This window comes from Peromyscus maniculatus, chromosome 19 (genome assembly GCF_049852395.1).
Source record: "Peromyscus maniculatus bairdii isolate BWxNUB_F1_BW_parent chromosome 19, HU_Pman_BW_mat_3.1, whole genome shotgun sequence".
Taxonomy (NCBI): Eukaryota; Metazoa; Chordata; class Mammalia; order Rodentia; family Cricetidae; genus Peromyscus; species Peromyscus maniculatus.
The window spans coordinates 77,156,752-77,228,840 of NC_134870.1; positions in this window are offsets into that span (position 1 = coordinate 77,156,752).

Below are 72,089 nucleotides of genomic sequence, written 5' to 3' on the forward strand. Positions count from 1 at the left end.
CTATGTCTGGCTGGTGACTCTCTTCTTCCCACAGTTTTCTCCCTGCCTCAAAGTCCCATCTATACCTCCAGTCTCACTATTGGCTCTTCTGCTTTTTATTATACCAATCACAGCAATACATGTTCACACGGTGTACTAGTATCTCATAATATTTCGCCCCTTTTTGTCTACATAAAATGGAAAGTTCTTGAACTTTAATACAGTAAAATTATATACAAAAACAATTATCAAGTAAAAATTGCATGCACAATGCCTAGTCCTTTGTATTTGGCAAATATGGAGAAATTACTCTATTATCTATCTTAACTACTTAGATAAACAACTTAAGCGTTTATGTTTTTCAACCTTATAAACTTTACATCTTTTATGTAAGTTTTCTTTTCTTAATTCAGAAACAGGGAAAATGGTATAACTATCTAGTCTTCAACCCCATCAAAGACACAAGAAGGATATAATATTTTACCTGAGTTAACAGAAAGAGTAGAACAAACAATGTCCAAAATGATAGAAATGACAGAAACATCTGCGTGCCTGGACAGTCACTCAAGATTCTTCTATAACATTGGAGCATCCGTCTTAAGCCTACAGGCCTAGAATATCTGACAAACTTTTCTGCGAAGCCAGAATTTTTGACAGACTGTCCTACCCTGTCTTGGTAAAGCTTAGCAGTTGCTTTTTTGTGTGTCCTGCTTGTCCAGTTTGGGCAGCATTCTCTCAGCAGTTGAGGCAAGGGCAGTTTGTTGCACAAGTGGCTAGCTTTTTCCACAATGAAAGCAAACTCCATACGGAGGTTCTTTGATGCCTGTCTTCTCTGAATTAAATTAGTGCTGCCATGAGCAGACCTGTCTCACTGTCATGAAAAGCCTTATGTTACTAAAACATTTTTAAGTGCCATATTTTGTAGTTCTTTAAAGTGTTTAAAGATCACCTATATATCTAAAATATATCTCTATATGTCCTTGAAAACATACCTAACATGAATATAAATTTGATGCATAGATGACTAACTACAAACCTCTCTTTCTTTATTATCCTAAAAAGCTTTGAAGGACAAAAGATTTATATTAAATTTTTAAATGAGCTGCATAGATACAATTCCTTAAACAAGAAATAGAAACATATAATACAGTATAACAAAAATAACCTTAAATTTGTATCATTATACAAAAATCCATACCAATGTAAAATATTTGAGACTAGTGGTTGTTCAATGATAGACTCAACAATCCACTCTTTTAGTCCATCATTTCTACACTATTTTCCTCCCTTTTTACGAAAGAGATCCCTGACTCTAATTTCCCTTCTTCAGCTTTTTGCCCGACTATGACCAACAACAACTTGTAACCAACCTCCCTAAACAATGAAAAAATATCCATAGCCTACTGAATGACCAAAAACCATTCACCTCACCTCTTGGGAATGTGGGCATCATGTTCTCTAGCCTGCTTCCTATTGTCTGGGGGTGATGGAATTTTTAGGAAACCCTGAGGAAATTGGGATAATGGTCAAGTCCTGGGAGAGGTAGCTGTATCATTTGTTATCCAGTCTCTGAGTAACGGGAAAGTTCAGGGCTTATCTGAACTCCTGGTGAGGGTAGTCTGTGAGGCTGAACCATCTCAGGTAGCAGCTTTGAAGATGTTCTGGATGTAGAATTTTGAGTAAACTACAAACAGAGGCATTCTAAGAGGCTGGATCACTTGAGCTACTTGTTTTGGTTGGTGTTTGGTCTTTCTTTTTCTGAAAACACACAAACTTTTAAAGGTAACATATTTATGTGTATTGACACAAGTTTGGAATGTGAGGTATGCACAATTCAGTTAAAGATGATTTTTGTTTTATGTTTGAGCAGGTAAAAAATATCTGTCAACTTTACAAGTTTGTTTGGTCTGTATAACTAAACCCCTATTTATGCCATATGAAAGGATGGCATGTAATAATAAGTCGTGAGGATTCTGTAGCCAACAAGATTTATTACGTCTCAACCAATCTCAGAGCTGTTCCCATGTCAAGGGATCAGCTTATACATCACATGTGTAGTCCTTCTTGGATTTTTCCCTCATGTCTGTAGCCAAGATTTTCAGAGGGTCTCCCTCAATCAAGTCTGATCTTTATTAATTTTGAAGGAATCTATAGCTTTGTTTCCTGTGGAATCAAAGGCATAACCTCTCCTCCAACACAACGTATTTTTTTACTTCCATTTTGAAGTTAAGACATCTTTAGAATATATAGGCTGATTTAATTTAGTAGTTTTTCCCACAATCTAATGTCTCTCAGTAGCTGCCATTTTTGTTCATTAGCATTAAAAAAATTCAAAGTCAACAAAGCACCACACAGGATCCAGGTGCCCTGCCAATCCTCACATGGGTTATTCCTTTTACATTACTTTTTATTTAAAAACTTTATTATTTTTTAACTATTTTTCTCTATGGCTGTTTATGTCTATTTTCTTTAGCACCTAAACATATTCAAACATACTGCATCTGTTTAGAGGGTTTCTGGGTCTGGCCCTAAATTTTTGCATGCCTGCAGCCTCCTCTTACTGTCTGAGCCAAACTTTAAACTGTGCAGCAGTGGCTAGGCCCTCTACAGTGTGTCTCTGCTTAGCACATGGCACACTGGTGGCTGGCTCTTCTCCACCCCCAGTTCTCTGAGAGACTAGTCTTGTGGCAGTAGTACTAGCAGGAGCTGCATTTGCTGCCCCAGCTCTGGGAAGTTTCTGGATCCATGTTATGGTAGGCATTACTACCTAGTCTCCCACACTTATTTAGCTGCATGCTACACATAAACTCCATCAAGGGCCAAATAACAGGGCCTCTTAAAAGAGCCATGCCTTAAAAGAGCTAGCACCATGCCTACCTGAGAGACTGTGTTGCCAGAAAGTTTTCTCAGGCCTTATGTGGATTTATGTGCTGGACTTTGGTTGCCAAATATAAAGAGTCTTCCTCTGTTCTGACAGCCAGGTCTCAAATAATGATATGGATAATTATTATTAATTATGACAGCTTGGCCTTAGCTTAGGCTTGTTTCTAACTAGCTCTTATAACTTAACCCATTTCTATTAATCTATGTACTGCCACATGGCTTGAGTTTCTACCTCTCCTCCTGCATGTCTTGCTTCCTCTATGTCTGTCTGGCAACTCCCCATTTTTTCTTTCCAGAATTCTCTCTCTGCCTAGAAGTCCTGTCTATATTTCCTGCCTAGCTACTGGCAATTTAGCTTTTTATTACACCCATCGAAATAATACATCTTCACACAATGTACAAATATCCCACAACAAATAGATACTACAGTGCATCTATTGAAATGATTAGAGTCCAAATCAGAGACAATACCAAATGCTGACAAGGCCGTGGGACCATAGAACATCCTCTCATTGTGACTGGGAATGTAAACTGGGGATACAAGCACTCTAGGAAGCAGTTTATAGCTTTGTTAGAAAGCTACACCTCCTGTTAAGATAGAATTGATTTATCATGCTCTTTAGTATTTATCGAAAAGAAGAAGAGGAGCAGGAGGAGAAAAACCCAGGTCCACATGGAAACACTGCTGCACTTTTGTTTATAATATTTATAATAGCTGGGCCTAGAAGCCTTCTTGTTTTTGTTAGGTGATGAATAAACATTAACTGTAGAGAATTTACACAATAAGACAAGATTCAGTGCTGGAAAGAAATGAGCTACCAAGCTATCAAGTAATGGGAACCTTGAGTGAATCTTACTAAATTAAAGAAACTAAAGAAAAAAAACTAACAAAATAAAGACCCTTTGTTATTCCAACTATATTACTATTAAATATGAAATGCTCTTTGTGGGTCATGTGTTTGAGTCATAGTTGCCAGTTGATACATTTGTGGCAATTATTGCATTCTTAGAGCTCTGTCCTAATCTAATAGATTAATTTCTTGATGGATTCAGAATATGATAACATCCTTAGTAGGTGGTAAAAAGGCATCAAGGGCCTAACTAGAGGATATTGATCACTGGGGCTTTGTTCCTAGGCATGCATCTTGTCCTAGCCTCTTCTTGTGTACCCATTCTCTGCATCTTGTCCATCATTAAGTAAATAGTCTCTACCACAGATTTCTACCACCATGGTATTCTGTCTCACCATGGGCCCAAACCAACAGGGCAAAGGATGATTATGGACTCAAATTTCTAAAACTGTGAGCTGAAATAACCTTCTCTAAATTGACTCAGGTATTTGGGCATGGTGATGAAAGTCTAGTTAGCACAATGACACTCTAGAAAAAAGAAACCATAAAAGAAAAATGATCACGGTTTGCCCCATAAGTAGAGGGCATGAGAAGGGTGACTTGGTGGATCACAGAGGAGCTGAGAGCAGTGAAACAACTTTGGGTGATACTATAGTGGTGGATATATCTGTTTGTACAGTTGTGTGAATGTGTAGAAAGTGCAGTACCAGAGTGAAGACTAATGTGAAGCCTCATCTTCCAGTGACTATGATATCATTCATGTCATACTATGATATGTAAATCCATCACTCTGATGAAAAGTAGACACTGTCCAGGGCAGAAAGCACACAAATTCTAATTCGTCTTGTAATAAAAACCTGGAGCCAGATATTGGGGTAAATGCTGAAAGATCAGAGAGACAAAGGAACAAGCCACCAGAGAGACTTCTCACCACTACCAACTCCTCAGGCTGAAAGGAAATCCTATCTCCAGGAATCTCTAGAATGAATGCCTCTGAGTCCTCAGCCAAAAGGGTGCCAAACTCCCGTCTCCTCACGCCTTATATTCCTTTCTCTGAAGCCCAGCCATATCATTTCCTGTCTCAAACTTCCTAGTGCTGGGATTCAAGACTTGTGACTCTCAAGTAGTGGGATTAAAGGTGTGTGCCACCACTGCCTGGCTCTATTTCTCTTTTAGACTGGATTAATCTCATGTAGTCTAGGGTGGCTTTGAACTCACAGAGATCCAGGCAGATCTCTGCCTGCTGAGTGCTAGGATTTCACCACTGTAGTTAACTGACCTGACCTCTGTAGTTAACTCTGTGGCTTGCTCTGACTTCTGATCTTCAGGGAAACTTCATTTGTTAAGAGTACAAACAAAATATCACCACAAAAGCTATATTTCTATCTCTCAATGTTGCTGAAAAATCATCCTAAAAGCAATTCTAGTCTAAAATCATTACCTTAAAAACAAATAAGTAGCATTGTAATGTTTTCCTTAGCACTATTACAGGTATTTTAATAATATATAGTAAGCATATGTTCATTTTATATATAACTTTATGACCTTTTCAGAAAACATTCCAGTATATTTAGCAAATAAGTAATTAATGGAAATTATTTGCACATGTAAATTGTTCAACTGTGGCATTTAGACTTTTCAGTATAATTACTTCCTACAGTGAATTTTCTAATATGCAATTAAGGGATTTAAATTGTTTTTTACCCTTAAATAAAATAATGACTCCTTGAACCTATGACAGTTGTTAAATTAAATTCCAGTCAGACTATATTTGGGTATATTGGAGTACTAAGATTTCTTGAGGGAAATTATTTGTATTGGTCTTCTTCAGGTGGTTGATTGGCACATACACATGCACACAGAGTCCTTTGTAATCGTTAGAAATTATAATGTTTGCCTCATTTCACACAATAGCTAATTCTTTTGCTATTTTAATTTAGCAAAGCTTGGATAGCTATACAACTCTGTTACTCTCCTGGTCTCTCACCATGTATTACTTTCCCATCTTCAACCCAACATCAGAAATCATCTAAGGAATGATCTGTCTTGATAGAATAATTCTTACCAAATAAATTGACAGCACATTCTATTGAAATAAAGGCTACCCTAAATCAGCCCAGTGTAATATTCCTGTTACTTTTTATTTTTTTAAACTTTGGTAGCATCTGGTCCAGGTACAAATCCTAGATAGATGTGGAAAAACGCCTGCCAAAGGGGTTAGAATGTGCATCATGTTGACAGATGGTAAGGAGAACATTTTTTAATTATGGGAAGCATGGAGCTAATGAATAGAGGATGAATATATAGAAGCTCACTGGAACCAAGCCTCTCATTTGGAGACTGTTGGTTATAATTATTGCATAGGCAAAGATATTGAAGGATCTGGTATCGGCTCAGGACCCCCAAGGCCAAGTTCTCAGCACAAAGGAGATTTATTTGACCCAGAGGGACAAAGGGCAGGGAATAAGAGACAAAGACAGGAGATAGAGGATGAGGGAGAAGAGAAAAGGGAATAAGGGAGAGGGGAAGGAGTATTTGTTTCAGGCAGGACAAAGGACTGCAGCTGGATATCGAGGAGACAGACATGGCCCATAGGAAAATGGCGCTTTATAAAGGTAAAAGGTGAAACCCCCTTGCTAGGATGGGGTGTTTAATTTTAATTGAGCATGTTAGTTAGGTGAGACTAAGTTGGCTTCTGATTGCTGGACTTGAATATTTTGATAGCTGGACCTTGGTAGTCAGCCTGAGGATGAGCAAGTGACCAAATAAGGGGGTAGACCTTGAGGACTAGCTTCAGGAATGTAACCTAATGGTTTTTAGCAATGTGGAAGGAATGGGGGAGAAGGGTAAGGCCTGGCAGAGCCATGTCTGCCATGCTTGGGCTGACTAGGGTCCTGTCAGCTAAGACATGTGCATGGCATCAAGGGATGGTGATAATTCAAGCAAAAGACTTTTCTTCTTCTTCTTAAAACAAAAAACACAAAACAAAAACCATATCTTTTGTTTGTTTTTGTTGTGATTTTGAAAGTGACATTTCTTCAAACAATGTCAAAATAGTTTAAAGTCGTTTTCTCATGAAAGAAAATTCTTCTTTAAGGACTTAACACTTTTTCCATTCTAAGAAAAATACTTTCAGCAGTTTCTGTGTTGAATTGATGAGTGCAGGGGTGACCTCACCCCCTCTCCCTCTTTCTGTGACACACTGACTCTAGCATGACTAGCTTCCCACTGATTTGGCTTATTGCTATGATTTTTGCCTGAAACAAAAATTCTTATATTCAATGTTATTTTTCTTTCTTTCTTTCTATTAATGGAAACCACATTTCTGTTACAGGTGGAAAAGAGAGAAGTTTGGGAGTTGCTAATCTTTGAGTTTGGTGCTTGGAAAAGCTAGGGTATTTCAAAGACAAAGGCACAGGGACTTACTTATCTTGCCAATAGTCCCCAAGGTCACGCCCCCCTCCAAGCTAGTAACCTTTTCTGAGTCATTTATAGCTGTTCATTTTGCAAAAATAATCCTTTTAAAGATCACAAATACCAGGGATTTTCACAGAGTAGTTCTCAAGGAAGCAGAGATCAAGAAAGTAGGGAAACTTGGCATCTGAGTGCCAGGCTTGGATCTAGGCTTCTGATGATATCATTGATGTCCTGGAACAGTGACTAACACCGATGTGCTACAGGTTTTGAATTTGTACCATGGGAATAATGGCCAGTGAGAATGTATGTTTAAAGACTATATATGTAAAGGCAGAACACAAATGGTAAATGGTAAATTTTTACAATTGTATTCTTAGCTGTTCATAGTTCTTATTATTCTTTGTCTATGCAATTTTTGTTTCTTTTTAAATTTTATTCAATCTTCATTGTACTCATTTGAGTTATGCAATGCAGTATTTTGATACAAATGATTACTAGAGTCAGGCCAATTTACATACCCATTGCTGTGCATAGTTTTATTTGTAGATGTCTGGGGCAAGAGCATCTAGAATCCACTCTTAGAGTAGATCTCCACACACAGAACAGTATTATGAATTGCATCCTTCATACATATTAGCTCTTATATGAGCACAACTATATGCACTTTTGTAACATGAATTGCTAAATGGTCTTTTAATAAAAAAATCCAAATATTGGGGTATATGCTGAAAGATCAGAGAGACAAAGGAACAAACCACGGCTACTTCTTACCTTGCCAACTCCACAAATCCTCTCACTAAATGTCTCCAAGTCTTGGACCTAAAGGGATCCTGTTGCTGGAGGGCTTCTCTCCAGGTTCCCCAAGCCCCACAGTCCCACAATCCACATATAAAATAATCATTCAGACGTTTATAATACTTATAAACTGTATGGCCGTGGCAGGCTTCTTGTTAACTGTTCTTATATCTTAAATTAACCCATTTCTATAAATCTATACCTTTCCACGTGGCTGGTGGCTTACCGGCATCTATACATGCTGCTTGTCCTGGCCGTGGCTGCAGTGTCTCTCCCTCCTTCTTCCTGTTTCCCCAATTCTCCTCTCTCTTTGTCCCGCCTATACTTCCTGCCTGGTCACTGGCCATCAGTGTTTTATTTATATAGAGTGATATCCACAGCAGGATCCAGCTGAAAGGTCTCCTCAACTGAAAAAGGCTCCAGCTGAAAAGGCTCTAGTTCCTGTCTCCTTATACCATACATATTTTTCTCCACCCAGCCATATTACTTCCTTCCTAGTGCTTGTATTAAAGTTGTGTGACTCCCAAGAACTGGGATTAAAGGTGTGTACCACCACTGCCTGGCTCTGTTTCTTTCCTAAACTGAATCAGTCTCATGTAAAGTCCAGGGTGGCTTTAAATTTACAGAGATACAGAGGAATCTCTGCCTCCTGAGTGCTAGGATTAAAGGTGTGTGCCACCACTGCCTGGCCTCCATGTTTAATCTGGTGGCTTGTTCTGTCCTTTGATCTTCAGGTGAATTTTATTAGGATACAACAAAATATCACCACACACTTTAATCAGCTTCTTCCTATTTCTCCATGTGGTTTCTGGTTACTAACATCCTGCTCTGTGTTTATTCACTTTAAGATAATATTTATGGGTGTTGGTGATAAGTGGTCAATGTGCTGAGGGTAAGTGACGTTTGGAGTGATCAGCTCTAAATAGGGCATCAGCGTCACCCCCTCCCAGGCCCATGAAATACAGAAAAAGAGAAGATGGAGAGAATGTAAGAGCAAAAGGATGGGGGTGGGTGCTTTGAAAAGTTCTCTTCTGGATATGGCATAGCATTATAATAATCACCATACAGCCGCTGTGGTTGCCCATCTAAGACTTGTAGAAGGTTGGGCCTTCAGCATTCTGTCATCATAGGGGAGGGGCTCATGAGCCCCCACCACTCCTTGAGGAGAAGTCAATCATAGATGTGGGGGAGGTTTTCATTTTCTTCAGTGAGGTAGCCACTTGTCAGTTACCCACACTCATACAAACAGCCCTAATTAAGTTCAGTGGGTGAAAAAAATAATTTTAAAAGACATGACAGTAGAAGTACTAGCTGGGAAGGAGAGGGACAGCAGGAGTTGGGGGTAGGGAAGAGAGGGGAATGAGAATGAATATGGTCACAGAAGACTGTATTAAGGGCTTGAGAGATGGCTCCGTGGTTAAGAACTCCAGCCACTCTTTTTGAGGGCCTGGATTCAATTCTCAGCAGCACATGACAGTTCACAATTTTTTCAACTCCAGGTCCAGGGGATCTGATACCTTCTGGTCTCTGTAGGTACCAGTTATGCATGCAGTACACTGTCACATATGCAGAAAAGCATCTACACATATGAAATATTTTAAACTTAAATATTAAAAGCAGATGCTTTTTATGAGAGACATCATATAGTTTTGTCCTTCTGTTTCCGGCTCATTTCTCTTTTGACGGTGATATCTTCCAGATTTGTCCAAGTTTGTGCAAATGACTGAATTTCTTTTTTAAGGCGAAATGGTATTTGACTAAGTATATATACTGTGTGTTACTTACCCACTCATCAACTGATGAGCATTTAGGTGGTTACCACAGCTTAACCATTGTGAATAGAGTTACAATGGACATGGGACAGCAGATAATGACAGTCTTTATCTTACCAGTGTTTGTGGTGATTCTGTGAGAGTAATGGACTATGAAGCTCTCACCCTGGGCCTGCTGTGAGGGTCACCCTCAGCCAGTTCCAGTTGGCTCATAATGTCATGACCGTTTTACGCATCTGTTCCCCATTTGTATACTCTGCTGTTTGATAGCAAATTTGATATGCCACTCAAAAGTATGCGTGGATCCTTTTGAGGCACAAAGCAAGTCGTTTTTGCTGCCAAAGTTAGAGTTTATGGATCCTGGTGTTCTAAGAGAGAAGAGACCTTCTCTAGGAGAAATCGGAATTGCTGGGGCAGGATGTGTAGCACACAGTAACTGGCAGTTATCATCCATGATGACAGTATCCAAGCCTCATGGCAGGGTTCCAAGCACCATGTTGTTCAAGATGTGCAGTCTTCCAGCCATGCATGAGAGGAGGATGGCAAAATGCTGGTACCTGGGGCTTCATTGTTTTATATCCTTACTTAACTGTAAGCTGAGTTTCGGAGAGAGACATCATTTCATATGAATAAAGGGCAGATTTCACTGACCAAAGGTAAATGCTAATACCATCCTAACACTGCAAATCTTTGCTGATTGATTCTAGTCTCTTCAGCTGTGGTTGCCTTTTCAAAATCAGAAGAGTCACGAAATAACACTTGGTCACAGTATCAACTACAATTTCCTCCTGTGAGAAAGTGCCTGTGAATGCAGCCACATTGACTTAAAAGCACATGCAGCTGCCAAATAAGCCAGACCATATTTTGAGGCAAGTTTAGGATTTGTTCCATGCTTATATAAAGAAACAATATAATCAAAGATATGTTTTAAATTGACTATAAATCTGTATTACTATGAAACAAACCTGTGTTAGAATTTGAAAGCTTTACATTTTTGAACATTTAAAAAACTTCTAATTTATTTTACATCCTGGAGTTTCCCCTCCCCTCTCTCCTCCCTCCTGTTCCTACCTTCCATCCCCTCTGCCCCCTCCCCAATCCATTCCTCCTCTGTTTCTGTTTAGAAAGGACCAGGCCTCCCATGGGTATCAGCAAAGCATGGCATATGAGTTGCAGTAAGATTAACACCTACCCTTGTATTTAGGCTGGCCAAGGCAGACCAGTATGAGGAATAGATTCCCAAGAGCCAACCAAAGCATTAGGGACAGCCCCTGTTCCCACTGTTAGGAGTCCCACAAATAGACCAAGCTACACACACACACACACACACACACATATATATATATATATATATATATATATATATACACAGGGCTTAGGTACATTACTCAGTTGTTAAAAACAATGACATCAAGAAATTTAAAGACAAATGAATGGAATTAGAAAAAATCATCCCAAGTGAGGTAACCCAGACTCAGAATGACAAACATGGTATGTACTCACTCGTAAGTGGATATTAGTATAAAATAAAGAATATCTACACTACAGTCCACAGATCAGAGACACTAGATAACAAGGGGGGCTCAAGAAGGGGGTGCATGGATCTCCCTGGGAAAAAGAAATAAAAGTGATTTCCTGGGTAAACTGTGGGTGGATGAGGATGAGAACTCAAAGCTTTACATTTTGATCTTACTTAGATAATATGTATGTTCATATCCACAAATGTAAACAACATATATAGGCATATAGGTATTTTTATTTATTTGTTGATTTTGGTATTTTGAGAAAAGGTATCATGAAGCCCAGGCTAGCCTCGAAGGTGCTATGTAGTTGAGGATACCCTTCAACTCTGGATCTCCCTGACTCTACCTCCCAAGTATTAAGATTATAGATGTTTGCTGCCATTCCCATATAACCTGTACAATGTTTTCACAACATACTTAACTATCATACATGCTAGGGGTCTAGGATTCTAAGGTGCTGCTAAGAGGGATCATGGGGATGTGCACAGGCTCATCTACCTCTATCTGCCAGCACGCATGCATGTCTTCAGTTTATATATAAATTCAGAGTTTCTATTTATGCATTCATTCATTCATTAATAAGTAATGCATCTATTCATTGCATTCTCTTATACATTCATGCAATTTTGTTACAAAGACATTTACTTAAGGAAAGAAAAAAAGGAAGGAAAAGTGAAACAACTGCTTAACAAGTAAAATAAGAAAATAACTCATGGATAGGAAAGATATATCAGAATTTTACACTATACAGTTTTTGGCAAAGCTAATTTTTAAGATAAGCCAGAATATGTATACTCAAAAGAGAGATATACATCTAAAATGTACATGTATCCAGTGGTGCATAAGTTATCAACTATAAGTATCATAACTGTGTTTCAGGACATTTGTTTGATTGGTCGTTTTGGTTTCTTTATAGTATCTCCTTTAGCACAGGCTGGCCTTAGACCATACCAGAGTAAAGTAACAAACTGAGGCATTTTATTAAGCAATGAATTATTAACAGAGTTAGAAATCAAAATGACCAAGAAGGTATATGTTATGCTATGTCCGGTGCTGCTGGGATGTGATCCAAGGCTTCATGCATGATAGGCACTTCCTGTGATGACTAACATTATGTTTTAAGTTTAAATTATGCTTAAGGGATCTGTAAAAAAAAATACCTTTAATCTGTGAGCCCCACTTGCCCATGGAGAGACGGCTTCCTGGAATGTTGAGGGCTGTCATTCACGTAAGATGACAAGCCATGTGTTTTCACTTCTGTAAACAGGTTTGGTTGCCCCAACTGTACAAGATGGGCTTGATCACCACAGACAGGAAGTATGTCAATGTGTGTGTTTGCCTCTGCATGAAGGCAGGAAGTGCGGAGCCTTGTCAGTTTTGCCTTCACAAGCCCCTGTCTGACGTAATTCGGCACCTTATTCTGAGCATGAGTCTCAGGTATGGGCCTGGCCAGTATCCATGGTCCTGGCCATCATTTAGTAAGGTCTCTTATTTGCTAAAAATTTGTTAATTGTCAGACTGGTGAAACTTCAAGTGAGTGACCCAACCCATAACAGCCCCAAACTCCCATTTGATCACACATAAATGACAATTCACATTCTTAGTGACCAGCACAGCATTTATGAGGTTTTGACATTCCTTTGTAATTGATGACATAAAATTTCTTCCAAATGTGCTTATGGGTTTGAAATATAAAATTTCTTTTCCAGGATATATATATATATATATATATATATATATATATATATATATATATACATATATATACATACACACATACATACATATATATGCATATATACACACACATATATATATATATGTATATATATTTTTTTCAGAAGTGATCCTTATCTGTCAAAGAACTTAGAGAACCATAGTTTAAAGTACAGCTAAAGTGTATATATATATATATATATATATATATATATATATATATATACTATATTTTCATGTGACACTGTTTTTTAGATAGCACCCTAACCCCTTTCAAGCTTCCCTAAGGTTCACTTAGTGAAAAACCATAACAGACACACAGCGTTTCATTTCTCCTTATTCCACAGAGTAAATGTGAAATTCTCTTCCTTGATAAAGCATTAAGTCAGTGTTCTTGTGCTTACTCAAGGTTTTATGGACTGGCTACCTTTCCCTGTAACCTGATACCTGTTTTCTGCTAGCACGACCCTGCCTTCCTCTCTGCTCTTGCACTGTAAGTATAGTGTTTTGGCAGCACGTTCCTGTGTCTTTTGAACTGTTGTGCCTTTTCATTAGTGGTTACCCTTAAAGATGACTCTAAGCACTTTGCTGAATGTTCCTAACTACACGGAATCTGTGACTTGTCCTGTGGAGGGAACGCGTGTTCCCTCAGCTCCTTCCAGGCATGAGTTATAATGCTGTCAGCTGTGGGTTCCATGTTCATGCATCAACAATACATATCTAAGGCATCTCTGAGTAAACACACACATAGAACAAGGTTATATATTGATTACTTGACAAAAAGAGCCTAACTCGGATTTCCCTGAGGAGAAAGGGCTTAGTATTTGCTAATGCATTATTTATAGAACATGTCTACTATTAAAAAAGAGGTGACTTCATTGAACATAGTAAAATGATTTGCCTTATAACTTCAGTTTGCCTAAAAGTAATGTAATGACTTGCTCATGATAGTTTCAATTGTATTAAGCATAGTCCATTTCATTTGAATAAAAATGTTTTACTCAAAAACTCTTGTGCATATATTAGTTCAGATCCACCTTATTCGCAGAAGAGCAAGGTTTTATTGTAGGCAGAGTAATGCTAATTATTACTTGTATGGATAATTTGCTAAGAGATTGGGAGGTGCTTAGATAAATATACAGCACAACATAGGTATTTTCCATATGTTGGAGCACTTGTGTAAATTCTTATTTTCCCCAAAGCACAGAGCATACTGAGTTGAACACATAAAGGAGGTTTTGAAATTCTCCCCTGATGCACTGCTAGTGAAAGTCAAATTTAGAATTCTATGCAGAAGACACACGTGGATACATAGGCACGGATACATGCATACATGTACACATACACACACATACTCTGTGTAGACCAAATGTTTTAGGGCTCCATCCATAATGATTATATGACAATTTATTGAATGACTTTTACCTTAGAAGAGTATTATCCACTGGAAGAGAATGTTTTTTTTTTATTTTTTCCATATTTTCTTGTATTTATTTGTTTTATACATTGACTGCAGATGCATGAGTGCTGACTGTGGATGAAATACATTAGCATCATAGGCATGAGTCTGCATTCAGGGAACACATACTTCCTCACACTTGTTTCCTGGAGAAAAGGATTGCACCAGGGATATGGTTAGAAGTTTAAATAGGCATGCTTTATTAAAAAAAGAGAAAGCATGTGGTATTGTGTTCCCCAAAATACTGTGCACCCTAATAAACTTATCTGGGGTCAGAGAAAGAACAGCCACTAGATACAGAGGCTAGAAAATGGTGGCACTCACCTTTAATCCTAGCATTCCAGAGGCAGAAATCCCTCTGGATCTCTGTGAGTTCATGGCCACATTGGAAACAGCCAGGCATGGTGACACACCCCTTTAATCCTAGAAAGTGAGCCTTTATCCCAGGGAGTGATGGCAAAAAGCAGAAAGATATATAAGGTGTGAGGACCATAAACTAGAAGCATTTTGGCTGGTTAAGCTTTCAGGCTTTCGAGCAGCAGTTCAGCTGAGATTCATTCTGGATGAGGACTCAGAGGCATGCAGTCTGAGGAAACAAGATCAGCTGAGGAACTGGTGAGGTGAGGTGGCTGTGACTTGTTCTGCTTCTCTGATCTTCCAGCATTCACCCAAATACCTGGCTCCAGGTTTGATTTTATTAATAAGAACTTTTAAGATTCCTGCTACAAAAGCACTCCCCAGAATGGAAGCAGGTTAGTGAACTGAGCAAAAATAACCAAAAGTCTTGGGACTTGTGGTGATATATTGTGCACCCTAATAAAATTTACCTCAAGATCAGAGAACAGAACAAGCCACTAGATTAAACATAGAGCCCAGATTGTAGTGACACACACCCTTAATCCCAGCACTTGAGATCTCATGCCTTCGCTTGGGAAGTCACAGGCCTTTAATCCCAGCACTAAGAAGGAAGTGATATGGTGGGTGGAGAAAGGTATCTAAGGCTGAGGAGACAGGCACTAAAAGCCTTTTAGGCTGAGGAAGATCTTTTGGCTGAAGTCCTTTCGGCTGGAGCTCTTTCAGGCTGAGGTGTTGGTGAGGTAAGAAGTGTTGACTGGCTTGCTCTGCTTCTTCTATCTTTCAGCTCTCACCATGACATCTGGCTCTGGGGTTTTATTAAAAGACCCTTTAGCGATTTGAGCAACAAGAACTAGAGGCCCATAATCCTTTATAGGTCATTTTATAAGAGTACCCAAGACTCCTACATTTGTACATCACTAGCTTCCCTTTCTCTGTCCATTACCTGAAGCCCAGGTGAGGAAGGGCTTCAGTCTTTCTTTGCAAACTGGTGTGGATATGTCCCATTTCTGAAGGTTGGGAAGAACTTCCAGGCCTCAGACAACTGGATTCTTTTATACATTAGCCTTAAATGTCTCTAGTTTGTATTCTTCTGTCTCCCATCTCTCTCTCTCTTTCTCTCCTCTGTTGGGGTCCAGCCCTGACCTGTCAAAGGGTCCTTGAAGGAGGGAGTGAGGAATTGAGAAATGCTAGATAGAAAAAATATACATGTAAACAAAAAAGATAGAGACACGGGGTAGCTTTGGGAGGGCCCTGGGTCAATAACTAGTCACCTCGAGTTTATTCCTAGTGGGATGTTTATATACTAGCAAGTGGTGGTGGTGGAGGGAGGCAAGAGACTTCCCCCTTTCAAGATCAAAGTATGAAATATAAATGAGTGTAGACACTTTCTTAATTCTCTCAACACCTGGTAGCCATGCCTTATGGCAAAGTATCTTGTAATTAGGCCTTGAAGCATAAGATACCTGGTAACCATGCCTTTGGCCAAAACGTCCTATTATGCAGCTTCAGAGAGCAACATAAACTCTTGACTATTTGATCCTGAGTCAAAATAGAAACAAACCACAAGTTGGAATCTTTGTGTGCCCCCCCCCGTGTGTGTGTGTGTGTGTGTGTATGTGTGTGTGTGTGTGTGTGTGTGTGTGTGTGTGTGTGTGTGTGTGTTGGGGGGTGCTTGTAAAGAAGGGTCTGAGCCAACAATAAGTGTCAATGTTGGTTCCTATTATCACAGAAGCAAAGAAATCTAGAAGTGTTCTAGGGTAAGAAGCATTCAGTTCTTTCTTTGCTGGTAACTAAGATGGTCAGTGTTGGAGAGCAGTGAACCAATGTATGTTTTGAGCTATAAAAGGGAAAGAGTATTGTGTGTCTTTTCCATATCTGTGTGTGTCCATGTATTCTACACATGAAGTGACACACAGCTTGTGGGAGCAATGTGAGGCACACGGAGCTGTGGACTATGGACCAGCAGTGCACCTTACCATTCCCAGTTGTTCTGCCAGCCTGTCGCTGCTTCTCTCAGCATCTAGAGCTTCATGATCTTCTATTTCTAGCAGCTAACATCTCTTCAGATTATTATTATTTTTTTGCACTTAATTTATTTGCACAATATATTTTGATCATGTTTTTACCTCTGCCAACTCTTTCCAGACTTCCACCTCCCTATTCATCCAACTTCGTAGTCTTTCTCTTTCTGTCTTTACAAAGAAAAAAAAAGTAACACCAAAATGTCCAACAAAAACACAACAATGAAATTCTTTGTATTTTTTCATTAGTTGTTTGTGGATTTTGTACAATGTGTGTGGATCATATTCACCACCTCTTCCCAAATCCACGAATATCTACCTTCCATTTCCTTGCCTACTTAACTTTTTTCAAAACCCATTTACATTCCTGTTGCTTATAGGCTCTTGGATAGGTGGCCTTGACTAGAGCATGGTAGACCTACCAGGGGGCATAGTTTTAAAAAAAACTAACCTTGAATCTCCCAGCAGTTACAGGGGTAGGATTTCATGGTCATCTTCCCTCTTAATGCTGGGATTTTGTCTAGTATGAGTTTGTGTAGGTCAAGAGCAAATGTTGTTCCAGCTGCTATAAGTTCATGTGCTCTATTGTTTCTGGAATATTCAAGATATGCCCACTGGTCCAATGGTGGCAAAACTGTCTTTTTAGCGACTGTGGTGGTTTGAATGGCATTGGCCCCCATAGATTCCCCAGGGCTCAGAGCTGTTGGGAAGGATCAGGACATGTGGCTTTGTTGGAGGAACTGTTTCACTGGAAGTGGGCATTGAGGTTGCAAAAGTCCCCACCAGGGCCAGTCTCTCTCTCTGTCTCTCCTGTGCCAGTGGATTAAATACGAAGCTCTCAGTTACTTCTCCAGCACCTGCCTGTCTGCCTGCCATCAAGGTCTCAGCCATGATGATAATCAACTAATCCTCTGAAACTCTAAGTAAGTCCTTAAAATTTCCCTTTTATGAGTTGCTTTCATCATGGTGTCTCTTTATAATAATAGAATAATAATTAAAATAATAGCCAACCTGTTTATGATTGTACTTAGGGCCTACTCTACAATCTGAAACCCATATCTAGCCAAAAATTGGGCTAAGAGCCAGTGACTAAACATGCCATAGGCTATAGGGGAGAACCTACAACTATTACTTTGCCAAATGGATGTGGTTTTAAACCAACTCCAAATGACTTATTATCATGTCCATAGATTAGGGAAGCTTTCAGCTCTAGACAGAGAAAATTGTTTTTGTAATAGATGGTGATTAGCAAAGAATTTCACATTTGGTCAACATGCAAAAAAAGCCCCTGTCCTTCTCAGCCTAAGTGGGACACATATAACATATCCCTCCTCCCAAAGTTCAGGACACAGATCATTGTGGAAGAGGGAGTAAAAGACTGTGCAAGCCAAAATGATGGATATTCCAATTTTACATATTGTTTGTCTGAGCTTATATGAGTTGTAAGTACATGAGATATAGCCTTACATTTAAACAAAGAAGTTTTGTAGTTCATAATTTACATGTTTTCAGGACTTAATGTTGGCCTGATTTTTCCTATCATGGTTAATTATTTATCAGTCAAAGCATATCTGTATTTTTCACTAATGATATCTTTGATAAACCATCTCTGGGGCTGGAGAGATGACTCAACAGTTAAGAGTGCTCTCTACTCTTATAGAGGATCAAGTTTGGTTCTCACAACCCCTGTAAGGTGGCTGACAATTGCTTGTAAACTCTAAGGGATATGGTCTCTCATCCTTGCCTCCATTGGCATCTAGACCCATATTCATATACATACAGATACATCCTTATATATAATTTAAAATAATAAATATTAATATTTTTAAAAAAGAAAGCATCCTCCAAGGTAATTAGGATTTTTATAGTTAAGGCCTTCCTCCCTACAGCAGAATTAAGTACCTTAGCAAAGAAAAACAGTTACATTTCAGGGTTCAAGAACTGGGTTAGTGGTTAAGAACATGCACTGCTTTCCCGGAGTATCAGAGTTTAATTCCTTGTATTCACATCAGGTGGCTTACAACCAACCATCTGTAATTCCAACCCTAAGGGATCCAATATCTTCTTTTAGTCTCAGTGGTCATCTGCACACACAAGTGCACTGCCCCCCATATATATACACACATAATTAAAAAACTGAAAAAATGTGGTGAAGATTCACTGCCACTTAATGAGTGAAATGCAAAGTTTAAAAATAATGTCAAAAATTCACCACAGACTTATGTTCATCAGACAGTAGTCACAATTTTGGCTTCATTTCTTCAAAAAAAGTACACAGTTTATCTACTCAAATACCAGGTAGGAAAATTTAGAAGCCACTGTTTAGATTTGGACAATTTATTCCATTTTATGATGTGATATATTTAATGTTTGATAGGCTCAGTGAGGTAAGAGTCTTGCAAAACATTTACTCAATAAATATTGATGTGGGTTGATTTACCACATTGTCTCTGCCAGCTTTGTGTTTCAGAGTAACCACTTACAAGGGTAACTGTCAAGGAATTTTAGTGATAAAGAGCATGTTAGAGGCTTGATTTTTTTCCACTTGCAAATGTGCATGATTTGTGAATCATACTCATCCATTCACTGTAGCTTCCTGCCTCTCATTGTGCTTCTTCCTTGTGATCAGATCAGTTTCAACAGATGTATGCTTGAAAATATTTCCTGTAGTCCAAAGTCCTTCTCTTCTGTTATGTTCCTGGACAAATTCCACTTCTACAATGAAACCTAAAAGAGTTAGCTCATAATTCTCTGCTATCTTTTGAAAGAGGCAGTTCCACAAATCATGATAGCTACAAAGGCAAAGTATGAGATATGAGCTCTCTGATTATTCTTCAGGAAGAGAGCATTTCGGTTAGATAACTTTGAATTGGCCAAGGGTATGGGAAAGCTCATGTTGGCATTTATCCATTTGGGCACCTGTTTTACATAGACATATGGCAATGCCATTCAATATTCCGTGATATTATTGAGCTGTGTTGTGAGTAAATAATTGTTCCAGGAACCTGAGATGAAGTGATGAGCCAGAAAAATCAAAGCTCTTGAAACTGTCTAGGCAGGAGCCAAGATATTCAAAAGAGAAAACTCATATCTTTTTCTTCAGCTATCTGACCATGGAGACAATCGAAAATAAGAAATTAGAAATCTTCATGCCGAGGATGAAGCAAGATTCCAGCAAGACAAGGAGCTCGTCTCCAGGAAATAGACTTCCCACAGTGCTGATCACTTGCCAGGCTACCTTTCAAGAGGAGACTGAAGCCGGATGATAATGAATCACTGATGGGTAGAATCACTCCTTGACAAGGTCTGCTTAGTGATGCCTAAGCCTCATTCTTTATGCAGACTTAAAGCTCTGGTCAGCACAGACATGGTTAGCAACATGTCACTGGACCTCCTTTTTCCTTTTCTAACATGTCCACATTGAGTAAATCTGCTTTCTCTGTTTTCCACTGATCCTTGGCTATTTAATTGGCATATTGAGGAGTAGTTACTGAACCTAGTTTGTTAGGTGTGCCAGGGACCAGACCCTGATCCTAACAGCTACGAGAACTCTTTTTGTGAAATGCTATTCACTTCAGTATAGTGAAAAAGAAATTTTAACACAAAGCAGAAGAGAACTACACGAACATCAGATGGGGAGAAGTTTGTGAAAAATATCAGGCTATGACTGGATTCAAGGTTATGACTGGGAGCCAACTTTCCTTTTCTTTTCTAATTTGTTTGTTTGTTTTACTTAAGGGCCCCAAAATTACTTGAAGGAAGTGGTATTTGGGAATTTGAGAAAACCTTTAAAGAGGTGAGGGGATAAGCCTGTTGAAGACACTAACTGGAGATGATTAAAAGTTGGGAGGAAGGAAAACCTGTCGTGTTCAGCAAAGCATGAGATTGATATGTCAAGGAAAAAGAAGAGAAAAGAGACCTGGTGAAGTCCTTTCGGCAGCTGGAGTTAGATTATATTATATATGGCTCTCAACTTTCCTAGTGCTGTGCTCCTTTAATACAGTTTCTCATGTAGTGGTGATCCCCACCCATAAAATTGATTTTTGCTACTTCATAACTGTAACTTTACTAGTGTTATGAATTGTAATGTAAACACCTGATATGTGACCCCTGTGAATGGGTTCTTTGATCTCAAGGAGTCTCAACCTACAGGTTGAGAACCACTGAGCTAGAATGCTCTGATTAGAGGAATATTATCTCTATTTTCTTATTTAATTTTTTAAAGACATTCCTCCTATTGTTTTAGAGTTTCTATTGCTATAACGAGGCACCATGACCATGGCAACTCTTATAAAGGAAAACATTTAATTGAGGAGGTTGGCTCACAGTTTCAGAGGCTCAGTCCATTATCATCACGGTGGGACATGGTAGCATGCAGATAGATGTGGTGCTGGAGAAGGAGCTGAGAGTCCTACATCTTGCAGGTAACAGGAAATGGTATGAGACACTGGAAGTTATTCTGACCATAGGAAACTTCAAGCCCTCCCCCACAGTGACACACTTCCTCCAACAAGGCAATACCCACTCCAACAAAGTCACACCTTTTAAAAGTTCCATGAGATTATGGGGGACCATTGCATTAAAACTACCACATTCTACTCCCTAGCCCCCAGAAGCTTGTAACAATATCAACGTAAAATGCATTTAGAACAACTTTAAAAGTTCCCATAGTCTATCACAGCCTCAAAAATGTTTTAAAGTCTAAATTTCAAAGTCTCTTCTGAGATTCATGCAATCTATTAACTGTAATCACCTGTAAAAATAAAAATAAAAAATCAGATCATATACTTCCAACATATAATGGCACAGGCTATACATTAGCATGCCAACATGTAAGGAAGGGAGGATAGTAAGGAAATACTGGACCAAAGCAAAACCAAAAACCAGCTGGGAAAACTCCAAACTCTAAATCTCCATGTGGGATGTCAAAACTCTTGAGAACTCCTACTCTTTTCAGTTTTGTTGACTGCAACATACTTCTTTCTCTTAGACTGGTTCCACTTCCTCTTAGTGGCTTTCCTCAGCAGGTATGCCACAACTCTGGCATCTCTAACATCTTAGGTTCTCCAAGGCAATCCAGGCTTCAACTTCACAGCTTCATGCAATAGACTCTCTACTAGGTCTCAGATCAGGGACATGCCTGACACATGCCTGGCCTCAGCAGTTTTCCTTAGTCTCAGGGTGAGGGTGGGGAGGCAAATTCCATAAGCTGTTTTTTCTATGTTTATCTCTAAAGCCAGAACCACGTGGCTGAAGTTGCCAAGTTTTGATGCTTGCTGGGGCTGGAATATGGTCCCCTTGTTCCATTACATCTTCACCAGCTTTCTGGTTTTGATTGTTACCTTTAGTGTCTAAGCCTAGCTGTCCTTGAACTTTCTATGTAAACCAGGCTGGCCTCAGTCTCAGAGATCTGCCAGCCTCTGCCTTCGGAGTGCTCCAATTAAAGGTGCACACAACCACTCCCAGCTCTAAGCTTTTCTTTAATCCCTTTTCACAAGTTGGAAACTTAGATGGGTGGGATCTTTCCCTGAGGTCACTACTCTATTTCATTTCTTAATATGTTTTTCTCCTTGAATATATAATTTAGCTCTATTCCAGTTCCTGGTGCCCCTTTTCTCAATCGGTACACTTTGTACTTTTGCTTAGCTTGCTTTTTTTTATTATTATAAATCTTCGTTAGAGTAATAACCACACAACAGAGTCTATACTAAGTTGTTTTGAGATTTCCTCTGCCAATGGAATTAATCCAAAACTCTTCACTTTAGCCTCAGGCAGACTTTTCAGATAAGGGCAAAAGGCATCCATATTCTTCACCACAATATCACAAGACATATCTCTAAGCAACATACTAAAATTCTCCTCTGAAACCTCTGGAGCCCAGGCCTTCGCAGTTCAAATAACTCTTAGTACCATGGTCTTCCATGCTTCTATCAGTATGGCCCGTGAAAGCAGTGCTTAAAGCATTCCACTGCTTTCCTAACTCAAACTTCCAAAGTTCAAATTCCTCCAAACAAAAACATGGTAAGGCCTGGCACAACAATATCTCAGCCCCTGGTACTAACTTCTGTCTTGGTTGTTAAAGTTTCTATTACTGTGAGGAGACACCATGACTATGGCAACTCTTATTAAGGAAAACATTTAGTAGTGGGGGAGTGGTTCACATACAGTTTAAGAGGTTCAGTCCATTATCATGGCAGGGAGCATGGCAGCACACAGACAGACATGGTGCTGGAGAAGGAGCTGAGAGTCCTACATCTTGCTTGCAACACAAAATGGTCAGAAATACTGGGTGGTATCTTGACCATAGGAAACCTCAAAGTCCACCCCCACAATGACTCACTTCCTCCAACAAGGCCATACCTACTCCAACAAAGCCACACCCCCTAACAGTGTCACTCCCTATGAGACTGTGGGGGCCAATTACATTAAAAGTACTAAATCTGTATAGCCTAAGCTGACCTTAAACTTGGTGTGTAGTTGAAGATGACCTTGAACTCCATCCTTTCTTCTACCTCATAGGTGCTGTGTGTTGCTACAGCACTATGGACTGTTCATGTCAGTGTTTCTGAATCTTCATTATGCTGTGACCCTTGAATACAGTTCTTCATGTTACCATGACCCCCAATCATAAAATCATTTTCATTGCTACTTCATAATTGTAATTTTGCTACTATTATAAATAAAATGTAAATATCTGCATTTTCTGATGGTCTTAGGTGACCCCTGTGAAAGGATTATTTGACCCCCAAGGGGGTCAAGAACCACAGGCTGAGAACTGCTGGTTTATGTGGTTCTGTGAATCAGAAAGAGGACTTCGAAGAGGATTTCTTGTATGTTAGACAAGCGTTCGATATTTTCTTCTTATTTGTATTAAAAGAAGAATGCTTTGACTGCTGAGAAAATAATAGACATGGGAATGATACAAGTTAGGCGATAAAGTTCGAAGAGATTACAATGGCATGAAGTAAAATGGTAGCTGTCCAAGTGCTAAAACAAGTAGTCCTTGATTATCTCTATGGCATGAGTTTTAAACAAATGCATCTGAGGGGTTATTTGACCAAAACAAAACAAGTAAGTGTTCATACATGACTAGGGAGGGTTATGCAAATTCTACTGAAGATGAAGTACCCAGGGAAAGAGTGGAGTATGCCTGTGTGTTTTCAAATTTCTGTTGGATTTTCTGATAGAGACTCAGAGTAGGTAAAAAGATACACAGATCAAAAAATGGTTTTGGAATTTGAAAAAGAAATGTGTATTTAAGACCCTGAGGCTGTGCAAAGCAATAGTGGTAGATCAGATCACCTGCAAGGGGAGTGAAAGTGGGAACTGAGCTAGGCCACCAATGACTGTAACTTCAGGGTGTTAGATCAACATGGAGCAGCAAGAGACAGAGGTGGCTAGAGAGGAAAGCACAAGAGAGCTCATGGCACTGAACCCAAGCAGTCAGTGAATGTCTAAGAGGGTTGAAAGGCAGAGTGAAAAGCAGGATACACAGGGAACTTAAGACAAAGGCTGGAGATTTGCTATTGCATCGGGATCCTTGGAACTTGTTGATGGCTTTGTAAAGCATGCTTTCAGTGTATCATGGTCTTAAGGGCTAATTATGAGGTTTGTAAAAGAAAAGTGGAAAAAATGGACATGAATTGGGCTATTATTTCTGGGAATCCTATGGGTCTGGTAATAATAGAAACAGAGAAGTGACATGGTGAATTTAAAATATTTGTAGGATGAGATGTTTTAGAGAAACAAGATATTAAATCACAATTGTTACTTTATAGGACCCATAGAAGTAGATGAGAAATTGATGCAGAGAAGCCAGGAAAAGGAAAGAGAGGCAGATACATAGACAGATAAATGATAGATAAATGATGGATAGACAGATGATAGATGACATTGAGAGAGATGATAGATATTTCATCATAATCAAATAGGCTTTATTCCATGAGATGAGATATTTATTTGCATTAACATCCAAAAGGTAAAGCAATTAATCATGTTAGTAAGTTTAAAAAAAATGCATGTAAGAAAATCTAACACTTGCTCATGATAAAAATCTCACTGTGTCAGGAAAATGAGTTTTTTTTTTTTATTTATTTATTATGTATACAATGTTCTGTCTGCCTGTGTCCCTGCAGGCCAGAAGAGGGCGCCAGATCTCATTACAGATGGTTGTGAGCCACCATATGGGTGCTGGGAATTGAACTCAGGACCTCTGGAAGAGCAGCCAGTGTTCTTAACCTCTGAGCCATCTCTCCAGCCCAGTGAGTTGTTTTTGTTGTTGTTTTTCTATTGATGATGAGGATCTAGGATAAACAATAGTTTGTGTCAATTATTACTCCAAGAGAAGAACTGCGTGCTTACGGAGTTCTGTTTGTTTTTAGTTTTTATTGTTACTATGTTTTCTAATTCAAGAACAGGACAAGCTTGTTTCCTCCACTTCTACTCAGCATACGAACAGGAAGAAATGTGGGGTGAGGACCTGAGGGCTCTTTATCTCCATTTTGGGGTGTTCTCTGAGGAGTATGAGAAAAACAAAGAGAGCATGCTGTTCACACAGTAATGATGCTTTGACTAAGCCTGAACTTCCCGAAGTTCAAAGGTTTTGTTGATTTTCCCTCCTCTGCTTATTCAGTCCATTCCCCTGTGCAAAACACCATTGTGAGTCCTGACCTGGCTAAAAGCTGAGCCCGATCTCCCTGTTTAGGACCAAGACTCTGCTCCTGAGCTTTTGACTACAGTTGCTTCTCTGTCATACCTCCATAGACCTTGATCAAGCTTGCCTCTGCAAGAAGACGGTACAGACTGAGGAAGTATGATCAAAAGGCTAGAAACATGTACATTTCCTTCCCTGTACACTCAAAGAGAGAGGACACCACTGAGCAGAGGGAGAGGCAGACAGCAACATGGTGAGCTATCTTCCTCTTAGAGAGTAGACAAACAACTTGTCTATGTTATTGTCCTATGGTATTAGTTATATGTCCAAGATACAGTTGAGCGGTCACTGGGACTCTATGGTCATCATTTTAAAATGGGTTGCATCACCAGGGCTTTCACTTAAGTTTATTCTATTTTTGTGGATAAAGGCTCAGAGTAGACAAAGAAATAAAACTGGCTATGGCTATGAAATACAAGAGTACCAGATAACTGGAAATAAAATTGAGTCCTACTGCAAAAAAAAAAAAAAGAAAAAAAAAGTTTATCGAAGGGACCCACACATGCACACATAAGCACATACTTGTGTTTTGCATTGTGATGAAACTGATCTAATTTCTTTCTGGGTCAATCAATTTCACTTTGAGCTCTTGGGTCTTTCCAGGGACGATTTCTCCTAAGATGAATAATCTATTTCTTCACCTGACATTCGTACTCACTTTAACACTTCCCACTCAAATATTTATCATCTTTAAATAATTCCTTGATTCAAGCGGCCCTTACCTTGCCCACACCCTCTCATATCACTTCGCTTACTCCTTTACAGATTTCTCATTCATCTACTAATACAATTTATTTCTTCTAACCATCTGGTTCTACATTTAGCTGAGTTGCTAAATGTAGCTGTAAGTACCCATGACACTCTTGTATCTTATCTCATTGAGTAAGGAGACTGTGTTTGTCATCCACCAAAGTGTTTATTGGTCTCTTCGTTTGACCTTTAAGATTTAGTATGTGCCAACTGATCTCTCAAGGGATCCATTTATTCTGTAAACCATCTTTATCACTGTATTAAGAGTGTCCACACCATCTGTAAAGTTATCCTACTCAGTTTGGGGATTTTGTCACCTGATATTACACCAGGCCCTTATCTACTGAACCAAAATTAAGAATCTCTTCCCATATCATCTTTTTCTCCTACTTTATTTTTAAAAGTACAACTTGTAAAAGGATACAACAGTTCTGGGATATTAGAATCTTAAGTTCTTACTTTCCTCCTAGTCTTTCATCTTTCCTGTAGTTAAGAGATCCACTTAGGGTGAAGGAGTGTGAAAATGATAAGTTATTAAAACAGGAGTTCCTGACACAACCAATGGCTGAGATACAAGTTCCGCAGGAGAGGGATTTGTTATCTCTGATGCACTAAGGCCACAGCACTGTTGCTCTACTGCTTCTCCTGTGGTTCCTTCCCTCAGCCAGGCAGGTTTCACTGTGGTAGATAGCTATCTTACAAAGCATAGACATCATCACATGCCAAACAAGAGTTACCAAGGTATGTTCCCTCAACTCAACAGCATCTTCATCTGGGACCATATTAGAAACACAAACATCCTGTAGTCCTGAGGGACAAGATGCTGGTCTCAGCATGAACCCCACCTAAACTCCTTCTCATGGCCAAGGTCCTTCAGTGGTCATTGTACTGTGCACACTGGATCAGGAAAGCCAGGAGATCAAGGCTCTTGAAGCCCTATTGTAATGTGAGATATCTTGGCTCAAGGTACGTAGAAATAAATGCCAAGGAACTCGATGTTTTGTTGAGCCTCACCTATTACTGCCACATTCTCTAGCGTCTTTGTGACACCTCTTCAGTACTTCATGGTGTATGCAAGCCCTGAAGACCTCAGAGAGACACAGCTTCATCTTGCTCCTGACACCACTTAGCCTGATTGTGTTTGTGCTTGCAGGCAGCTGAGTACTGGAAGTGCTTCTGTTTCTGGCCTTGAGTTGTGCAGCAAGGGCAGTATCCATTTCATTTCAGAGCTTGTTGTCATCTCTTAGTTTTGTTTTTGCAATTAGATCAAGCAGTTTTAAGTAACCAGGAAAACTATTTGCATGCTTAGTTAGGTTTCTAAACCCATGTAAAATCAAGTTGATATAGCTCATCATTTGATTTTTTCATCTTTTTTATTAAGAAATTTTTTTTTATTTATTTTACATACCAGTCACAGATCTCCCTCCTCCTGCCCTCCCAGCCTTCCCTCCCCAACCCACTCCCCTATTCTCTCCTATAAGAAGGTAAGGCCTCCCATGGGGAGTCAGCAGAGCCTGGTACATTCAGTAAAGGCAGGTATAAGTGGACCTTGAATCCCTTCTAAATGGAATTAAAATACATTTTTGAGAAGTCTTTTTAATGTTTTAAGTTTTGACAAGACCTACTAATGATATACAATCTATTTTGATCATATAAGGAAAACTTAAAACAATGATAAGGATTTTCCAAGTTGACAGTGTATGTTACATGTTTGTACATGCACATGTGTGTGTGTGTGTGTGTGTGTGTGTGTGTGTGTGTGTGTGCCTACACATGAGCATGTGTGCATATGAAAGATAGAAGACTGAAGACTTGAATTATTCAAGTTATTCAGGTACTATCAACCTGGGTTTTTGAGATTATTTTTTTTTTTAGGCAGAATCGATCACTGAGCTGGAGCTTGTCAGTTTGGCTAGGCAAGCCCTAGTACCCTCCTGCCTCCCTTTGCTCATCCCACTGTTGAGATTACTGGCATATGGCCCCCACATCTGGCATTTCATGTGGATGACGGGGATCCATCCAGCTCAGGTTGTAATGTTATATGGCAAGCACTTTCCCATCTGAGTCCCCTGAGTAGATTTTTAGATAGGAAATCAGGTAAACAAAAAAAGAATAGGTATTTTAGAATTGAGATGAGGCCTTATTGGGGTCTTCTGTGTCTTTTAGCTTAATGATACTTAAAAAGAATGAGATTTAATAAAAACACAAAGGCTTTTCTCAAATCTTTGTGCTGGTAAGGACCAAAAGATCACCAGACCCAGACAAAAACAGTTTCTTAAAAAATGCTACATCAAGTGCAGCCAGGGAAAGTGTGTTACTCCCGTCTCTCAATGTAAACACCAAAACTTACCTTCAATAAATAGACTGACAGATAAAAAGTTATGGGATTTCAGGAAATAATTAGTTTCAACTTAAGTGCATGCATTAACCACTGTTAATTATAGGACACAGCCAATACCTCATAGTTACACAGGCAGATCACTAAGCAAATATATTTATTCACATTGTAGGTTATTATAAAATTATTAACAGATTAAAAGCTTGCTGACTTCCATATAAATAGTTAACATATCCTCCAAAAGATGATTTGTTACTTCTGTTATAAAAGAGGATTTAATGAATTAGAAAGAAAACAAGTTACAAAGTTTAGATACTTATACAGCTGCATATAAATAATGGCAGATGAGCCACCCTCTTAAGATTTCTTGTGGTATTGTAAGTGGCTGAGATCAAGCTGACATATGACTGGGGCCCGAGGCATTGCTGGCACTTTGAAGTTAGGACTTGGATCATTCCCTACCCCGGAGGCTTTAGCTCTTTCTGTTCACATCACATTGCTTAGCCTAGGTGCAAACAGTTTTCTCTGTGAGGAGTAAATTGAGACTCAGGCCCTGAATGTTCATCCTGCTATGGATCATAAATTAGAAAAGGCTGAAGAAGGATTTTTATGTGAAAAGGGAAATAAAACCCAGCTTGAGCATTCAGCCTCACCCCTACACCACAGCTGCCAGACACCTTCTCAGAGGTTAATGTCTGCTGAAGAAAAGGATTATTCAGCCTTTTATCAGGGAGGCTTGTTGCTGTGCTTTGGAAAGGGCATGTCTTTTTTAGGCTAATGTATTTGAAGATTTGGTCCTCAGCTGGGGGTGTGTAAATGGAGGCTTTTCTCTGCCCCACCCCATCCTGCAGCTGCTTCTAAATAATCACTTAGAGGCTTGTATTAATTATAAATGCTTGGCTATTAGCTCAGGCTTGTTTCTAACTAGCTCTTATGACTTTACCCATTTCTACTAATCCATGTACTGCCCCGAGGCTCATAACCTGTACCTCTATCCCATTTTGTATGTCCAACTCATTCTCTGTCTCAAGATTCTCTCAACACTGCCCTTCTTCTCCCTGTATCTCCAGTTGGCTTCTCTGTCCAGCCAATTCTGCCTGGCCATAGGCCAAATAAGCTTTTATTATCAACCAATGAGAGCAACACATATTCACAGCTTCCAGAAAGATCATCCCACAGAAGGGGTGCCCTTTGGGAAGGCGTAGAAAATTTAGGAGGTAGAACCTCTCTGAGGTAGAGATTCATATGGGGTGGGCCGTGAGGTTTTACAGGCAAGCTTAACTTCCCATTCACTCTCATGTTGATGTGGCCAGCCATCTCCTGCTGCCTTGCCTCCCTGTTATAATGGACACCATCACCTTTAACTGTAAGCCAAAATATACCCATCCTCTTCTAAGTTGTGTCTTATCAGGTATATTGTCTCAGAGACGATAAAAGCAAGCAGTACATTTATCTTTAAAACTAGCCACCTGTCAAGAAAATGTATTCCATGTGTATCTTGTGTTGTGTTTTGTGTGTGTGTGTGTGTGTGTGTGTGTGTGTGTGTGTGTGTGTTTGTGTGTGCGCCACACATGCATGTGCATGTGTAGGAGTGCAACATGCCATAGTGATGGTTCTGTAGAGGTTTGTGGCCTTGGCCTGTGTGCCAAATTGTAGGTCAGTTCTAGACTGACGGAAAAATGACTTTTGAACACAGCCTACTACAGCGTCAGGAGCTTGAGACTTACATAAAAGCTTCAGTTTCTCTGATGAGAATTCTCATTTTAACATATTTCAAGAGAATCCGTGATGCTAACAGTTTTTCAATGAGAGCGACTTTAAATGTCCTCAGTTCTGGCATCAGTGAACTGTCTCTCCCATTCTTGTCATTCTTTCTCTGGGGATATATATTTTATATATCAGTAATTATATACCAATATGTCAATAATATATATTATTTTTATGTATGCATGTTCATGTGCATGAGAGTGGAAGCCACAGGTTGACAGGCATGTCTTTCCGAATCTTTCTCTACCCTATTTTCTGGGATGGTACCTCTGTCTGAAGCTGATTTGGCCAGACTGGCTGGCACAAGAACTCCAAGAACTTTCTTGTATCCCTCTGCCCCACACTAGGATTAGAGATGGGTGCTGCCATGCTTTTTCTTTCCTGGTTCTTATAATGACTCATATATACACACACACACACACACACATATATATGCACATATATGTATGCATACACACATATACATAAATGTATATATTTATATACACATATGTATATACATATGTCTCAGCTAGGGTTTCATTGCTGTGAAAAGACACTATGACTGTGTCTACTCTTATAAAGGAAAACACTTAATTAGAGCTGGCTCGCAGTTTCAGAGGTTTAGTCCATTATCATCATGGCAAGAAGCATGGCACTGCTTCTGGAGGCAGACATGGTTCTGGAGAAGGAGCTGAGTGATTTGCATCTTGATTCTCAGGCAGCAGAAGGAGCCTGTATCTCACACTGGGTGTAGTTTGAGCAGATGAGACACCAAAGCCTGCCCCACAGTGACACACTTCCTCCAACAAGGCCACACCTCCTAAGAGTGTCACTCCCTCTGGGCCAAACATTCAAACATATGAGTATATTGGGACCATATCTATTCAAACCATCACTGTGTTATTTTGTTTGTTTTATTTGAACACAGGACATTTTGAAAGACATATCAGGAGACCCTTGACCCTATTTAAAATTACTTCAATGGACAGTAACTCTCATTATTTCTAGCTTGCACTTTTTGGCCTACTCCTGAAGCAGGATAGAAAGGCAGGAGAAAACTGGGGACATGAAGAGGAAGAGGATCCAATTACATTAGAATACAATTAAAGCCTCTGATTAGCAGAGAATTCCAGAGAAATGAACAACTACTTAAGTTCTTTCTATTTCCCATTGGTAAACCAGAGCTTTCTAGGAACCTCACTAGCAGCCTCTTTTATAAGGAAAGGACATGTACTCAAGCCCTTGTCTGACCATAGTAACTCATTCTAAATTATTTCCAAAAATACCCTGTAATTCCACTAATCAGGTGGGGGAGGGGAGAAGGGAGAGAGAAAGCTAGCATCCTTTTGATACTAACTTCAGAGCCACCAAAAAGGTACATATGGCTAATGCCAAGATAGTTTCCACACGGATGTGCGTCTGACTTTCCATGAGCCCCTTGGAGGAGCTCACACTCACGTTCTTTTGTACATCTTTCCTTCTTCTAAGTGCTTCTCTCTCTCTTAACTCTCATGCTTAAGAATACATACATTAAAGTCTCTCTAATAAAATCCCCAACTCTGTTTCAGGACTAACTCCAGTTAGTCCTGACATTGTTTTCACCATCAAAGCCAGGAATACTTATTTGGCCATAGTCAAGGTCCCTACAATTCTAGGGCAACTCCTTAGACTGCTGGGGTTAACAGTGAGGATCCATGTCTCTGCTGCCTTTTTGATGAGTCTTCCCTGGGCTTTATACACAGTCATGACTTACCTTTTATGGCACTTGAAGCCAGTATGCTTTACTTTTCTACTTTCCAAAGTCTTTCCTTTCACCCTAGGCAGGTGCCTTTGGTAGCTTCCTAGTTAGCTTTAACCGTCAACTTGGCACAGCCTAGAGTCACCTGAGAAGAAAGTCCCAATTAAGTGATTGCCCATATTAGACTTTCTTGTGGGGGATTATGTTGATAGTTAAAAGATATAGGAGGGCATAATCCACTGTGGGAGGTGCTGCTCCCTAGGCAGGTGGTAATGGGCTATGTAAGGAAGTTAGTTGAGCATAATCCTGAGAGCAAGCCAGCAAGCATCATTTCTCTAAGGTGTCTACTTCAACTTCCTGCTTGAGTTCCTGTTCTGACTTCTCTCATTGATTGACTGTGACCTGGAAGTGTAAGCCAAATAGACCTTTTTCTCCCTTGAGTTACCTTTTGTCAATTTTTTTCACAGTAACAGAATGAAACTAAAATTGTGATGTGCAAATGACACTGATCCCTGTTTGTATTCTGATGCCAGAAACTCGTGACGGATATGCTGGCTTGGGTTATTTTCTGATGCTGAGCAGAGGACTGTGACATGAGGACAGCGGGTGCTGCGGTGCTGAGGGAGGGACCACCTATGTCGCCACATATGCGGCTAGTAATGACAGTGGCAGATGACCACCTGGGTTCTAATGTGGCTGATGGCGGCTCCACTGATGATGTCTTTGCCCAACTGTGTTCAGCTATGAACCTTCCAAGTTTCTGCTTTGTCCCAAAAGAGGCCTGTTCCTCTTCTTTGGTCTGTTTAGTTTGAAATTCATGCATTTCTCATTACTAATCTGAGAGTATGAAGAGAAAGAGAAGGTCTAAAACAAGTGACCTGTGAGGATCAAGTCCTGGGGTGCTCGGTATGTCTTCTTGGAAAACCAAGGCTGCCCCAATGTCCCCTCAGCTTGGATCCCTGCCCCAGGCCCTCATCTGGACCCCCCTCTTTCCGCTTCTACAGTCCATAGGCCTTATTAAGGCAGAAGTCTCACAGTTCCTTTCCCTGAGAATGTTTGCTTTGGGAGGCTGGTGATTATGATGGCACATTTGGGATGGAATTTTCAAGATTCCTCTTCAGCTTTTACTGCAAAGTTGTCTTTTTCAAGCCTGGTTGAACCAATGCCTCTGAAATGGAGTTAAGGAATATAGTGTCCTGTCTCCTAATCCTGTGGAAGATTAGGAACACTGCCTCTTCTTGCTGTGAAAATATCTGTCCAAAGATAGCAGGAAGTCTTTTTCTTTTTCTTTCTTTTTCCTTATAGATTGAGTCCTGGCAGAATCTGTCCTTCCTTTGCCATTGTGGTGGCTTGGGACACTGCTAATTTATTTAATATTATTTTCAGGGTACTTTTCAAGTATATATAAGAAATCTCCCTCTTTGCCATCTGCAGAGTGGGCCTCCTCTTGGCTTCCCTCCTTGCAACAGCCTACACTGATTGTTTTCCTTGCCCTCTGAATTCCTTGGAGGCAGAGGCCTTTATCTGGAGGTCTTCAAGCTGCACCGATCACTTCTCCAGTGAACCAAGAACCAACACATAATCACATGCAAGTATTTGGGAAACTAGTTTACTTCCCTTGTTCAGACTCAGGAGGCCTGCACCAGATTTCCCTTCATGGCTTACTTGATTGATCTCCTCTTGCCTTTTTCAGTCCTCTCCCATTACTTTTCTGTTTCCTTCCCTCTTCTTCCTCCTTTTAGCCGTTTCTGCATGAGGAAGGTGGAGGATGAACATGAAGTTGATAAGAGAAATCATTTCACTGATTCTGCACCACGGTTTCGGTTCTGAGGTGCTGGAAGTTTGGAGAATTCTTCGTTGAAGTTTAGGAACTAGCTGCTGAGAGCTGGCTGCTCCCTTGTTCTTCCAGCTGACCCTGCTCTGTTGCTGGCAACAAGCGAGTTCCTGCAAGGTCAGGTAAGAGGATGCGCAAGAAGAGCTGAGCATGGCAGGTTTATCACCATAGACTTTTCATTATTTTAAAGTAATAATTCTAGTTTAAAAGATAGAGGGTGAGAGAAGAACTTAGATATATTAATGTGGTGGTAGGAAGCAAATAAATCTTGTCAACATTTTACACTACAGCAGCAAATTGTTTTTGGCTGTTTTAATGAGAACTTTATAATTGAGAAAACAAAGGTATTTCCTAGTTAAAAGTTAGATGGTTTAGCTCTTCTGAAGACTTATTGGCTGTTGTCTAAATCGAGAAGATTTAGCAGGACACTGAAGTAATTACTTATATTGTTCTATTATTAAATAAAACTCATAGTTACATATGGGGGTAAAAACCTGATTGATCAGAGAAATGGCAGAGAAGCAACCAGTGACCTCCTTTTTCTCTCTTTCCTGGATCCAAAAGGGCCTGCAAGTCTTTCTAAGCCCCTCCCAACTACTTCCCATGTTTCTCTATATGTCCTGGGTCCTCCAAAATCTCTATGACTAGTTTTGGTCAGCTAGTTCCTAGCTCCACCCTCTGAATCAAGGCAAACTTTATTGTCAATCTAGGAAGTATGAGTGTCAGAGTATAAGCTACCACAGGACATCTCCTGAGGAATGATGATGTGGTCTAGTATTTGTTAAGCAGAGCAGAATTCAAGATGTTCTTGGGAGGACCATCATTAGCAACTTCTAAATGTTTGAATATACTAGAGTTATTGTATAGTAGACTCGGGTTATTGAGTCTACTGTCATGGACTAGTCTCAGAATGCAAGGACAATCAATCTCTTTATAGGTGATCCACTGAAGACAAAGTTCCCATATTCTGACTTCAAGAATCTGACTCAGCATAATGTTGGTTAAACTTACCAGAACTGTCTACTGTCTAAGGAATAAGCAATTCCTGAAAGGATGAAGCTGGGGAGTGTGTGTGTGTGTTGGATATGAATTCTGTGAATTTTAAGCTTTGGTCTGACACATAATTATTTTGGTTTCTTTGTAAAGAAACTTAAAACCACTTTTGAAACTTTGTTTGTTAAACAGAAAAATCTGTTTCTGTTAATTTAGTTTATTATTATGGAAAACTCTGGAAAGTGTAAACCAGAACAATTTGGGGTTGCCTCATTTCCCCATAGTGTTTGCAGAACATGGATCAAAAGTTGGGGCTTGAGGTAGGGTACAAAGTTTCCATGTCACCTGGTGTCATGAGGAATGGCTTAGGGGTGGATGCACTGACACCCTGTCTGCATTTCAGTTCATTGTTTACTGACACCCAGCTGGTGTCTGTAGTCCTCTTAAAATCTACATTTTCAGGACCCTCATGCATGGGCATTTTCTAGCCCTGGTATGTTCTATTCTGTTTCCATCTTGCTTGGATGGGGTACAGCAAGGTATTAAGCAGTTTTCCATAACTGGAAGAGAACCCCTCAAGAGATCACCTAAAAGAGAAACATTTTTTATGCCATTGTTCTAGGGCTTTGTGGCTTGTAGGATGTGGTGAGAAAAAAATTACCACTTTCAGTAGCATATGTTAGAGAAACTGCTTACCTCAAGGCAACCAGGAAGGAAAAAGACAGATAGGAAAAGATCCTTAGAGACCTGTTTTTCCAATCAGGCTTACCAAGTCTCTACAACCTCTAAATAGTGCCATCAGATTACAAATCAATTAATGAAATTAACCCATTGATTAGGTCAGAGTTCTCATGAGATCTCTTGATGATTAGTTCCAATAGCAAGAGCCCAAGCCTTTAACACATGAGCTGGTGCAAGCTACCCTGGGACACAGTGCATGGTATGAAGAGCCATCCCCTGTCTCTTCCCAAAGACCTTGCATGGCTGCCCCTCCAGCCTGTCCAAAGAACTCATGATGCAGATTATCTGTGTAGGTTCTGCTCACTGAATTCTTTACTAGTTAAAACATCCATTCAGGAGCCGGGCGGTGGTGGCGCACGCCTTTAATCCCAGCACTCGGGAGGCAGAGCCAGGCGGATCTCTGTGAGTTCGAGGCCAGCCTGGGCTACCAAGTGAGCTCCAGGAAAGGCGCAAAGCTACACAGAGAAACCCTGTCTCAAAAAACCAAAAAAAAAAAAAAAAAAAAAAAAAAAAAAAAAAACCAAAAAAACAAAAAAAAAACATCCATTCAGGAACATGATACCTTTGTGGTATAATACATAATTTTGAAATGATGAATATTATTAAGTCTTTGGATGGAGGCCAGAAATTAACAAGAAAAATGAAGGAAAGAAAAGATAATTTTCTTCTAAAATTAGCCCATGACACTGACAAAATGAGTAAACTTTGTATGATGATCCATAAGACACCCTCCAGTAATTTCTCTCAAACACAGATGAAAAGTGAGCTACACCAAATGGCCTGTGTGAGAATATTTATAGCATCATTCCTAATAGTCCTTACCTGGAAATAACAAATGTTCTTATAAGAAAGTAAATAAGCAAACTGCAGTTTTATTTTGAATGAAACACTACTATGCAGTACAAATGAATACACAGGTAGTCCATGATCAGTGGTTTTCAGTGGCAAACATATAGTAATGAGACAATGCACATGCCTAGTGATATTATCAGAATAAAAACAATCATCATTAACAGAAGTCAGAACATTTATTGCCATGAGGTGATACCTCTGATAAAGTAAGGATTAACTAGAAAGTGGCATAAAAAACTTTCTGGAATGATTGGGATCCTTTTCCTTTATTGGGAGGAGAGTTTCACAGACTTACCAATTACCAATACCCATCAAAAATGTACCTAAAAAGACATACATTTTTATTATACAGAAATTGTACATCAATTTAAAACAATAACATGTTCTAAAAACATTAACAAGTCAGATATTGAGTGTATTACTAAATAATGAATGATAAACACTAAATAATAAATAACTGAGCTGTTCATACTTCTCTGTGACAATGGAAGGTGAATCCTGCCATAGGGGCCAACCACTTGACGGCTAGCACAGACAGCCATTAGTACACCAAAAGCTAGTGTGAGGTCCACACAGAAGGAGCAGTAACAAGATCAGAATAGGGAAGAACACATTTCACAGTCTGATAGTTGCCTGGATATTGAGAAGAGGTAAAATAAGTAGTTGAATTGGACTTCCCTTCTGGACCAGAGGTTCTGGCCACCGGGCAGGTCCCCTTCTAGCCACACCGGGAGCGATACCCTTGTCCAAGCACCTGGCAGCCCCTGCAATCTCCTCACCCTGCCCCCACGCCCATCTGCCCGAGACCCCAGCCACTTCCTGAGACTTAGAGACCAGCCCCCAGCTCCCATCCTGCCCCCGACTTCCCTTCTGGACCAGAGGTGAGTATCCGGGCCCTTCCCGGACCCCATCCCTGGGCTCCAGCCACCCCTGGGAACACCTGCCCAACTTGGCCCCAGTTTCTGGCCACCAGGCAGGTCCCCTTCTAGCCCCACCGGGAAGGATCCCCTTGTCCAAGCCCCTGGCAGCCCCTGCAATCTCCACACGCTGCCCCCACGCCCATCTGCCCGAGACCCCAGCCACTTTCTGAGACTTAGAGACCGGCCCCCAGCTCCCATCCTGCCCCTGACTTCCCTTCTGGACCAGAGAGGGCTCCCATCCTGCCCTGGACTTCCCTTCTGGACAAGAGCTCACATCCTGACCTGGACTTCCCTTCTGGACAAGAGTGCACATCCTGCCCTGGACTTCCCTTCAGGATAAGAGCGCCCATCCTACCACTGACTTCCTGTCTGAACAAAAGCTCCCATCCTGCCCCAGTTTCCCATCCAGGTAAGAGCTTCCATCCTGCCCCGGAGTTCCCATTTGGACAAGGGAGCTCCCATCTGGACAAGAGAGAGAGAATTCCTGAATCTGTCAGCTCTGTCTGAAACAAGTGCACTGATAAGGCCAAGAACAAACCATAAGGAGATGGGCAGACATCAAGGCAGAAGTACATACAACAAAATGAAGAGCAATACAGCATCACCAGAACCTAGCCCACCTCCAACATCTAGATCTGAACATCAAAAATTGGAAGAAGCAGAAGAAAACAGCCTTATGAATAACATCATGAAGAAGTTAGAGGCTTGTGTAGAGGAAAAGACAAAAAAATGGGAAGAAGGCTGTAAACAACTAGAGGAAAGGGCAAACAAATTAGAAGCAAACAATAAAGTCCTAGAAGAAAACAATAAAGTACTGGAAGAAAACAATAAAGTACTGAAATAAAATCATAAAAAAGCAATGAAACAAATAAAGGAAACAGTCCAAGAGTTGAAAAGGGAAATGGAAAAAATGAAGAAGACACAAACAGAGAGAAGGCTGGAAATAGAAAATCTGAGTAAAAGATCGGGAACTTCAGATGCAAGTATAACCAACAGAATGCAAGAGATGGAAGAGAGGATCTCTGGCATTGAAGATACAGTAGAAGAAATAGATTCATCAGCCAAAGAAAACACTAAAGCCAACAAAGTCATGAACAAAAATGTCCAAGAAATTTGGGACACCATGAAAAGATCAAACCTACGAATTATGGGGATAGAAGAAGGTGAAGAATACCAACTCAAAGGCACAGAAAATATATTCAACAAAATCATAGAAGAAAACTTTCCCAACTTAAAGAAGGAAATGCCTATGAAGATACAAGAAGCCTATAGAACACCAAACAGACTAGACCCCCAAAAAGTCCACTCGACACATAATAATTAAACAACTAAATGTACAGAATAAAGAAAGAATATTAAGAGCAGCAAAGGAAAAAGGCCAAGTGACCTATAAAGGCAAACCCATCAGAATAACACCCGGTTTCTCAATGGAGACGTTGAAAGACAGAAGGACCTGGACAGATGTAATGCAGACACTAAGAGACCATAGGCTTCATCCCAGGGATGCAAGGGTGGTTCAACATATGAAAGTCCGTTAATGTAATACACCATATAAACAAACCCAAAGAAAAAAACCACATGATCATCTCAGTAGATGCAGAAAAGGCATTTGACAAAATCCAACACCCCTTCATGATAAAAGTCTTGGATGGATCAGGAATATAGGGAATATACCTAAACACAATAAAGGCAATTTACAGCAAGCCAACAGCCAACATCAAATTAAATGGAGAGAAACTCAAAGCAATTCCACTAAAATCAAGAATGAGGCAAGGCTGTCCACTCTCCCCATACTTATTCAAAATAGTACTTGAAATTCTAGCCAGAGCAATAAGACAACATAAGGAGATTAAGGGGATACAAATTGGAAAGGAAGAAGTCAAGCTTTCCCTATTGGCAGATGACATGATAGTATACTTGAGTGACCCCAAAGATTCCACCCAGGAACTGATAAAGCTTATAAACACCTTCAGCAACATAGCAGGATACAAGATCAACTCAAAAAAATCAGTAGCCCTCCTATATACAATGGACAAAGAAGCTGAGAAGGAAATCAGAGATACATCACCCTTTACAATAGCCACAAATGACATAAAATACCTTGGGGTAACACTAACCAAGCAAGTGAAGGACCTATATGACAAGAACTTTAAGTCCCTGAAAAAAGAAATTGAAGATGATGTCAGAAAATGGAAAGATCTCCCATGCTCATGGATAGGCAGGACCAACATAGTAAAAATGGCAATTTTACCAAAAGCAATCTACAGATTCAATGCAATTCCCATCAAAATACCAACACAATTCTTCACAGACCTGGAAAGAATAATACTCAACTTCATATGGAAAAACAAAAAACCCAGGATAACCAAAAGAAACCTGTACAATAAAACAACCTCTGGAGGCATCACAATCCCTGACTTCAAGCTCTACTATAGAGCTACAGTAATAAAAACAGCTTGGTATTGGCATAAAAACCGACATGTGGACCAATGGAATCGAATTAAAGACCCTGACATTAATCCACACACCTATGAACATATAATTTTTGACAAAGAAGCCAAAAGGGTACAATGGAAAAAAGAAAGCATCTTCAACAAATGGTGCTTGCATAACTGGATATCAACATGTAGAAGGCTGCAAATATATCCATATCTGTCACCGTGCACAAAACTTAAGTCCAAGTGGATCAAGGACCTCAACATAAATCCAGCTACTCTGAACCTGCTAGAAGAGAAAGTAGAAAGTAGTCTTGAACGCATTGGCATAGGAGATCACTTCCTAAATATAACACCAGTAGCACAGGCACTGAGAGAAACAATCAATCAATGGAACCTCTTGAAACTGAGAAGCTTTTGTAGAGCAAAGGATACAGTCAACAAGGCAAAGCGACAGCCTACAGAAGGGGAAAAATTCTTCACCAACCCCACATCTGGCAGAGGACTGATATCCAGAATATATATGGAACTCAAGAAATTAGACATCAAATCGACCAACAGTCCAATTGAGAAATGGGCTATAGAACTAAACAGAGAATTCTCAACAGAGGAAACTCAAATGGCTGAAAGACATTTAAGGAATTGCTCAATATCCCTAATCATCAGGGAAATGCAAATCAAAACAACTCTGAGATACCACCTTACGCCTGTCAGAATGGCTAAGATCAAAAACACTTAGGACACTTTATGCTGGAGAGGATGTGTAACTCGGGGAACTATCCTCCACTGCTGGTGGGAATGCAAGCTTGAACAACCACTTTGGAAATCAATGTGGCGCTTTCTTAGAAAATTGGGAATCAATCTCCCCCAAGATCCAGCTATACCACTCTTGGGCATATACCCAAGAAATGCTCAATCATACCACAAGAGCACTTGCTCAGCTATGTTTATATCAGCATTGTTTGTAATAGTCAAAACCTGGAAACAACCTAGATGCCCTTCAACTGAAGAATGGATAAATAAATTGTGGTACAGATACACAATGTAATACTACTCAGCAGAGAAAAACAATGACATCATGAGGTTTGCAGGCAAATGGATCGATCTAGAAAAAATCATCCTGAGTGAGGTAACCCAGACTCAGAAAGACATATATGGTATGTACTCACTCATAGGAGGATACTAGATGTGGAACAAGGATGACTGGATTGCTACTCAGTCCACCAGTGAGGCTACCTGTAAAACAGGACCCCAAGAAAGATGGGGATCACCCAATGATGGAAAAATGGATGAGATCTACATGAACAGCCTGGACATGAGTGGGAGCAATGAACAGTGAGTGTTGAGGGAAAGAGAGCAGGAGATCCTACCTGGATCAAGAACAGAGAGGGAGAACAAGGAATAGGAGACCATGGTAAATGAAGACCACATGAGAAAAGGAAAAAACAAAGTGCTAAAGAGGTCCACAGAAATCCACAAAGATACCCCCACAAAAGACTGCTGGCAATGGTCCAGAGACAGCCGGGACTGACCTACTCTGTTGATGGGATGGCCAAACACCCTAATAGTTGTGCCAGAAACCCCATCCAAGGACTGAGGAATCTGGATGCAGAGATCCACAGCTAGGCCCCCGGGTGGAGTGCTGAGAGTCTAATTTTCGAGAAAGAGGAGGGTTTATATGCGCAAGAATTGTTGAAACCAAGGTTGGATAAAGCACAGGGACAAATAACCAAACGAATGGAAACACATGAACTATGAACCAAAGGCTGAGGGGCTCCCAACTGGATCAGGCCCTCTGAATAGGTGAGACAGCTGATTGGCTTGATCTGTTTGGGAGGCATCTAGGCAGTGGTACCAGGTCCTGGGCTCGCTGCATGATATAGCTGTTTGAAACCTGGGACTTACGCAGGGACGCTTGGCTCATTCTGGGAAGAGGGGACTGGACCTGCCTGGACTGAGTCTATCAGGTCGATCTCAATTCTCAGGGGTGGCCTTGATCTGGCGGTGGTGGGAATGGGGGATGGGATGGGGGAAGGAGAGGGGGGCAGGAAGGGGGAGAACAAGGGAATCTGTGGCTGTTATGTAGAACTGAATAGTATTGTAAAATAAAAGAAAAAAATAATAAAATTTAAAAAAAAAGTTGAATTGTCTCCCAGTTGCTGGTTTAATAAATACCTTAGTTTCTTTTCCTGTTGCCATGTTAAACTATTTTGATAAAATCACCTTAAGGAAAGATTTATTTACTTCATAATTTCTTATTACAGTGTTCTGTTTTTGCCCTGAAATCAAGGTGACACGTACTTGAAGCAGGTTTTCATATTTCCCTGAAAGTCAAGAGCAGAGCGATGGAGTAATGCGTGCATGCCCGTGCTTAGCTTGTTTTTGTACTCCTGTGCAGTTCAGGAAATGGTACGGCTCCCTTTAATTCTGAGATTTCCCACCCCAATTAACCCAATGAAGATAATCTCTCCTAGGTATGGGCAAAGGTCTGCCTCTCAGGTGATTCTAGCTTCTGTCAAGTTGACCATGAACATTAACCATCATGATGTGTTGAGGGATGAGCTTTAATCATAACTGAATAAAAAGACAGACATAGGGAGTGGGGCCAGGACTAGACAGAGAGGAAATGGATGCAAGTGAGGGGAGCACCAAAGCCTGCAATAGAGGAGAAGACAGCATGAAGAGGAGGCATGCCAGAGCATGGAAGATCGTGGATTCATTTTTGGGAAATGTTTACTATCGTATGAGTGATTGAGTTCAGTGGCACAGGGACAAAGGGAAATTTTGTTTTAAATTTTGAGCAGCGTCTGAGTCTTTTGTGTCTTATGGACGTAGATTATGAGGGAGTGATCCATAGAGCAACCAGCTACGCCAGCACAGCTTGGTTGATGGAATGTCCAGCAGTTTTCTTAAGAAATGTTTGTAAGTCTCAGTGCAACCTCTGACTCAACAGGCACAGATCACTCACACTTACTTTAGCAGGAGCAGTGTAAAGGAGAAGGGGATGGCATGCCGTTCTTTTTCAGTGAACTAGAAACAAGGCCCTTGGAAAGTGACACAAACAAAATATATCACTCAGCAAATGAACGTGAACAGGATTAAAACTGGCTGCCTCAGAGAATCAGTCTGTTTAAGACGATGTGTATTACCAAGGGTTACTAATTCCAAAACCAAAGACTTTAAGAAATGGTTTATGTCATGAAATGATCAAATACTTACATGTCTTCTCTGTGTGACATCTAAGTATTACTGGTTGGCATGTACAAATTGGTTTGTTTCCTAAAATTGTGTCATTTAATTTTGTAGTTTGGATCTATAGCAGATTGATAAACCCAAAGAATGTGTTTCTATTTAAGTATGTTTTAGTATCTCCAAAGATGTTGACATTAAACATCCTCAAACCCTTGATGAAGAAAACACTTACCTTAAACTAACACTTCACCAGTCACACAAATCAAAGCCAGGAATGTTAGGGATTTAAGCTAAAAGTAAGTAGACATAGAACCAGTGCACACCATAACCTGTGCACTACTTTCAGAGTTGGGAGGCACAGCTGATGAGGAGGCAGATGGCAGTGCCAGCAGGAAGGTGACCAAGGATGGCAAGCCAGAGTACGTGAGTCGGAGGGGGAGAAAAGCTTTGCTTGACTTACACACTCTATTTCCTGAGGAGGTTTGTAAAACATGAAGCACATATGTGGACTCTTGTTTTATAAATGTTGTTTATTTGTTTATTGATTAATTGATTGATGTGTGTGTGTGTGTGTGTGTTTGCTTGCATGTCCCATGGCATAGGGCTGGAGGTCAGAGGCAACTTGTGGCAGTTGGTTCTCTACTTCTACCATAGTGAGTCCCTGGGATTGAGCTCAGGTTGCCAGGATTGGCATCAAGTGCCTTTGAGATGCTGAGCCATGTCACTGGCCCAAGACTCTGTTTTTGTCAGATACACATGATCTTAAAACAATTTAATGTATCAATATTAGTTCCCAGTGGATGAGTATATTCTTGCAAACATTCCCAATAACATCTTGTGCATGTGAATTTCCCAGATTAGAGTATTTAACAAAATGCATTGATATGAAACATAAACTATGATTCTGATTATATAGGAACATTACATTATTTATGAGTAAATATAGAGAAGATAATGTCAAAATAGTGTCATAACTAGTGAAGAGTGAAATAAAAACATCAGCAATCTTTTTGTATTTTCACAGTTAAAAATAATATCACCAAACTATAATATGCACATGATGTCTGAAGGATAATTTAATAGAATTAGAGGTGTAGTAAACAATTTGTTAAGCAATCATTAAAATGGCAAAGAAACTCACTGTCTTGACATACTTCTTAATAGGATGAAATGTAGAATACGACCAAAACAATGTTGGCAAGGATGTAGAGCAACAGACACTTTGATTTAATACAAATGTTAATGTAAGGTAGGATGGTCAAGTTGGAAAAATGAGTTTACAGTTTCTTTATGAAGCTGCTCATATATTGCCATATAGAAATGATTCTCATGAGATTGTTATTGACAACCAGTGTGGTTAAGCCAATTAGAAGTTTTGAGTCCTTTTAACTGATGGGCTGGCCAAGAATAGGCTCATGCCTCTGACAAGTCTCTTGGTACCTGATCTCAGGGGTACAGCAATTTTTAAGACAAACCCACAATTACATCAGTGTTCAAGGGGGTGGGGTTACATTAATGAGAGATTTGGAGTGACCTAGTAAAATCCACTTCTTTGCAAGGCTTAGTGATATCTTTCAGATACTACATAATGCATTTGGTCAGGGTCAAGTTTGTAGACAGTCACCAAAGCATTGCCAAGGACATTGGGGAAATGGATGAAAAGCATAGAAGAGTCTAAGAAGACACAAAGTTGTGACATGTGTTACCTTGCTCATTTCTATATGTTCCAGTATCTTATTCTTTGAGAAATCTGCAAGTTGTTTCTATACCAAAACATTCACATATGTGATTGTAAGAGCTTCATTAATGGTTTCCCCAAACCTATAAGCAATCGGTAGAAGAATTGACCATAGAAGATGTTTAGTGTGCTACCAAGCCATGGGCAATGGGGGAAGTTCAATTCATAGTTCTAAGTGGACAGTGTAATGTTTTACTCCAATCAAGTGTCATTTTAGAAAAGGCAAAAGTAAAGAGAACATAAAAAAGAGAGTAGTTGCAGAAGTTGAGGCTGAGGCAGGAGTGAACAGACAGATCCTAGGAGATTTCTGGAAAAAAAATTGTTATAACAGACATGAAAGAACTTCCACAGTTCAGCATCAGCAGTAATGACTTCAAACCAAAACAAAATATCCACTTAAATGGGTAAATGGCTTAAGGAGACATTTCTGGAACAACAGTATTCATTTGCCAATAAGCACATGGAAAGATGCTCAAATCACTGGCTGTCAGTCCAAATGCAAATGGAACCACAGTGATTTACCACTCCAAATCCATGATAACACAGTAAAACAAACAAAAAACAAAACAAAAACATAGCAACTGTTTCAAGGAAGTTTCAAAAGAGGCTATGTTTTTAAAGAGAACAAGAGGGTGTATATGGGAATATCTGGAAGGAGGAAAGGGAAGGGACAAATCGTGTAATTATGTAATCTCAAAAATATCTTCACAGTATTTTAGTGAAGTTGAAGATAACAGAACTCTTAGGCACTGTTGATAGGAATGTAAACTGGTGTAGCCTTCATGGGGAAAACCTGCTTCAACTAAAAGTCCAAAATTACCATCCAGCATGTCATGGATGTGGTGATATTGTGTTCCCCAATATATCATGCACCCTAATAAATTTATCTGGGGTCAGAGAACAGAACAGCCACTAGACAGACATAGGGGCCAGAAAATGGTGGCACACACACCTTTAATCCTAGCATTCCTAAGGCAGAGATCCGTCTGGATCTTGGTGAGTTCAAAGCCACACTGGGAACAACCAGGCATGGTGACTCACGCCTTTAATTCCAGGAAGTGATGGCAGGAAGCCGATAGGTATATAAGGCATGAGGACCAGGAACTAGGCTGGTTAAGCTTTTAGGCTTTCGAGCAGCAGTTCAGCTGAGATTCATTCTGGATAAGGACTCAGAAGCTTCCAGTCTGAGGAAACAGGATCAGCTGAGGTATTGGCAAGGTGAGGAAGCTTCTCTGATCTTCCCGCATTCACCCCAATAACTGGCCTTGGGTTTGTTTTCATCAATAAGACTCTTTAAGATTCATGCTACATATGGATGGATGTGTGGATATCCACAACAAAAAAAAATCATGGAATTAAATTCTCACTTTAGTCCATATGCAAAAAATCTGTACTACTGGGGAATGAATTTAGGGCTTTATACATGGAGGCAAGTACTCTACTACTAAGCTATGTTTCTAGCCCTAAAAAATAATTTACATCTATCTGGATATGGTGGTGAATGTTGATTGATAACTTGACAGGATTTAGAACTACTGAAAAGGCAAGTCTCTGGACATGTCTGTGAGGGATTATCTAGGTTAGATTAACTGAAGTAGGGAGATGAATCTTAAATGCGTTGGTATTAGCCCATGAGCTGGGGCCCCAGAACAGACAAAGAGAAGAAAGTAAACTGGGCACAGGCAGATGGTCATTGCTCTCTGCTTCTCAACTACAGACAAAATGTGAGTCGCCTCCACCAACTGCCATACCTCCTTGCATAATGGACTGTATTCTCTGGAACTGTAAGTCAAAATAAACACTTTTTTAAGTGGCTTGTGCTAGGTATTTGATCTAGCAATGAGAAAATTAATCAGATTCAGGAAGGAATTCACAAACACATCTTTTTGAGAATATTTTCCTAGTTGAGAAAGCACCTCAAATGATGTGTCTACTATGCATTGCCATTTCCTCTTTCATATTATATTTGCTCAACTTATCAATTCACTGTAGTTTCTCTTTTCTCACTTGCTGCTTTGTGATATGTACATTACTATCTTTTAGAGAGGGAAGTTAAATTAGGGTGAAATTAGATAATGGTAATATAGAAATAGGATTATCTTTGGCATTTTCTTGTTTTATAGTCATAATTGTTTGCTTAGTACCTTTCTTTGTAGACTACAATCTCCAGTGCAGTAGTTAGGGAACTTGAGTCAATGAATATCTAGCTGAATAAGGACTTCAGCTGTGGAATTTTTGAAATAACACACACACACACACAGATATATTTACATTAGTTATAAAACAATTGTTAAGTAATTTATAGTAATGTTTCATTTTTCAGAAATCCCTAGATCTGCTTTAATAGTTGATATTGTGAGTATAAAGATATGGTATATAAAAAATACAGTGCTGATGTATTAATGAAAAATGAGTATGCTTTTATTATAGAAATTTAATGATCCTCTAAATTGACTTGGTTGGATGTGATGTGAACCTGAGTGTTGAAAATGATCTGTTTCACTCTCCCTTTAACAGGCTGTATCTTGAATCTGTCTAGGATGTGAATAAACCTCGAATGGAGTCAATCATTTGGTGAAAGCACCATTTAGTGAACTGTGTTTGCAGTTTCCTAAATGGCAGCCATGAGGCCCTACCGTAATTACAGCTCCTCTCTAATTGCTGAGAAAATATCTACTAATCAGGTCTAGAAGCTTTTATGTATTAATGCCATTTATAAGAAAAAAGCTTTAATTAAAAGTTAAGTGTGTTTGAGGCTAGAAAGATCATCCCTGAATCCATCTGTTTGTAAGTCATTGCAATCTACTTTCTTTACATTAAATGGCAAAAGAGTGATGTGTTCAGTGCAGTGAATTGCATTAACATTATGCTGCAGTAAACAGCGTGGAGCAGATGCTTCCAGTTCCATGTGCTGCAAAAACATTCTTGCAAAAACTATCAAAAGAGGCAGCACCGGCACACTGAGGGAGACCCCACCCCTAACCCTTTCCTGTGGTAGAGCATCCGGAGCTAAACTAAATCTGTATTGACAATCATTCTCAATAGCCTCTTGAATGAGCTTACTATTCCATTATCAAATATGTAATCTGGGACAAGTCATTTGGTTACCCACAGTCCACAAATCTCTCCATAACTTTCTTCTAGTCACTTACTATTCTATTTGTTTATATCAACTCCAATAAAATACAGTATTGCTTATGTATTGTAAGTGCAGAAGGTCTGCATTGTCTATAGGTTGAACAGAGAGGGCTTACATTAGTAGAGGCTTCTATTCTCTCCTAAAATGCTACTCCTTTGACAGGACTTCAGCCCATTAGAAGTTTTATGCCTCTTGATCACATTATTTTATTGGGGCAGTTTCCTTAGTATGATTTTTTACTTCTACAATTGGTTTCTTAACTCATTCTCACTAGATTAATGACACTGCCTAGTGTTAAACAGCAAATTAAGACTCCTCAGCTCCATCTTAATTTGTATATAATTATGAGGAGGGAGAAGGCTTCACACTGCATACCACATTTGTTGGACTTAAAATATGTTCTAGTAATTCATTCCTGAGGAAGACAGTTAATGATTTGCCCTCTTAATCTAATGATATCTAGAACATTAAAGTACATGCCGGAAGTATCTAAGGTCTATGGTGGTATTGTGTTCCCCAAAATATTGTGCATGCTAATAAACTTATCTGGGGTCAGAGACAGAGCAGCCACAATATTAAACATAAAGGATAGGCAGTGGTAGCACACGCCTTTAATCCTAGCCTTCCAGAGGCAGAAATCCTTGTGTTCAAGGATACAGACAGGCATGGTGACTCATCACGCCTTTAATCCCAGAAGGCAAGCCTTTAATCCCAGGGAGTGGTGGTAGAAAGCAGAAAGGTATATAAGGCGTGAGGACCAGAAACTAGCAACTTTTGGCTGGTTAAGCATTTGGTTGGTTAAGCTTTCAGGCTTCTGGCAGCAGTTCAGCTGAGAGCCATTGGATGAGGACACAGAAGCTTCCAGTTGGAGGAAACAAGACCAGCTGAGAAATTGGCCAGGTGAGGTTAGCTGTGGCTTGTTATGTTTCTCTGATCATCCAGTGTTCACCCCCAATACCTGGCTCAGGTTTGATTTTATTAATAAGAACTTTTAAGATTCCTGCTACAAAGGTCAGCCATATTCTTTCTTCTTTTTGTGTGTTTGTCTAATAACTCTATTGTCTGGCACAAATATTAAACTGGGGAACTGTCTGTAGGCACATATAGTAACTGCATCTCCAGTGTATGTGGAGCTGGGCTGAGATTTGTAGGGCTTACTTTTATACTCGGTAGGTCAACATGAGGTAAGGTAACTGAGACTAGATCACAGATTTGTTTGAATCAATATACCAGCATTGCCTAGTGTACATTCCATCACATTGGAAAGATATGTGTGAATGATATTTAAGTTTCTAAAAAGAGTAAAAATTTTTATGCACAAAAGTGGGTGTTGAGAATATATGCTCATGTGTTCAGTAGAATTTATATTTTGACTCAAGAGCCAATCTATATATTATGAAACAAAGTTATATTTTTTTCATCTCAGATACCAAATGTAGAATTAAAATTAGACTTGTTTTTAGAGAAAAACCATCATTCAGAGAAAACTAAAATTGAAATTTAAGATGTAATAACTGATCAATGATTTAAACTGGAAATATGAAAATAGAATATGGAAATATCTATGATGAAAAAAATCATTGGAAAGTGAAATTTTAACAGTAACTTATTGATCTGTAATTTGTCTTAGAAAATATATTCAATAAAAGAGAGAATTCTAAACTACTAAAGCAAACTTTGAGTAAGGCTGAGTAAATTATATTGCTGTTATTTTCTCACTTTTAAAATTCTCACATTGTGGTTGCTATGTGACTTGTCTAGTGGAGCGTCCCAGGAGATACTCAGGACCTCGGAATCATCAGTGCATCAAGAGGGGTGTGAAGGGATTGTAAGTCTACTTTGAGGACAGCCCAAGAATAGTGAGATAGCTTGGTCATTGGTCACCTGCTGGCTCTGCAAGTATGTAGACCTGAGTTCAATCCCCAGGACCCAAAGTGTGGACGTATGTTCTTGTAATCCCAGCACTGAAGAGTAAAATGTGGTGGATCTCTGGCACTCACCAGCTTACCTGGTGACTTTGTCTAGTGACAGGCCCTGCCTCAAAGTCAATGTGGCTGGAGGAATAGTACCTGAGATTGACCTCTCACCTCCACATAGAGGTACACACATGTTCATGCATAGTCACACACACATGTGAATATGCATATGCACACACAGAGACTAGAATATATATATATAGAATATATATATATATAGACTATATATATATATATATATATATATTTGAATCTTGTTCAAAGTTATTTCATTCTCCATTTTCATTGGTTCACATGGCACACAAACAAACTAAATTTGCTGTGTAAATATTGGCAGTTCAAATTTAAACTAGACTTCAGAATCTAGGTACTGAATATGACTTAGTTTGTTCCAGTTTGAATACAGTTAGCTAATTGTCCTGTACACTTCAGTACAAATGTGTCAGTCTGTGCAGTGCGGTTCAATGACTGTTTAAAAGGATCTCTTTGAATCTCCAAAGTTGAATTAATTCTTTTTGATAGTGTGCCTTATATTTTTTTATGCCAAAAATAACCTGCATTAAAAACACAGATAGTTTTAAATCTGTGATGGTAAAGTCAAAGTAGAGAGACATCAACACCATCACAGAAAAGTTAAGAATGCAGATATGAGAGTATTTTGCTTCCTCAATTTTTTTCCAACAATAAAATAAAGATATGGTACTTTGTTTACTACAGATGTTTTTACCTTTAAAACACTATGCTTGGGCCAGGCGGTGGTGGCACATGCCTTTAATCCCAGCACTCAGGAGGCAGAGGCAGGCGGATCTCTGTGAGTTCGAGGCCAGCCTGGTCTACGAAGTGAGTTCTAGGAAAGGCGCAAAGCTACACAGAGAAACCCTGTCTCGAAAAAAACCAAAAACAACAACAACAACAAAAAAACACTATGCTTGATTTAACCTAATTGTGAATTAGAAGAGAAGACATCTATAAGCAGTTACTTGTCATCTGAGAAAGGCAATAATTTCAATAAGATATTAAGTGTCTCAAGACACTGGCATGCCTTGGTAAGAAAAAAAATTTTTAAATTTTAAATTTCATTTTCCCTTGAGGTCTCAATTCTTCCTCAAGCTAGGTTTTAACCCAGTCATCCATGCCTACTATCCACACACAGAGAGAGACAGAGAGAGATACAAAGAGAGACAGAGTCTTTTTCAGTCATTTTCAGATCCTTCTTTACATTTCCTAACTAGGGGTCTTAGTTTTTTATTGCTGTGATAAGGCAAAAATATTTGTCTTTGTACCTAGAGATAAGTATATTTTCATCCCTCATCAAGGAAGTGTTTCTTTGCAACAGATGGAGACTATTACAGAAAACTATAACCAATCAAAATGTGGAGCCCAGTTCCAGTGGACACATCTACAATACAATTTCTACATCGGTTTAGGGCTTCTTGAAGAATAGGGAGTTTGTTGTGAGATTGTATCTCCTAGGGATGTCAAAACTACACTTATGAAATCTCACCAACATGGTTGCCTAGACATGACCTGAACAAGGATGGCCCCAATAGACATGCTAAAATAGGAGAAAAGCTCAGAAGGCCTCAACCCTAGACAAAAAAACTACAAGAGATGAAAGAATACTGAGACTACAAAAAGTTGTGTTTCCTAACATACCAATTTGTTATCCAACACTAAATGGTCAGCCCTGATATAATATACATGAAAGCAGGATTATATAGACTTTGCAGATTGTATTTATGTATTTATTTATGTATTTAGGAATGTGTGTTTGTGCATATGTATCTGTCTGTTTGTATAGATAACAACAATTGAAGAAAAAGAAGCCATGAATTTGAAGAGAGCAAGGAAAGGGGCACATGGAAAGTCTTGAAGGGAGGAAAAGGGAGATGGAAATGATGTCAATATATTATAATTTCAAAAATATTTAAAAAAGGAAGCAGGCAAATTGACAGCCATAGCAGCAGCAGAAATAACAACAGAACTCACCATGGACAAAAGAAACTTGGGAAGAAAAGGTTTACTTCAGCTTACAGTTTATTGTCTATCATGAAGAAAAGTCAAACCAGAAATTTCAGGAAAGCAGGAACCTAGCTGTGGGAACTGAAGCAGAGGTCACAAAGGAATGATGCTTGCTGGCTTGTTGTCCTTGGCATGCACAGCCTGCTTTATGTACAACACAGGACTGTCTTCCCAGTGGTGGCCCTGCCCTGAAAGGGCAGGGCCCACCCACAGCTAACACTAATCAAGAAAATTCCCCACAGAGTTTTTTATAGACCCTTCTGATGGGGGAGTTTTCAGAATCGAGTTTTCCTTTTTCCAGGTAACCATAGGTTGTGTGAGGTTGACAAAAAATTAATGAGCATACCACATTATTATTAGAATATGCTCTCCAGTTTGACTCTGTGGGGAGCTGTGGCTCTTCTTTTACATCAATGCTTTTTTAGCTTAGAAAGGGTGGTTTTTGTTGTTGTTGTGCTTTGTGGATGTTAATCTAAGGGGCAGCAAGTTAAAACACCAAGATCTTATCCAAATGAAGGAACTACGAGGTTTGCACAATAACAATCCTTGTTTCCTAGGAGACTTGGAAATTTGGTACAGAAAATACTCAAACTTGGAACTACCTGCTGATGACCAGATTGCAGTCACTCTGCAATCATAGCTGTTACCATGTGGAGGGTTACTCTTGGTTGTCAACCTGACTACATCTGTAATTAACTAAAAGCCAAGTGGCTTGGCACTCCTGTTAGGGATTTTTCTTAATTAAACCATTTGAAGTGGGAAGACTTATGTTAAGTCAATATCTTCTGAGGTGGAAAGATATACCTTAAATCTGGGCTACACTTCCTGGTGACAGCCTATATAAAGGACATGGAAGAAGGAAGTTCTTGCTCTTTTCCTGCTTGCCCTTGCTCTTATTGCCAAGGTCATTCCTCCACTGGTGTTAGAGCCTATGTCTTTGGGATTCCAGTGAATACTGAAGACCAGATGAGACATCTACCCTTGTGGAATGAACAACTACTGGATGCTGAAGTTAGTAGACAGCCATGGTTGGACTATCTAGGCCACAGCTTGTAAGCCAATCTAATAAATTATATTTATGTATACATGTATATAAATATATAAATCATATATATATATATATATATCATATATATCTATTCTATCAGTTCTATTACTGTAGAGAATTCTGAGTAATATATTATTGCATACCTCATGGATGAATATGTTGCAGATGCTACAAGTGAATTGGAATGGCTGGAATGCAATCACTGATGCAGACACCTGGGAGCTGTTGTAAAGAAAGTGATACAGAAGGCAAGTGGCCTTATCTGTATAAAAAACAAAAACACAACAGTGGCAATTTGGTTGAGGATTATGTGGAAATCCGATTATGGTATTTAAATAACAATAGCTTGAGAAAAATAATTTAGTTCTATTCATATAGCCCAATAAGATGTTATCATGAAACACACTTATAACAAATAGTGCAAACCTAAACAGCATCAGCCACTGGGAAGGGGGAAATGTTCTAAAAAGGAGAATTCTGCAAAAGGACTCAATTCATGAATGTTTCCCTGGGCTTTGCCTGGTGAATCATCCGACCAATTCCTTAGGTAAGAAAACATGGCTGTGTAAGTAGAACAACACCAAATCCTTTTGAGCTTTATTTGTGTAGAGTTGTGACTGAGCCTCTTACATGCTGCACATGACCTTACTTTGTAATGGTCTCTGTGCAAATAGGTTTCTTTTCGTGCCACAGACTCAAGAGAAGGCAAGTGACTAATGTAGTTAGTGTTTGTTTCCAGAACCGATAGTCTAGAATCTCAGTGAAATGCAATCAAATTGTATTATAGCTCATGTTACAGCTGGTTCATATTTCTAGGTCATTAAATGATTTGTGTGTTTAAAATTCTACAATTTTAATCAGTGTTTAGCATAACTCAGAGTTCAAGTGAAGTTTGTTGTAAAGACTCATTATTTAACCTTACTTTAGAATTTCTCAGATGCAAATTTGTGTAAGAAGAACAATTATGAGCTTCTTTTATCTCCACAGAATAAGGCTGTATATGATTATGAACAATACACATAGATAGTGATTATATACTACTGTCTGCTGCATATTATGACAATCTAGATATGACAAGATATTTGATATATCTCAGTTATTTCTACTACAGAAATAGAAGCAAATCCAACAAATCTCTGATATAACACTATATATATATATATATATATATATATATATATATATATATATATATTCCATCTGAAAGCTTTCTTTTAATAAATTTATCATGTTAGTTTAGGTTTAGAAAAAGATGGTGAAGATAATTACATCTTGTGTTCAGGCATTATCTTTCAGATGTTGGGACTGATGAGAGTCTTCATGCTGATGCTCAGTCCAGAAAATGCCTTCTCATCCCAACAACTGGAGGAGAACTCCCCCAAAGGGAAATAGTAACTCAGGATGTTATGTGGATTGCAGTAACCTGGAGTGAGCTATTCACTTCACTATCCTAATGCCCTTTAGACCTAATCACTACAAACACTGAAGCTGGAGATCCTTTCTTGAATTGTAAATTTAGGCTAGTTATCAAATTATTTACTAATCCACTATAAACATATAACTGAAACTAGTACTGTTTCCCAAAAATACAAGCAATGATAAAGATTTTGTAAAAAAATAATAATAATAAATGAGGCTTTTAGATAGCCTTACATAAAGAATAGATAACATATTATCTGTTGATAAACTATGATGGACCCAAATTTTGCATTTAGTTCATAGAAATTGCATTATCCAGAATGATAATTTAAAAGTAGTCTCAGATTTCCTCTGATTCTCAGTTTGGATCCAGGGAACATGGAACAAGTTGCTGGGGTCAAGTACATACAAGAGAACTATCATATGCCTGTCCTGATATAAAGTAATGTGCTATGTTTGTGTTTATAAAAAGAAAATATTATTTGTGACATATTTTAGTCCATTTTATAAATGGACTAAAAAGCATGCAAAGTATTACTGCAACTTTGTTCACAAAAAGAAATGTTTTCTTATAGTCATCCACTTGTTCTAGTCCTTACAGTCTTTCTGCTCCATACTTACCTCTCCTTTTTACTGTCAATTTATTGTGTTATCCTGTGCTCACAACAAATACATTAGAAGGTAAATTTTCTTTTATTGTCTTTTTCTTCATTTTTTCTTTTTTCCTTCACCCATTCCTTCCATGTATTCCAAGTTGGTCTCAATCTCCCTTTGCACTGAATATGGCATTTTATTTCTGATACTCTTGAGTGCTTGCATCACCACAGCAGGTTTATGCACTGGGATGATCAACTTATAATGAGAAAAGATTTACTCTCAGTTTTAGAGATTCCAGTCTGTGATTGGTTGGCGCTATCTTTAGAGCCTGTGGCAAGGCAGCAAACTGTGATGGGTGTGCATGCAAAACAGGTCACTCATATTGAAGAAACAGAATGGAAAATGACGACTCTTCTATTTTCCTAAAGAGCATGATCCATATTACCTGAAGTAGAGCTTAACTGGACTCTGCCTCTTAAGGTTTCTATCATCTACTGGTAGCACCTCTCTCTGGAGACAAAAATAAGTGTCTCAGGAACAATAAAGGTCAATAGGACTGAGGAGATGGTTCAGTTAGGAAAGGACTTAGCATGTGGGAAGTACTGCATTCCATACTCTACATAAAACTGGACATTATGATAACATGTTTGTCAAGACTCAAGCTATAGAAGCAAGAGAATTACAAATTCAAGGTCATCCTCACATATATAGCAATTTGACTCAGTCTGTGATACATGAGTCAGTCACTCTTTCTGTGTGTGTGTGTGTGTGTGTGTGTGTTCATGCACATGCTCATATGACACACACAAACCCAAATTATATCTACCAGTCAGATATAGTGGGTAGCTGTTCCAGCTTTGACCTGGAAGTACTACCCAAATTGAGGCTTTTGGTAACTGTCACACCTACGTGGCAGGGCCCAGACAGGAGCCCTTAAGACCCAAGATCTAAATGTGCGGCCTCTCTTGGTTCCTGGATCCTGTACGCTGGAGGTAGACCCAGCAGAGTTCTCCAGAGAACATCGCTGGACTGCATTACACCTTTACCAGACCCTGTAACCTATCCATTTACTTGTTACCCCACAACATAAACCTCCCTTTTAACTACATGGAGTTGCCTTAATACTTCAATAGTCAGCAGATAAAAACACTCATTGTTTTCATTTTCTATTTATGGTTTTTCAGTGATTTATAAGATGTGGTCTGACTATCTGGTGGGACTTGAATTGAATTTTCTTTTTGTAGTAATTCCCAAGTATAGTCAACAATCTGAGTGACACATGAGATATGTTGATAGTCTCCTTGGTGATGTCACAAGCTGCTTGCCACAGTGGGATGGATGCTCAGGCCCACTTTGTATATGAAATGAATATGAGACCTGGCTATTACTTATGATCTCCCCACAGAACAAATAAGTGTTATTTTTAATTTATAAAATAAATTGGCTTTAAACATAAGTAGATCACAAAATAGGAAAAACCAAATTTAATGTGAATTGATATTTTAATAGATTTACATTATTAAATTTTTCATTAATTATATGAGGAATGCAATATAAATTAGCTATGATAACCTCATCTGAAAGTGCTGAAGTATTACTCAGGACCAAGTCACTGATTATTCCAGAAACATTGCTCACATTTCATTGGTGCTTTTCCTCATATTCCTTATATCCATGAATTTGATTAGTTAATAATTACAACTACTTTAAGAAGTATGTTAAAACAATACTGTACACTTTTCAAAGAATTCCTGATCTATGGCTATTAAGAAAGAGCAGGAAGTATATTTTAGTAGCATTAAATGCCACTCAGTTTTCAGTTACATTGAGTGTTGCCCTTAGGCAAAGGTAAGTCATGCTTCTTGCTGAGTCCTTCTTCTTCAACAATGAATAAACATTCATTGTTTTCCCTAGTGAACCCATTGTCATCATATCTTCATGTCATAAAAATTGATAATGACACTCACACAAGTTTATATAGATTGTGAAAGCCATTAACTTTTCATACATTTTTATTTGAAATAAACCATGCAGTAAGAGTATTAATAATGTTCAGTCAATAGTGTTCAGTCAACACACAGTGAATCAACAGTGTTCACTTTTACACACTTCAGGAGCTCTGTTGGAAATACTTGAGCAAGAGATGAAAGTTACAGAGGCATGCAGAATGTAAGGATGTAACAAAGAAAGTTAAGTCTCTAACTAGCATTGGCTTCAAAGTTATTTTTATTACATTAATTTGTGTGTGTGTGTGTGTGTGTGTGTGTGTGTGTGTGTGTGTGTGTGTGTGTGGTGTGTGGCCAAATGCATGAAACTATCAGTAGTCATTTCCTCTTCTAGCATGTGGGTCTCAGGGATTCCATTCAGGTCATCGGGTTTGGCTCATGCACCTGTATGTGCTTCACTATCTCACTGCTCTGTCACCTCGTATCTTGTTTTTATCAGCGAATATCTGATTTATTTCTTAGTATGTTGTTATTACCTTTATCCTGGCAGTTTAAAATTTCAGAAATGGAGGACTTGAAATATGGCTCAGTGGTTCAAAGTGGGTACTGCTCTTTCAGAGGACCCAAGTTTGGTTCCTAGCACCCATGTCTGGTGGATCACATCAACCTGTAACTTCAGCTCTAGGGATCCAATATCTTATGGCTTCCATGAGTATTTCAGATATATGTACATACTTAAATTCATGCTTATAAACATATATAAATAAAAAATAAAATTTAAAATAAAATACAGAATTGAGAATGGATGAGAAACAGACTCATTATAGCCTCAGTATATTAAGGACTGAAACAAGGGCTTTGTCCTTCTAGTCTACCACTTGAGAAGTGGAGAATAGTTTTCTTTGGAAATGTTGTTCAATGCTCTAAAGGAGAGTCTATCCATACCTAGGTTTAAAAAGTCTCAAGTTAAACTATTATCTTGTGCTGTGGGATGGTCTGTATGTCAAATTGCTCTGATTGGTCAATAAATAAAACACTGATTGGCCAGTGGCTAGGCAGCAAGTATAGGCGGGACTAACAGGAGAAAAGAAAGAACAGGAAGGCTGAAGGGGTCACTGATAGCCGCTGCCATGACAAGCTACATGTGAAGATGCCGGTAAGCCACAAGCCACATGGCAAGGTACAGATTTATGGAAATGGATTAATTTAAGATGTAAGAACAGTTAGCAAGAAGCTTGCCACGGCCATACAGTTTATAAGCAATATAAGTCTCTGTGTTTACTTGGTTGGGTCTGAGCAGCTGTGGGACTGGCAGGTGACAAAGATTTGTCCTGACTGTGGGCAAGCCAAAAAATCTCTAGTTACAATCCTGCCCATATGCTAATGCTAACACCAGGGAGTAGATGTTTTGCTCTACAGAGTTTAGGCTATTTAATGAGCATGCTTCTAATGATTTTTGAGCATGTGTTCATGTTTTAGCTATCCATTTATAGATTTAAAGAAATAAGTAAGCAAAGTAATTGTGAAATCATGATGGAGCTATATAATTAAAGAACTTAATCTCTATTTTGTAATACTATGGTGATTCCAAGATTTTTGTGCAAAGATTCTGGAAAAGCAGTTTTTAAGAGAATGGTAGTACAGGGTTATTGGTGAAATTATTAAGGCCACTCCACGTAGTTAAAAAGGGAGGTTTATTTTGTGAAGTAACTTACAAGTGAAGGGATAGTTTACAGGGTCTGGGAAAGGCGTGCACAGTCCGGTGGTGTTCTCTGGAGAACTCTGTTTTGTCTACCTCCAGCGTTTAGGGTCCAGGAACCAAAAGAGCGTGCTCGCCCATCCAGGTCTCGGGTCTCCAGGCGCCTCCCCTCACCCCGCCTCGTAGGCGTGACAGTTGCCAGAGTCTCAATGGGGGTTGGAACTTCCAGATCCAAGCTGGAATGGCTACACACTACACAGGGTACAGGGAATATTAGTCTAGTTTAGACTAATATTTAGATACTGAACATAGAATGATTCTCCTCTGGGCAAATGAACACAGACATTAGAGATGGTACCTTTGGGGAATGTCTGCTCTGACAGGGAAGCAGTCCCTGTAATGTAAATAAAGGTCTTCACAAAACCCTGGCCCATCTGTGCTACATAAATATCAAAACAGAACTATGCAAGGCTATGGAGCATACATCTCTCCTCATGCTCTTTGTATGCATTTCCTTTATATAAAACTTAATTTGAGTTGATTATAGCCAAGAAGTGAGAGATACAGGGCCAACTTTTCAACAACATTTAACTTGTTAACAGAATTATAACTTAATGTCAATTAAAGGTTAAATCTGAGCTAGGCAAGCGGATGGCAACTTTAAAGCAGGGCAATTTAGAAAGACCTTATAACAACATGAAAAGTGAAAGCAGGGAGCCTGGCAGGTAGCTCAGTTTGTAGGATGCTTGTCTAGCATGTATAAAACCTCCTTGGCTCCAGTCCCCAGAAATGCAAAAGACTTAAGTGTTGTGAACTCAGCAGGAATGAGAGATACAAAAAGGATTTTGAAACTAGTGCAACTTTGGCTTGTTGATTTCTCTTTAAAATTAATATAATTTAATGATGTATGCTGAAATTCTAAGTAGCTTTTGTTAATTAAACATAGGTTTTATATGTACTGTGAATGTTCAAAAATTACTTCATAATATCAATTGGAAGTTATTAAGTATGAGCTACAAGAGTCTACTTAGGTATCAGGTACATTCAAGTGTGTGGATGTTATTCAGTGCTGGTGATTTTCACATGCTCCTTGCCACTTATATTTTTCTTTGTCAAATATGGTGTAATTGTATTAAAATGTCATTCTTAAAAATTATCCTGGGAGAACTTAGAACCACTCCTCTCCTCCAATTTCTGACATTCTTTGATACATTAGGATAATACCTTCAGTGGTGCAGTTGGCTAGGGAGATCATTTCAGTTCTTCCATTGTTGACTCCATGGTACAGTGGTTTAAATAGATTTTTATTCTGACCTCATTTGATAAAAGCATTGATGCTACAGGAACATGATTCACATTTGTTGCCTTTTGTTTATGTCTGATTACTACATTTTTGAATAACACAATATGAAAAAATGTATTATTATTTTTATTATGCTTGTAGAAATACCTCTTTCAACATTGTATCTGATGCGTCATCACTCTAAGAAAAGTCATTTTCCTGGTTATTTAGCAATGTCCTTGCCTTTGTGCTTGTGGATTGGAAACTTCAATGACACAGGCCTGTAGTGTGCTATCTCAAAAGATAAGGATATAAATGGCCAATAATGATCACCTTGCATTCAACCACCACTCAAAATTGGAGAACATACTGTCCTAAAAATTATTTTGATTAGGGATAGAAAGATGGTCCAATTGCTAAAAGCACTTGTTGTTCTTATAGAGAGCCAGAGTTTGTTTCTAAGCACTCACATTGGGAAGTTCACAATTGCCTATAACTCAGCTCTAGAAGATTCAACACTACCTTCTGGCCTTCCCACACCTTACATGCACATGCGCAACTGCTTACCCCATACACTTATAATTAAAATATAGACCAGGCAGGGTAGCACATGCATTTCAAAATTATTTTTATCAAAATACACTATATACATGTATGAAATTCTCAAATTTAAATTAAAAATTAATTGAACTGTGTCAACATCCTTTAAAAAAATCTGTGCCTGGCAAGTTTTGATAAGGGAAGTGACACTTTAATAGCATGACTTATTTGGAAAATTAATGTTCAATGAGTTGTGCAGGTATTGCCTTCAGCAATGGGGCCTTGAGGTTAATTTGTGGAGAGCAAACTGTAGTCTTGGGAATAGCCTGGGTTATTTTGTGGATTCTGATGAGGTCTCTTTGGTCAACCACTCAACTGGATGTAACTTAATCCTTGTACTGAAAGCTTTCCTTGGTGACAAGAGTTGGCCAGGTGGGCCTCTGTCTCCCTCAGTGTTTGGCAATTACATTTAGATTGTCTTCATCTATGCATATATTTTAGGAAGTTTCTACTGTATTATGTTTTCACACTACCACTCAAATGTCCCTTAATTTTAGCTCTCTCTCCTAGGTTCCCTTTCTCAACCTCCTCTCTCCCCCTCTATACTTGATCCTCCTATTCCAGACCCCCCTCCATCCATATGTATCTATTCTATTTCCCTTCCCTAGTGAGATCTATCCATTTTCTCTAGTCCCTAACTCTATACCTACTCTTGGTGGTTCTATGGATTGTAGCTTGGCTATCACTTAGCAGGCAATGTCCACATATAAGTGAATACATACCATATATTTCTTCCTGTGTCTGGGCTAACTCATTCAGGATGATTGTTTTCTAGTGCTGTCCATTTGCCTACAAATTTAATGATATTATTTTCTTTTTTAATAACTTAAGTAATACACCCTTCTGTAAATGTACCACATTTTCCTTATTCTTTTGTTAAGGAGCATCTATATTGCTTCCAATTTCTGGCTATTATGAATAGAGCAGCAATGAACATGGTTGAGGAAGTATCTCTGTGGTAGGATGAACCATCCTTTGGGTACATGCCTATATAACTGGATCTTGAGGTACATCAGTTTCCATCTTCCTGAGGAACTGACATAGTGATTTTTGTCGTGGCTGTATGAGTTTGCATTCCCACAAGAAATGCGTGAGTGTTCCTCTTACTCTACATCATTGTCAGCATGAACTGTCACTTGTTTGGTTGACTCTGTCAGGTGTAAGATGAAATCTCAAATTTTGATTTGCATTTATCTGATGGCTAAGAATGGTAAACGTTTCTTTAAGTGTTTCTCAGCCATTTGAGTTTCATTATTGTGAATTCTCTGTTTAGGTGTATATCCCATTTTTAAATTGGGTTATTTGTTTTCTTGATATACAGTTTTTAATTTCTTTATATATTTTGGATATTAGCCCTCCTTTGGATGTGTAATTGGTAAAAATCTTTTACCATTCTGTAGACACCAACTGTGTCCAAATGATGATGTCCTTTGCCATGCAGGAAAAAAAAGTTTCATAAAGTCCCATTTTTTAATTGTTGATCTTAGTACCTGTGCTAACAGTTTTCTGTTCATAAAGTCCTTTCCTGTGCCAATGAGTTCAAGGCTATTCCCTTCTTTCTTTTCTATCAGTGTAACTAGTTCTTAGTCCATTTAGAGTGGATTTTTGTGCAGGGTGATAAGAATGGATCCGAATTACCTCTCCTAGCCTTTATGCAGGGGAAGGAGCTAAGTCCTACCTCAATTTCATATGCCATGCTTTGTTCAGGCTCTTGGGAGGCCTGCCCCTTTCTGAATGGAGACTGGGGACTGAGGAGGAATGAATGAGGAGGAAAGTAGATGGGAGTCGGAGAAGGGAATGGAAGGAGAGGAGGGAGGGAAAACTGTGGTTGGTATGTAAAATAAATAAAAATATTAATAAAATAAAATTAAGCGACATATATATTTGTACTCTACTACATGCAGATATCTAGTTTGACCAGCACCATTTATTGAAGATGCTGCTGTTTCTCCAGTATGTGTTTCTGCCTTCTTTATCAAAAATCAGGTGTATTGATTTCTGTTTGGGCCTTCAATTCCATTGATCAACTTGTCTATTTTTGTGTCAGCACCATGCTGTTTTCATTATTATATCTTTGTAGTCCAACTTGAAATTGGGGATGGTGAAAGCGCCTGCAGTTCTTTAGTCAGGACTGTTTTAGCTGTGCTGTATTTATTGTGTTTTCATATGAAGCTGAAATTTGTCCTTTCAAGATCTGTGAAGAATTGTGTGGACTTCTAGCTATATTCCTTTTTGTAAGTAGATACATATACATATATGCTGTGGATATCACTCTATATAAATAAAACACTGATGGCCAGTGACCAGGCAGGAAGTATAGGCGGGACAAAGAGAGAGGACAATTGGGGAAACAGAAAGAAGACACTGCAGCCACCGCCAGGACAAGCAGCATGTAAAGACGCCGGTAAGCCACCAGCCACGTGGCAAGGTATAAATTTATAAAAATGGGTTAATTTAAGATATAAGAACAGTTAGCAAGAAGCCTGCGACGGCCATACAGTTTATAAGTATTATAAGAGTCTGAGTGATTATTTTATACGTGGATTGTGGGACTGCGGGGTTTGGTGGAACCTGGAGAGAAGCTCTCCAGCAACACACATATATATAGGGGAATTGAAAATTAAATTATCAAGATGATCTTCAAACATCTATTCTAATCCCAACTCACCTTTTTATAGAGAGACATTATGACCATGTTGAGGTATTTAACAATCTAACCTCTTGCAGATTCTCTGCATATAAATGCCTACATTTTATCTGATGGCCTAATCTGTCTTATGCATTCATTTTTACACATTTATAATTAATCCCAGTAATATTAATTAAAATCAGTGTGATATTTGCATAAGTATACATAGTATATATTTGAAGAAAGGTGGTTGGATATGTGTTGGAGAATATTATTTTAAGATGTGTTACATTTGTTTATGCTCTGGAACATTTGCTTTAATGATGCAAAGATGTGTTGCATTCTCTTATGTTGCATTTGTTTAATTCTGTGAAGAAGCTGTGTTACTGTGCCTGTCTAAAATACCAGATGGTTTAATAAAGAGCTGAATGGCCAATAGAGAGGCAGGAGAAAGGATAGATGGGGCTGATAGACAGAGAGAATAAAGAGGTGGAAAAATCTAGGAGCAAAGGAACAAGAACAAGAGGGATCAAGGAGGAGGACATCAGGGGCCAACCACCCAGTTACCCAGCCACCCAGCCAGCCATAGTGTAAGAGTGAAAACAAAATTACAGAAATAAGAAAAGGAAAAAGTCCAAAGGTAAAAGGTAGATGGATTCATTTAAAGTTAGAAAAGCTGGCAAGCAACAAGGCAAGCTAAGGCTGGGCATTTATGATTAATAATAAGTCTCCATGTGTCATATATTTGGGAGCTCGGTGGTATGCCCCCCCCCCAAAAAAAGGTAAAGACTAAAAGAGTTAAAAAAACAACCAACAACATATATGTCCTATGATCATCAAAAAGTTTAAATATTGATGAAATTACATTAATATTGTTTGTTTTCTTTTTCTTAATTTTAAACTAATTGTCATCTGTTGTATTTCAGAATATGTAATAAATTACCTTAGATATTTTTGTATTATTCTATATATTATATATAAACTGTATATATGGCTAATTCATGTTTTTGCATTCCTCTATAAATGCATGCAGTGTACAATATTATGAATATTCTCTATATTTGTGCAAGTAGCTTCTGTTCAAATAGGTATAGAAATTTGGATTTGGGGGAACTTTGGTTGATTATATAATGTTGTCTTTAGAATCTTAAGTTTTACTATAATAAAAATGTTTTCCTAAAAGAGTTGTAACATATTTTAAAATTTTTAAATACTCATTTTTATTTTTATTCAGACATACATGAATGTCAGCTGCAACACTGAATTCCCAGGAGCTGGAGGTAGTTGGGAGCCACCAGGAGTCAGTGATGGGAATTGAACTCATGTCCTCTGGAAAAGCAGTCAGTTCTCTTAACCCCTGACCCACCTCTCCAGCTCCATAACATTTATTTTTATTTTGTATTTTATCATTTATTTATTTTTAGGGTTTAGTTTTTTTTTTTTTTTTTTTTTTTTTTTTTTTTTTTTTTTTTTTTTTGAGATAGGCTCTCACAATACAGCCCAAGCTAGTGTGAAACTTAGAGATTTACCTCTCTCTGCTTCCCAAGTGCTAGAATTAAAGGCCTGTGTCACCATGCTTGGGATTTAATTTAAAAATTTCCCTTGGTATTATTTATTACTTCTCTTTAACAAATTTTAATATAAGACTTCTCTTCATACCCCAGTAGGATGGCTGAGAAAAGCTGTACATTGTTATTTACTTCATTTCATTCATTATTTCTGAGGTGGCCGTGGTTTCCCAGGGTTCTTGCCCATGTGTGTGGAGTCAATTACTCATGTCCTTTGCCTCTTCATTCACTTCTGTGCCTGTGCACAAAGATATATAGGGAACTAAAATAGTCTGCATATGAATTCTCTGTTATTTACATAGAGGGCATTAAAATAGTCTGCATATGAATTCTCTGTTATTTACATGTAAATGACTTCTCTCAGTCTATTTGACTTTTAAATTTATGTTTGTTTTATAGGACAATTTAAAATAGGAAGCAATAAACTGTATTAATATTTCCACTTATGGATTTCAGGTTTGTGTTTTGTTTAAGAAATTCTGTTTAGTTTATATTTTAAACATGCCTATATTTTCTCCCTACAGTTTCTCAAGTTTTGATTTAGGATCTTTTAAATTTTTCTATGATGTTCCTATTGGGACATGAAGAATAACTTCATATAACTACACAAGAATAGAGAATTGTATAAATGTCAGTATTGCGTTGACTTGAATGTATACATTACTGACTGGCTGCACAGTTCACAGGGTCATTAATTCTTTTGTTCCTTTTCTGTGGGTATAAGAGTTTATTCATCTACTTATGCATCTATTTAAGATATTTGGCTATTTTTCCCTGTTTATTCCAGAATATTATAAAAGATGTAGGGTCTGAACCTTTGGCAAAATTGTTCATAAAATAGATGTTAAGTGACAGTTTGTCAGCTTAAAGAGGGGAGGTTTTATTTAGAATCCATCCTTCTATTCTCTCTTTACTAATTCTTCAATATCCATAAGTTTCTAAGATTATCACTTATGCTTTGTTTATAGCTTCTAAGAAAGCAAAAATTCAATTGTAAGAGATATAAATTACATAGATTAACATTTATTAAATATAGCCAACCACTGAGATTCTTGTTTTTATTTTATTTTATAATTAATTTAATTTTCCATATCAGCCACAGATTCCTGTCCTCCCTCCTCCCAACCCCCAGCCTTACCCCCAGCCCACCCCCCATTCCCACCTCCTCTAAAGCAAGGGGAGACCTTGCCTTGGGGATTCTTGTTTTATATGGCAATGATATTCTTTGGCATGAGGTGACATTTAAGCATATAATCATTGAATTTGTGACTTTACCTAGGAACTTATAGTTTGAAACATAATTAATCAATTATTTTGATGATATTAACAATTGATATTCCATGAAAGGATTGATTTCTTGAAAGAATGGCTCTAAAGGCCATGTAAATACCTCAACAAAAAGGTCAATACTTCTTCTAAGAAACAGCAAGCACTAATATTTGTATTGAATAGTAAATACATTTGTATTTCTGCCAATCCAACTTTTCTAAACAGTCCTATTAACATGACCTCTTATATATTTAAGTTTTGAAAGGTTGAATTTTATGTGATAGTATTTCATGGTCCCAGTTTATATGACATTGCAAAAATATTCATTTGGGTTGTCAGAATCAATGATGGCCATTATCTTACTCATTAAAGAATTTTTTCAATTAAAAACATCATATATATATATATATATATATATATATATATATATATATATATGCACATGTATCACAAAGCATACTTTCTATGTCTGCCCAGCGCATGTACACACACACACACACACACACACACACACACACACACTTTCACAAACTGTCATACTACAACACAGGAGTAAAATATGGCTCAGCACCGAGAACTTTGAATTAGATTTATTGCTAAGACCATGATCCTGTTTTCCATCCTTTATAAGTAATTTACTTCAATTAAATCCCAATTGAAATCAACAATATTTCACAAAAGTTCATTTAAATACAATACTCAAATTGTCATAAAAATAAAAACATATATTTGTTTTTAAGAATTTCTATATTGGGTAGTAACTTTAAAATGATATCAGTGTTATAACTGCACAAACATACAGAAATGTGCATTAAGAACACACACTTATAATAAGTGTGATATATAGCATGTGAGTAACAGGAGCTAATTGCCAATAGATTTGTTTAAAATACACTCGGTGAAGATGGTGATGTGATTTTCTTTTTTAAACTTTATAAGTTAACAGTTTTTTAGACTGTGCTGATTTAGACATCACAAAAATTCGGCTTTTCTTTTATTCTCTCTCTCTCTCTCTCTCTCTCTCTCTCTCTCTCTCTCTCTCTCTCTCTCTCTCTCTCTCCCCTTCCCTTCCTTTCCCCTTCCTCCCTCCCTCCTTCCCTCCCTCCCTTCCTTCCTTCCTTCCTTCCTTTCAAACTTATCAATGTCTCCTTAGTACCTGCCTGGAAAAAACAAAACAGCAAAACAAAAAAATCTGCTCAATATATTACTGTTTTTTTTTTATGGGAACCAACATATTTTATAATACAATCACAATTTATTGCTGTGGATATCGCTCTATATTCTGTAAATGTGTTGCTCTGATTGATTGATAAATAAAGTGCTGATTGGCCAGCAGCCAGGCAGGAAGTATAGGTGGGACAGAGAGAAAGGAGCATTCTGGGAACAGGAATGTTGAGTCAGGAGTTGCCAGCCAGACATAGAGGAAGCAAGATGTAAAGATACTGGTAAGCTACAAGCCACGTGGCAAGGTATAGATTTACAGAAATGGGTTAATTTAAGATGTAAGATCTAGCTAGCAAGAGGTCTGAGTCATTGGGCCATACAGTTTTAATTAATATAAGCCTCTGTGTGTTTATTTGGGTCTGAGTGGCTGCAGGCCCAGGTGGGACTGGAGAAAACCTCAGCTACAATCAATGCTTAGATAAAAATAAAGGAAACAAGGAATGTGGCATTTAATCATACAAAACTTCTTTAAAACAGCTACTTTTCAGATGAGTAAGAAATCTGAAGTATATATGATCTGTTATTGATGATTTATCACATTGCCCCTTACGGGGTAACACGACCTTGCCATCATTCTGTGGGATCACGTTAAGAACATGGAAAAGATGCTTACAGAGGGGTGACAATACCCAGAGTGAGGGGACATTGCTTTGCTTTTTACAGGTTTTGGCCGTGACAAATGCAGGTGGTGTGGTAATATCTCTGATTATTTAATCTGTCTAGAGCACTATCCAAACTGATCATAGTCCTGCCATGTGTTGCTTGCCTCTAATGTTGGAAAGAAGTGATTCTCTGAAGGCAGACTGTCTACTCTGGGAAGAAAAGTCAAACTTGGCTGAGGTAGCTCCCCGTGGCTGACTCCATGTGGGGATTCTCAGGGAGGTTCTTGCATGTGCTACCAAGGCATTGCTGTAGCTGCCTTAGATAAAAGGAGGTTGGAGTGAGTCAAGGCTAGGGCAGGATGCAGAGAAGAAAGATTACCTCATTCTTGTGGGTTTCAGACTGGAAAATCTAATGGACCCATGATACATGTCTGTTTTCCTGTTGGATTTCTGTTTTCTGATCTCAAATATTTTGTCTCTGATTAAATTGTTTTTTTACAGTATCTATTTCTGTTTACACTGGTTGAGGTTTTTGTTTTTTGTACTTAAATTTTTACCTGGTCACATCTGTGTGTTAGTATTCATAAATCAATTTTTCATTTAAGAATATATTTACTTTAATTTTTTCTGTTTGAAAGTTATTATATATATATATATTTTCAGTTTAGCAAAATATGTTTCTTACTGTAATATGGACTATGGAGAAGTAGTAACATTCGGGCAGGGGGCAGCATATGATGCTCTGATTCTGAGTATCTTTGTATTTGTTTTAGACAATTTTTCTCCGTGTAGTCCACGATGTCCCCAAATTCAAAATCCTCCTGGTTCAGAATTCTGATTGCTGGGATTAGAGGTGTACACCATGATCCCTCACGTACCTTTCACATTTTAACATAAGATGAGTACAACATATTTTACTATTTCATCACAAGGGTTCCCAAGTAAAGAGCCCTGCCCAGCAAGTGCAGAAACCACGATTTGGGAACCCATCAGTTTTACTTCTCCATTCTGGTTGCTGGGTCTCAGGATCCCGTCCAGGCTCTACAGCTGGACTGAGCAGCTTCTGCTGTCCAGAGAGCAACTGGGACTCCATTTATGAAAATAGTCGCTGCTCATGGCAGCAAAAAAAAAATATTTATGAAAATGTGAAACAGGACATGATGCTTCTAAAAGTATGTGGGCATTAAAATGAGTTTGAGGTTTTAGAGAGATGTCTCAGCTATACAAGTATGACCACATGAACTTGAAACCCAGAACCCACATACAACAAAGGTAAACCTAAATAATGTCATGTGTCTGTGGTTCTAGCACTCTCATGGCTGTGAGATGGGAGGCAGAGGCCAGAGAATTCCCAGAAGCTCACCATACAAATGCAAAATGATAGAAAAGAGGAGAGACCCTGTTGCATGATTGAAGGTGTGAAAGGACTCTCAAGCACGTTCCTCTGACTTCTATGAGACCTTTGCTATGACTTGTACACACACATACATAATTAAGTATATGTAATAATACAGGCACTCTTGTATTAAATATGTGTCCTGTGAAGATCACCCTTGGGTATTGCCCTTCAGATGTCATTAACTTTGTCTTTAAGCTAGGGTTTTCTATTGGGCTGAGAAATCACCACGTAGGCTTGCCTGGACAGACAGCAAACCATGGGACCCTCATGTCTCCCCTTTTCCAGGTGCTGTGATTCAGAGCACAAGTCCCAAACCTGGCTTTTTACATGGGTACTGGGGAACAGACTCAGGTGTTTTTGCTTCACTAACTGATCTTGTTCCCCATCTTCTAAGCATCATCATTCTAAAAACATTTTTTTTTCTGGGTAGAGTTACCAGATTTCTACTGGATTATGAGATTAATCCGTGTCATTAAAGCATAATTAAGAGATTTGATCGCATTTTATTTCATATATTTTTGTGTGAATATTCTCTCTCTCTCTCTCTCTCTCTCTCTCTCTCTCTCTCTCTCTTTCTCTCTGTCGGTGTGTGTGTGTGTGTGTGTGTGTGTGTGTGTGTGTGTGTATGGTTGTCAGGTGTCTTCTTCAGTTGTTCCCCACTTTATTTTTTCAGAGACATGTGGTCATATTTTATTAGTGCTGAAATGTGATATTTTATTTGGAAATAGTGAGCCATAAATAGACATCAGATGGTGGTGGCACACACCGTCAATCAGATCGCATAGCCTCTGTGTGTTCAAGGACACAGCCAAGCGTGGTGACACATTCCTTTAATCCCAGTACCAATCATAGAGACCTGGGGGTCTGTATAGACAGGCAGTGATGAGGAAGTGATGTGGCTGGGCTTAGAGCCAATGAGAAGGCAGAACAGGAAGGCAATAAAAAGACAGGTTAGACTGGAAGAAGCTCTCTTGGGAAGCTATGGTGAAGTGGTGAGCTAAGGTTAATTGGTGGCTATTTCTCTGATCTCTGTGGCTTATATCTCTGTATTTGGCTTTGTGTTTCTTCTTTAATAAGACTGTTTAGAAATTTGCCTACAGAGACATTCATCCATGTCAGAATTCACTGGTTTGGCTGTACTGGCTGATCAGCAATCCCCATGAATCCTCATGGGATTATATATCTGGCTTTTTCTCTTTTAAATTGGCTTCTGGGGCTGGAAGTTAGGTCCTCATACTTTGTGTAGTAAGCACTTTACTGACTGAGCCATCCTTCGAATCCAAATTTCTTGTAGTGTGTGTGTGTGTGTGTGTGTGTGTGTGTGAGAGAGAGAGAGGGGGGGGGCTAGGCTTTGGACTCAAGGCCTCATACACATTGAGCATGCAATCTACTTTTGAACTATATCCACATCCACCAAGATTTGAGCACATTTGAAAATACAAAAATAAATTGACATTTGACCAAAAGAGCCAGTGTTTTCCTCTTATAAATGTGGCCAACTAAGTTGAATGTTTGTCTATTTTCTATAATTATGATCACCTCTTCTTAAAAGTCTTAGGTTGTTTTTTTCATTACCCTGTTGTTACTGAGCACATCAGTGTTTTATAGTTAAAACCAAAGCATAAACTATTAGAAGAAAATAAAATTCTTTGATATTTGTCAGATTAAATACGTTCTTATCATACTGAATGAAGGATTACCTTTGTGTGTATGTGTTCTTTCTGATCTTCAAGAGATATCTGATTCTCTAATTAAACAAGGGAAGCACAAACATCTTGGTGTATGCCCCCTCTGGGGTCTCACTTGGGGCTCCTTTGAGTTGTCTTCAAATGTGTTCTTCAAGCTGTTCAAATTAGTCAAATTAATGTCTGACATTCCATGCAATCAGAGCACTGGAAGGAGTCTTTCAAGTTCTCCTAAAACTAACACTCCAGCATTGCTAGATAACTAAGAAAGGGGCATATTTATACCTCAATTTACTTCAAGCTTGTACTGAAGAATACTGCTTTATTTTTATTGTCAAATGTTCCTGCCTAGTGTGTCTGTTTGTACATGTATGTAGGTGTCCTTATGTGTGCATATAACAAAAGTTTGTATATATATACATATATATTTGTATACACACACATACATCTCTCTCTCACACACACACACAGACACACACACACACACAGACACACACACACACACACACACACACACACACACACACACACACACACACACATTAGAGAGGATAAATAAGGCCAACACAGACAAAGAGACAGGGAGCCTCTTCATTCTCAGAACTGATCACAGGCAGTTTCCATAAATAGTATTTTCATGAACAAGTTTGTGACATCCTGCTTGTGGTTTTTCCCTTTAAAACCCCTCATTCTGAGAGCTCAAGGCCATTCTTGTCTATTCCCTGTGTCGGAGTGCTGGAACACAGACCAAGTTCAGGCTTGTAATCAATAAACCCCTGTATATTTACATCGGATATCAGCTCTGTGGTGGTCTTACTCAGGGGTCTCATGATGTGGGCACAACAAGATCAGCTACAAGGATTAAAATTATATAGAAAGTGGGTTGAACTGAAGATTATAATATTTACTGATAAGCCAACATCAAACAAGACAAATATCACAACTTTTTCATTGTATGTACTGTCTCTATCTCTCTAGATCATCTATCATCTATCTATCTATCTATCTATCTATCTATCTATCTATCTATCTATCTATCTATCTATCTATCATCTATCTATCTATCTATCTATCTATCTATCTATCTATCATCTATCTATCTATCATCTATCTGTCTGTCTGTCTGTCTGTCTATCTGTCTATCTATCATCTGTTAGTCTGTATGTCTATGATCTATATATCCTCTACCCATTGAAACCATCCTTCTATGTTATATCTT